We start from the raw sequence: 72,089 nt of genomic DNA, 5'->3' as shown, positions 1-72,089 counted from the left end.
ACAGAGGATGAGATGGTATCACCGACTCAATGAACATGAGTTTGAGCAAGCTCTGGGAGTTGGTGATGGACAGGGAAGCCTGGAATGCTGCAGTCCATGGGGTTGCAAAGAGTCAGACACAACTGAGCGACTGAACTGAACTGACTGAACTGATGTATACATATACATGTGTCTACAAAATATATATGTATAAATGCACATGTATTTTCTCTGGTAGAACATCTTTATTAGTATAATGAAATTGACATGACAGGTCTGGAGAGCTAAGCCACCCCCAGCTTCGTCCCCACTATTCACACTTCATTGCTGCTATCAGCTCTCTCCTCGCAGCCCTTATAACCAGGAGCCTCTGAGGTTTTGAAAGTAACTCTTCAACAGAGCACTTCCTCTAAAGCTAGTAAATTCTTGTTGACAGGGTTACAGAATTCCTCTTCTTAGATTATTTTCCAAAACCAGAGGATTCGCTGCTTCTGGAATGATGTGGTTGCAGAGCAAACCCAGTTGCATAGAAATCTCTCCTTCATTGTCGGTGAAAATGATTCTTGGTGTTTCTCATGCCTTTTGCTTTCTGTGGGATGCAAGAGGAGTATGTTCCTCAAAATCTTTTGCTGTGGGGTTGGGGCTATGAAACCAACCAATGAAATGTACATGGAAATGACTTGTGCTCCTTCCAGGTCTGATGTTCAAAAACACCCCATGAGAACTGTCCAGATTCCAAACCATCCATCCAGAGCTGCCCAAATCCATCACACTTGTGTGAGAGAGAAATAGACTTTTTGTATCATGTTGTTGATTTGGGGGCTAATCTGTTGCGACAACTAGCAATGACTGTCCTGAGTAATAAGCTCAGAAAATAATCAAATAGGGTGGCTGTCAAGTCCTTCCATCAGATTTGGTCCCATTAAATATTCTCCTGTGGGTTGATCTCATTAGTAATGGGACAAAGTGTTCACAGGCCCCTCAAACATTTACCAGTAGTCTAGGAATGTGAGATCACATGGAAGCAAGCGTTAATAGCCTGAAGAAGAGTGTAAATGGGCCATAGGTTGTTATATTGTTTACCTTAGTGGAAGTCTTATTCACAGCAAGACTTCTATTTCCACATAAAATAAATTCTTCTTGGTCTTTGGCCTCAGGGATTTTGCAAATGCATATTATAGGTTGATTTCTGGGAACTGTGTCCCAGAGAGACGACACTCCCATACAACTCAGGCAAGACTGCTTACTTTTAAGTGTATTTGTTTGTTATTGTTAGTCACTCAGTCAAGTCCAACTCTACCATCCCATGGACCATAGCCCGCCAGGCTCCTCTGTCCATGAGATTCTCCAGGCAAGAGTACTGGAGTGGGTAGCCATTTCTTTCTCTGGGGGATCTTCCCTACCCAGGGACCGAACCCAGGTCTCCTGCATTGCAGACAAATGCTTTACCATCTGAGCCACCAGACTTAGTAGTCACTAATGCATAGGCCGACCTGCCTCACGCTTCCATTTCAGTTAGTCTCATGTGGCGTTAATCTATATGTCACATTTCTGTTGAGAGAGGGAGAATGTAATTTGAAAACACCTGTAAGTTATCAAAAATATAGATAATCTTCCTGCAGACAAACAGACATGCTTGAGCCAAGTGACACTTTTGAAACCAGGAACAAATGGGTACGTCTGTCCAGCTAATGAGGTGAGGGGGGGACTGGGCCAAGGGGAAGAAACAATGGCCTGCAGGCTAGAAAGCCAGCTGCCACATTCTTTTCTGACAGTTATGGCTGTGACCTTGACATGTATCAGGAATCATTTAATCTTTGAGAGCTTCAGTCTTTTCATTTGCAAGGTGGAGATAATAATATCTTCCTAGCCTATTTCGCGTGCTCCCTTTAAGTTATAAATGAGGTAACATGCATGCAAGTGCTTTATAAAGTGTTATACCAATGTGTTATTGTAACTAAGGATTCTTAGTTGAAGAGTCATGAACCATAGTTGAAAAAGTACCAATGTGCATGCCGTTCCCTTAGTAGACTCGAGAATCCTATGGGGGAAGGGGTGTGTTGTAAGAAGTGAGGGCCTCAGGATCTTTCACCCCAAGAATCCTGCTTGCTCATTCCTTAGGATTAAGGTGCTGGGGGACACTCCCGTGTCCCTTAGAACTTTAGTGATTGATTCCTGTTGGTGTTCTAACCTCAGAAATAAAATGCCATGTTTGCCTCTGGATTAATTAGCCCTTTAAGAGGAAGAAAGTAGACTTCACTGGAGGGGCTTTCAAAGCAGAGAGAGAAAACATCCCAGAAACAGAAATCATGTGATGCAGATCATAAAATTTCTCCTAAGCTGGATTTAATTAGAAGTTGCTGGAACGATTTGGCTTGCAAACAGCTGCTGTCAGATCTACACAGCGATTCCCAGCCTTGGAACAGCTGTATGTAGTTTTTCTCTCTCTTTCCAGCGAGATCTAGGCAGAAAACCTGCAATGCCCTGGCAAGGCTTTGGCGTTATTCTCATGAGCTAATCAGATCAAACTAGACAAGACACGAAAAAGATTTGTGTATTTTATTTGCATATTTAAACAATCCTTTATCTTTTTGTTGCTGCTGTTATTGTTGTTGAAGCTGTCTTGGAATGTTTGCACTGTGGGCTCATGAACTATTTTGGAGGGAAATTATTTTGAAGCACCTGGCAAGTTTTCACAGTGTTGCAATGGGTTCTCTTATACTTTGAGCATGTACTGGTTTTAGTTCTAAATTAAAGTCTTAAATTTAAGCTTGAGTCTGTCATACATGGTGAACTAAGTCGGAAAGAGAAAAATAAATATCATCTATTAACACATATACATGGAATCTAGAAAAATGGTGCTGATGAACCTATTTGCAGGGCAGAAATAGCAGTGCAGATGCAGAGAACAGACTTGGAAGGAGAGGGTAGGATGAATGGAGAGAGTAGCATTGAATATATATGCTCTCATATGTAAAAATAGCTAGTGGGAAGCTGTTAGATACCACCAGGAGCTCAGCTCAGTGCTCTGTGATGACCTAGAGGGATGGAATGTGGGGGGCACGTGGGAGAGAGACTCAAGAGGGTGGGGATACATATGTATACATAGGGCCAATTCACTTTGTTGTACAGCAGAAACCAGCACAACATTACAAAGCAAGTATATGCCAATCAAAAAAAAAAATATATACGTGAGCTGCAGGCACTCCTCAGCTCAGATATTGAATCTGCTACTAGTTGTAATGAGCTGGAGGGGCAAAGGGTCTTTGAATTTTATTTTGAAAAATGAGAAGCCTGGAGAGACCTGCATTTGCCTTGGCCTCCCACCATACAAATGGGCTCTGGTGGTTGTTAGAAGAGGGTATGTTCATGTGTGACCTGAGCTTCTACCTAGGGGGACATTAATTCCAAATAGATGCGAAGAGTCAGACACAACTTAGCAACTGAAGAACCACAACATACTTCCCTGGTGATCAATAGTTTTCCATAGTCATACACAAGGGAGTGCAGGGTGTGTGTGTGTGTGTGTGTGTGTGTGAAAGCTCTTCTGAGGAGTTCTCAGGGGTTTACATCTGCTATGGGAGTGGTTCTGACTCTGGCAGGACAAACCCTCTCCCCTATAAAGCAGCTTTCAAGCTAGAAAAAATTCTCAAAACCAGCCATTTTCCAGCACTCTAGGAACTGATCAAAAGCATGCAGCAAAAGGAGACGGTTTTATTCATGAACACTACTGAACCTTGGGGAAGAACGGTGTGGGTCTGTGGCATCATACCCAGGTGCTGCTGCTGATGCCTAGTTCTGTCACTGGTAGTTCATCCAGGGCAGGGAGGACTGCCATAATGCCCACTAGCTTACCTGTCCCTGGAGAAAGGTGTTCATGTGACTGTCAGTTACAGCCACAACTCTGCAAGAAGCCAGTGGGCAGGGCCAGCAACTTGATATTTGGGGCGAGCCATATTTGGGTGGACCAGTCAAGGATTCAGCAGGGATTTGCAGGATGTGAGACAGCCTTGGGAGTTTGCTAAGCTCTGCTGTATCTCCAGGGTACTGGAAGCTGTGGGCACACACAGCGGAGATGCAAGTGGTTGCACATCCCTGAAGATAGAGGCTGAACCCAGCTGCAGAGGAGGTGGGACAGCCAGCCATTGGTGATCTTGTCGAATGTTCTTATATACACTGCTAAAGACGCCACTTTGATTTTGGAAATATCACTCCTGCAGCCATGAGGGACATGCAAAGGGTGTGAAACTGATGCTGTATCCCTCAAACGGAGCTCCCCACTCAACAAAAGGACTGCATCAGAATCATCTAAGAAAGTGAAAGTGAAAGTCGCTCAGTTGTGTCCTTTGCGACCCCATGGACTATACAGTCCATGGAATTCTCCAGGCCGGAATACTGTAGTGGGTAGCCTTTCCCTTCTCCAAGGAATCTTCTCAACCCAGGGATCGAACCCAGGTCTCCTGCATTGCGGGTGGATTCTTTACCATCTGAGCCACCGGGGAAGCTCAAGAGTACTGGAGTGGGTAGCCTATCCCTTCTCCAGTGGATCTTCCTGACCCAGGAATCGAACCAGGGTCTCCTGCATTGCAGGCAGAGTCTTTACCAATTGAGCTATCAGGGGCTATGAACAAGCAGATTCCTGGGTTCCAGTCCAAATTTACTGAATTGGAAGCCTGGGTAGGGCGCAGGAACTGGCATTTTTGCAAATATAGCAGGTGATTGTGATGCACACTTGTAGTCTAAAGGGCCTTCCCAGGACAGGCCTTGCCCCATATCCTCTGCTTTAGCTCCTATCTGAAGTGCCTAGATAATAGTATTTGATGCACATTTCCTGAGTTGTTTTGCAGGTGTGAAAACTCCCAACCAAATGGAAGATGTTAACTACTTGGTGACCATGAGTATATAGCCCCAGGCCTTCTGGGGCCCGAGGACTGATAATGTTAACCCATATGACATCACCCTGTTCCCTCACCATGAACCAGTCAGAAAATTGTGCAAAAGCTGATCAGGTACCCTGAGACACCCCCACCTCACCTGTCTTTTTACTTCGATTCATAGATCTACTTGATAGATATTTTTATAAAACAAAACACGTCTAAATTTTTTCTGATAACTTTGAATGTTTTACCATGAAATTAAAGGGCGCTTACTCCTTGGAAGAAAAGTTATGACCAACCTAGATAGCATATTCAAAAGCAGAGATATTACTTTGTCGACTAAGGTCCGTCTAGTCAAGGCTATGGTTTTTAGGCTTTTCCTACTTCAGTTCAGTTGAGTTTAGTCCCTTAGTCAATGTCTGACTCTTTACAACCCCATGGACCACAGCATTCCAGGCCTCCCTGTCCATCACCAACTCCCGGAGTTCACTCAGACTCACGTCCATCAAGTCAGTGATGCCATCCAGCCATCTCATCCTCTATTGTCCCCTTCTCCTCCTGCCCCAATTCCTCCCAGCATCAGAGTCTTTTCCAATGAGTCAGCTCTTCGCATCAGGTGGCCAAAGTATTGGAGTTTCAGCTTTAGCATCAGTCCTTCCAATGAACACCCAGGACTGATCTCCTTTAGGATGGACTGGTTTGATCTCCTTGCAGTTTAGGGAACTCTCGAGTCTTCTCCAACACCACAGTTCAAAAGCATTAATTCTTCAGCACTCAGCTTTCTTTATAGTCCAATTCTCACACCCATACATGACTACTGGAAAAATGCTGTGAAAACATAGGCCTCATTATTACTGCATTTTGATACAGAATATTCAGTTATCAAATTAAATATAAGAACTCCATTGAAGCATGGAAAATCCAATATCAAGTTATTCTAAGGTTCAGCTACAAAATATCAAAAGTTACCCACTGTGTTAGTTTCCTATTGTTTCTGTAAAATCTAAACACTTAGTGGTTTTAAAACAAGACAAATTTATTCTCTTACAATTCTAGAAGTCAGATGTTTACTGAGGACTTCATGGGGCTAAAATGAGGATGTGGGCTGGGCCAAATTCATTCTGGAGGTTTCGGAGGGGCATCAGAGGTGCCCATATTCCTTAGCTGGTGGTCCCTTCCATTTTCAGAGCCAGCAACAGCTGGTTGAGGCAGAGGGCATCTCTCTGACTCTGACTCTTCCTTGGCTTCTCACCTTCACTTTTAAGGATCCGGTTGTGACTGGCACACTAAGTGCGGGCTAGAGGAGCTACCCAACATCCGAGGTCAGGGGCAGAAGCTGGGAGGACCCCATGCCCGAAGGGCAGTGGCCAAAGGAGTTACCAAAAGTTCCAGGCTGCGATGAGGCCAGAGACAGCGGCTGGGAGAAGCAACCCCATGTCCAAGGAGTGGTGGCTGCATGGGCACAGGAGAGCCTAGAGGAGCTATCTCACGTTGAAGATCAGGAAGGGTGGCGGTGATGAGATACCCCTCATCCAAGATAAGGAGCAGCAGCTGCACTTTGCTGGAGCAGCCGTGAAGAGATACCCCATGCCCAAGGAAAGAGAAACCCAAGTAAGACGGTAGGTGTTGCAAGAGGGCATCAGAGGGCAGACACACTGAAACCATACTCACAGAAAACTAGTCAGCCTAATCACACGAGGACCACAGTCTTGTCTAACTCAATGAAACTAAGCCATGCCAGTGGGGCAACCCAAGACAGGCGGGTCATGGTGGAGAGGTCTGACAGAATGTGATCCACTGGAGAAGGGAATGGCAAACCACTTCAGTATTCTTGCCTTGAGAACCCCGTGAACAGTATGAAAAGGCAAAATGATAGGATACTGAAAGAGGAACTCCCCAGGTGAGTAGGTGCCCAATATGCTACTGGAGATCAGTGAAGAAATAACTCCAGAAAGAATGAAGGGATGGAGCCAAAGCAAAAACAATGCCCAGCTGTGGATGTGACTGGTGATAGAAGCAAGGTCCAATGCTGTAAAGGGCAATATTGCATAGGAACCTGGAATGTCAGGTCCATGAATCAAGGCAAATTGGAAGTGGTCAAACAAGAGATGACAAGAGTGAACGCTGACATTCTAGGAATCAGCGAACTAGAATGGACTGGAATGTGTGAATTAAACTCAGACGACCATTATATCTACTACTGTGGGCAGGAATCCCCAGAAGAAATGGAGTAGCCATCATGGTCAACAATAGAGTCTGAAATGCAGTCCTTGGATGCAATCTCAAAAACAACAGAATGATCTCTGTTTGTCTCCAAGGCAAACCATTCAACATCACAGTAAACCAAGTCTATGCCCCAACCAGTAATGCTGAAGAAGCTGAAGCTGAACGGTTCTATGAAGACCTACAAGACCGTTTAGAACTAACACCTTAAAAAGATGTCCTTTTCATTATAGGGGACTGAAATGCAAAAGTAGGAAGTCAAGAAACACCTGGAGTAACAGGCAAATTTGGCCTTGGAATGTGGAATGAAGCAGGGCAAAGACTAATAGAGTTTTGCCAAGAAAATGCACTGGTCATAGCAAACACCCTCTTCCAACAACACAAGAGAAGACTCTACACATGGACATCACCAGATGGTCAACACTGAAATCAGACTGATTATATTCTTTGCAGCCAAAGATGGAGAAGCTCTATACAGTCAACAAAAAGAAGACCAGGAGCTGACTGTGGCTCAGATCATGAACTCCTTATTACCAAATTCAGACTCAAATTGAAGAAAGTAGGGAAAACGGCTAGACCATTCAGATATGACCTAAATCAAATCCCTTATGATTATACAGTGGAAGTGAGAAATAGATTTAAGGGCCTAGATCTGATAGATAGAGTACCTGATGAACTATGGAATGAAGTTTGTGACACTGTACAGGAGACAGGGATCAAGACCATCCCCATGGAAAAGAAATGCAAAAAAGCAAAATGGCTGTCTGGGAAGGCCTTACAAATAGCTGTGAAAAGAAGAGAGGCGCAAAGCAAAGGAGAAAAGGAAAGATATAAGCATCTGAATGCAGAGTTCCAAATAATAGCAAGAAGAGATAAGAAAGCCTTCTTCTGTGATCAATGCAAAGAAATAGAGGAAAAGAACAGAATGGGAAAGACTAGAGATCTCTTCAAGAAAATTAGAGATACCAACGGAACATTTCATGCAAAGATGGGCTCGATAAAGGACGGAAATGGTCTGGACCTAACAGAAGCAGAAGATATTAAGAAGAGGTGGCAAGAATACACAGAAGAACTGTACAAAAAATATCTTCATGACCCAGATAATCACGATGGTGTGATCACTCATCTAGAGCCAGACATTCTGGAATGTGAAGTCAAGTAGGCCTTAGAAAGCATCACTATGAACTAAGCTAGTGGAGGTGATGGAATTCCAGTTGAGCTATTTCAAATCCTGAAAGATGATGCTGTGAAAGTGTTGCACTCAATATGCCAGCAAAGTTGGAAAACTCAGCAGTGGCCACAGAACTGGAAAAGGTCAGTTTTCATTCCAATCCCAAAGAAAGACAATGCCAAAGAATGCTCAAACTGTCACACAATTGCACTCATCTCACATGCTAGTAAAGTAATGCTCAAAATTCTCCAAGCCAAGCTTCAGCAATACGTGAACCGTGAACTTCCTGATGTTCAAGCTGGTTTTAGAAAAGGCAGAGGAACAGGAGATCAAATTGCCAACATCCGCTGGATCATGGATAAAGCAAGAGAGTTCCAGAAAAACATCTACTTCTGCTTTATTGACTATGCCAAAGCCTTTGATGTGTGGATCACAATAAACTGTGGAAAATTCTGAAAGAAATGGGAATACCAGACCACCTAACCTGCCTCTTGAGAAATCTGTATGCAGGTCAGGAAGCAACAGTTAGAACTGGACATGGAACAACAGACTGGTTCCAAATAGGAAAAGGAGTACATCAATGCTGTATATTGTCACCCTGCTTATTTAACTTATATGCAGAGTACATCAGGAGAAATGCTAGACTGGAAGAAACACAAGCTGAAATAAAGATTGCCAGGAGAAATATCAATAACCTCAGATATGCAGATGACACCACCCTCATGGCAGAAAGTAAAGAGGAACTCAAAAGCCTCTTGAATAAAGTGAAAGTGGAGAGTGAAAAAGTTGGCTTAAAGCTCAACATTCAGAAAACGAAGATCATGGCATCCGGTCCCATCACTTCATGGGAAATAGATGAGGAAACAGTGACAACAGTGTCAGACTTTATGTTTTGGGCTCCAAAATCACTGCAGATGGTGATTGCAGCCATGAAATTAAAAGACGCTTAGTCCTTGGAAGGAAAGTTATGACCAACCTAAATAGCATATTCAAAAGCAGAGACATTACTTTGCCAACTAAGGTCCGTCTAGTCAAGGCCATGGTTTTTCCTGTGGTCATGTATGGATGTGAGAGTTGGACTGTGAAGAAGGCTGAGCTACAAAGAATTGATGCTTTTGAACTGTGGTGTTGGAGACGATTCTTGAGAGTTTCTTGGACTGCAAGGAGATCCAACCAGCCCATTCTGAAGGAGATCAGCCCTGGGATTTCTTTGGAAGGAAAGATGCTAAAGCTGAAACTCCAGTACTTTGGCCATCTCATGCAAAGTGTTGACTCATTGGAAAAGACTGATGCTGGGAGGAATTGGGGGCAGGAGGAGAAGGGGATGACAGAGGATGAGATGGCTGGATGGCATCACTGACTCTATGGACGTGAGTCTGAGTGAACTCCGGGAGTTGGTGATGGACAGGGAGGCCCTGCGAGCTGCAATTCATCGGGTTGCAAAGAGTCGGACACGACTGAGCGACTGAACTGAACTGAACTGAACTGTGATCATATTGGACCCACCCAGATAATCCTGGACAATCTTAAAGTCAACTGATTACCAAACTTAATTCCATCAGCAACCTTAATTCCCCTTTGCCATGAAATACAAAATATTCACAGGTTCTAGGGATCAGAGCATAAGCATCTTTGGGAGGCTATTTAAAAAAAAAAATTGCTTATTTTTAAAAAAAATTTAAAAAATCTTATATTGACGTGTATTTGATTTACTATGTTGTGTTCATATCAGGAGTACAACAAAGTGATTTACATATTTACATAGATATACACATATCTATTCTTTTTCAGATTCTTTTCCCATGTAAGTTATACAGAGTAATGAGGAAGAGTTTTTGTGTTATACAGTAGGACCTTGTTTATCTATTTTATATACTGTTGTTTGTTGTTTATTGCTAAATTGTGTCCAATTCTTTTGCACCCCCGTGGACTGTAGCCCGGGAGACTCCTCTGTCCATGGAATTCTCCAGGCAAGAATACTGGAGTGGGTTGCCATTTCCTCCTCCAGGGGATCTTCCTGACCCAGGAATCGAACCTCAGTCTCCTGCATTGCAGGCAGATTCTTTGCCAACTGAGCTGGTATTTTATATATAGTAGGGTGTGTATGTTCATTCCAATCTCCTAATTTATACCTCCTGCCAAGGTGGCACCCACCTATCTATCCTCTTTGGTAAACACAAGTCTATTTTCTAAGTCTATGAGTCAGTTTCTATTTTGTAAACAAGTTCTTTTGTGTCATTTTGTAAGATTTCATATATAATTAATATATATTATATTTTTTCTTTTTCTGTCTGATTTCACTCAGTATATTTGAAATGGAGATATTAGTTATAAGAAAAGTTTAGCATAAAGAGATGAGAAATTGATGATCAAGTTACAGATGTAAACACATTACATTGAGAGAACCTGATTAATTCCATGTGTGTATCACACATTACTAGACGAGTAGTAATAGAAGAAATTCAAAGCATGAAGTAAAGGTCTACTAAATACATTCTGCTTTATTTTAATATAAATATAAGTGGTAAAATCTGGTTAAAAGATGAAAACTCAGGTCAAATACTAGGATGTCAAACAATAGGTGTAAGGTGGGAAAGTAACAGGATCTATAATTACCTTGCATGTGAGGTAGCTATTATTTTTATTGTCTTCATTCCCATTTTATGATGGGAAATTAAGCCACGAGTCGTGGTAGGTGGGTTGGAAACCAAATAGTTCATGCATTCAGTGAAAACAGCTTTTAAGTTTTATCCTAGAGCTAATGATTTCATAGTCACTATAGAATTCTACCATTCATTTGGAGAATGAATGAGAATATGTAGAAGAATGTATTTTCAGAAATGGTTTCAATAATATCTTCCATCCACGTATGGTGCCTACAGTGTGATTTTGAAATTCCATTGAGAGGTGGGGTCTCTCATTCCTCCACTAGAATGTGGGTGGACCTGTGACTAGATAGTGACTTGTAGGTTATGAAAGGCTTTACATTTTTGACCTGACTATCTTGAGATATTTTTTCTCCTGGAATCCAGCCATGTTGTGGGGAACTACCAAGGTGCCTCATGGAGAAGCCTGCATGGAGAGGGACAGGTAGCCAGCAGTGGCTCTCCAGGGAAGGAGGGAGCTATTTTGGGGTTGCTAGCACAGCTCAGGTGAGTGACCCCAGATGACACACTACCCAGAGCATGTTGTATTCAGATTTGTCAGCAAAATAAGTGATTGCTCTTACTCTGAGTTTCTAAATTTGGAGGTGATATTTGACCCAATAATAGTTGACTAGGATGGATAGGATGACTTCAAGTTTCTAAATTTGAGTAATTGGCTCTCTTATCTCACTTCTATAACTGATGTTTCCTAGAAACTTGATTTCATGGTGGGAAGGTCAATGGTTGACATCTGATGGAATATATTTGGATGTGTGATCTTCCTCTGTTAAGAAATGCACTGTAGGATCTGAGGGCAGAATTCCTCTTGCTCAAACAGGGGAAACTTGAGTTCATACACTTGGTGGGTTTCAGTGCTGAGACAAACATGAAGCTATTAATTCAAGCCATTGCAACAGTGTTTTTTTCTGCTGCACTTTTGATTCACATGTGGGACTTTAAAAAGTACTGATGAGTGTGTGCTGCTCCCATACCCCAAATATTCCGACATTGATTTTTGGATGGTGCTTGGATATTAATGTTTTGCAAAGTTTCCCAGGTGTTCATAATGTGCATTTATGTGAGCAAGCTTCTCAATTAATTGGACAGGATGCCATTAATTAATTGGCATCTAAAATTCAATGCTTAGAGAATTCTAAAATGAAGACAAGAGGAAACAAGGATTAACTACTGAGGGTGAAATAAAAGTGGTCTGGACCCTTGGCAGAGATATGGGATATACCCCGCAGGCAACACGGCGGGGTCTGATGCGTATTTGTATAGTCAAGTTGGTTCTCTTGAAAAGACCTCTGGTAGTTATAGGGGCAACTCCCACAAATCCAGTTATCCTCTCCTTCTGGACTCATAGAGATTGAATTTCTGGCCCTGTCATGCTTTAGTGGGGTCATGAGAACAGCACTGGCCAATGAGGTGTGGGTTGGAGCATGTACTAGCAAGTTCAGGCTCCTCCAGAATATTCTCTCTCTGGCATAGAAAGAGGCAAGACTTGAAATATGGTTTTTCCATCACCACAGATCACTGAGAGATTAGGCAGAAGAGAGCACAGCTGCCAATCCTTGATGGAAATATTGGATGAGGGAGAAATTACAACTATTTTTTGCTTTAAGCCACTGAGATTTTGAATTGTTTGTTACTGCAGCATAACCCACCATATCCTGACTAACACAAAGGCTGAGCAAGACAGGCATGCATCTCTCTGCAAGGAGTTAGAATTCCTATTCTTCTGAAGCCAAGTTTTGCCCAAGACTCCTTTACAGGAAATAACATTACAGAGAATAGAATTTTTAGCTCATGCTTCATGAATTAAAGCAACATGCTTTGACTTCAAGTCAGAGAACCAAGTATTTTATTTAGAAACCAGTATTTGGAAACCTGGCAGCTTTCCCCTAAGGGTAAATTAGATATAATGCCAAGTTCACACTCATGGAATTAATTGACTGCTCTACTTTCAACAGAAGGTATCAAAGCTTTCCATATTAGTGACCCATGTAAAACAAACCTTACCACATGGACTGTGGTTTTCAAGAAAGCTTCTATTAAATGAACTACTCAATATATATTTACCAGGGTGGGGGGATGGAAGGGGGGTGAATGGAAAAACACACACACACATACTTAGAATAGCCCTTTTTGTGCTTCTTTTTTATACCCAAAGCCTTTTAAAAAAACTTTTTGGTATTCAGAAGTCAACATTAGTGGCAGAACTTACTTTAATCACAGACTTCTTCTTAGAGCTGGAGCACAGGAGAAACTAGTTCTTTTAAAAACAGTCTACATGCAGAAATCTCATTATGTGAGCATTTTGATCAATTTACTGAACTTTTGGTGGTCCTCATTGCCATGAAAATCCTTAAGGATACCTTCAGCCACAGCCTCATTCCTGTAAGCCTTTGCTTTCTTTCCTATGAACTTCAAGATTCAGCTTACCATTTCAGGTGCACGCTTTCCTGGGCTTCTCTACCTTCAGAACTGTCTTTGGAAAAAGCTTCACATTCCTGAAAGCAAACACAAAGCTGTAGCAGGATATTTCTGGCATTAATTTCTGAATTTTTCACCTAGTATTTCCTTTTCCCCTTTGCGTTCGATAAAGATTATGCCTACAGAGAAGCCTGGTGGACTACAGCCCATGGCGTCGCAAAGAGACAGACATGACTGAGTGACTGGGCAGGCAACATAGACAGGGCTGAGAGCAAGAAAGACCTGTGGTCTCTGACATTTAATGGTCAGGGCATGATATTCAGGCAAAATATTTGACTAGTAGCAGGAGGAAAGTAGAATTTCATTCTAAACCTGCTTAACTGCAAAAGATGCCCCTGGTTGGAGGAAAGACAAAAAGAGTGTATCCAGTGTACTAATAGAAGCTTTGAGTGATAATAAGATCCCCTTCAGGGAGTATTCAGAAATAACAGGAAGTAGGGGCACTTTTGCAGAGAAGGCAGTGGCACCCCACTCCAGTACTCTTGCCTAGAGAATCCCGTGGACGGAGGAGCCTGGTAGGTTGCATTCTATGGGGAGGAGCCTGGTAGGTTGCAGTCTATGGGGTCGCTAAGAGTCGGACACGAATGAGCAACTTCACTTTCACTTTCACACATTGGAGAAGGAAATGGCAACCCACTCCAGTGTTCTTGCCTGGAGAATCCCAGGGACGGTGGAGCCTGGTGGGCTGCCGTCTATGGGGTCGCACAGAGTCGGACACGACTGAAGTGACTTAGCAGTAGCAGCAGCAAGGCCAACAGATTAGATGATAACTGTTGAAGATAGTTCATTGCTCACAGTTCCTAAGCGGAAGCTCATACTGCACCATGTAGGGCCATACAGGGAGGCACCAGGGCCAGTCAGGAGGTAGAGGGAGGGGGAGCAACAGGGTATAAGAACATTTATTGCAGTTTCTTGGGAAAACCAGGAAAGGCAGGGCAAGCAGGTTTAGGATTGTCTAGTTTAAATATTATTGGGTTCTGGAGCATAGGAACTGTCCATAGTTGTCTGGTACCTGGCCCTGGGGTGGTGAGGGCAGGTGAATTCCCCTAGAGTACGTGGACATATTTAAAAAGATGCTAATCCCCAGGCATGGCAGATAGGTGGAAGAAAGTCCTAGGCCCCACACCAGCTTATCTATACAGGCCGAAAGATGGGCACTTCTAAGAGAGCTTATAAAATTTAACCTGTCCCCTTCTACACCAAAGCACGTAAGCCTCTGGGAACTCTGAGATGACCTGGGGTTGGAGAGTGATTAGCAGGTGACCACATACAGACAACAAGACACATTTGAGAGCACTTACAATCAGGCTGGGAAAACATAACGTAAACCAGGACCATCCCAGGCAAACCAGGACACATGGTCTCCTGGCATTAACCCTAAAGAAATTGGATTTGTTTCCTGTTATTCTACCGAAGGGAAGTTCAAAATGGAAACCAAGTCAATCTACGGAAAATAAAGTTCCTGAGCTAGACCTATTGTATACATTATTTCCCTTGTAAGGGTTTTATAACTGATTCCCAGCCCCCCCACCTAAAGAAATATTTACTGGGAGAGAAGGGAAAAGCTGTCAAGGAAGGTTGCCAGTAATTGCTTCTGGTCATCCCAGCCATGATTTGTGCTCCCACTCTGTTGGCAGATCGTGTCTTCACATCCATCACGCCTGAGTGCAGGAGAGTCATCCAACTCCTTTCTTATCCGGTCCTTGCAGTCCCTGGGGGATATAATATACATGTTTCTAGCTTTACCTGAAGGCAGAGTTAGGAAAGAACAGAGCCATTCGGATGTCCGCAGACCCTCCCAGACAGGACGGGAAGCATCCTCACGTGCAGTAGAAGACTTCTGTTCTCACAGCCCCTCTGTGTTGGTTAGCACTGGATTCATGCTCCAGAGCCCTCCACATCCTTTTCCTTGAGGAGATGCACTTCAGCGCCAGGTGGAAATAATGAGTTGATCATCACGCAGATGATAACACAATATGTTTTGTTTGCATGTGTGTGTGTTGAAGACTTTTAAGGTGTCCAGTTTGTAAGAACAAACAGATGGTGAATCAAAGGTGCACAGCAGTGTCTCCTCATTGCCAAATGTGGTAATCACATTTTCATCAGAGATAATCTCACTCGTCAGAGCCGGGACACCTCCTTGGGCAGGAAACAGACATTTTTTGATTACTATGCATATTTTCATGAATTGTTTATGCTTTAAGTTTATAAGAAAGAGACATCTGTATTTTGTACTTTTAAAGAAAATCTGAGATATGACACAAAAGAAACTAGCTGGTCGACAATCTAAGGGATTTTTGATATATATGTTAGTCACTCAGCTGTGTCCGACTCTTTGTAACCTCATAGATTGTAGCCAGCCAGGCTTCTCTGTCCATGGGATTTTCCAGGCAAGAAATACTGGAGTAGGTTGCCATTCCCTTCTCCAGGGGACCTTCCCAACCCTGGAATCAAACCCAGGTCTCTTCTGCATTGCAGGCAGATCCTTTACCATCTGAGCCACTAGGGAAGCCTAAGGGATTTTTTGAGGTTAGATTTTATTCTCATTCTTTTTCCTAAAACAATGAACAATTAGATATCTAGTACAGATCTCTGGGTTGGGAAGTTACCCCGGAGGAGATAGCAACCCACTCCAGTATTCTTGCCTGAAAAAGCCCATGGATAGAGAAGGCTGGCAGGCTACAGTTGATTGGGTACCAAAGAATCGACTAAGCGACTAAGCACTGAAGCATTGAGTCTTTTTGAAGATCTTTTTTTTCAAAATTCTCATTTTCATCAGTGAAGTACCCTTTATCTTTTATTGTTTCTTTTCACAAAGATGATATATTTATAACATTCTCAGGTGATTGATGAGTTTCAGCTACAACTTACCTTAATAAACCAAGTTTTTCAATTATTACTATGCTATCATATATGTTTTATTTTGCAGTTCCTCACAGACACAATTTCTGACTAGCACTAAATCTATAGAACTTGCATAATATAAGCCTGTGTCTTTAAAACTCTTAGCAAGCTTGAGGATTTTCAGTATTTGTTGGAAGATCTGAGCAGGGAATAGAGCCAAAATTTTGCATGTGTTTTTTGAACAGTGAGATTTATAGAGGGGTTGGGTATACTTTTTTACAACATCAATTCCTGCCTATCTATTGGATGTATAAAATTTAAATATTTAGTATGATTGTGCATAAAGTATTATGAACATAAACCAAGTATAACATTATTTTCTGCTTCTGACAGTGTGATTGGTACCAGGAGTAGTTTCAGGAGAGTGTTAGTCACTCAGTTGTGTCTGACTCTTTGCAACTCTGGCTGGGCTGTAGCCCACCAGGTTCCTCTGTCCATGGGGTTCTCCAGGCAAGAATACTGGAGTGGGTTGCCGGTCCCTTCTGCAGGGGATCTTCCTGACCCAGGGGTCAAACTGGGATCTCCTGCATTGCAGGTGAATTCTTTACCTTCTGAGTCACCAGGAAACAGACCCTCAAAATGTGTTTCTGGGATTGGATAGTTCTTAATATTGGAAGAGGGCTTGAATAACATTGTTATGCACAGGGAGGTGGGAAGGTGAGGAGGACACCAGCAACCTAAGGCATGCAATAGTCTCATGGTATTTCATATTATCTGTGGTAACATGGGATGAAGTGCAGGCGTAGGGCATGACATTGGGAGAGCCAGTGTCTATAGCATTTAGTCACTATGGAAATCCTAGTAATTACAAAGATTCCTTTGTAGCTCAGTTGGTAAAGAATCTGCCTGCAATGCAGGAGCTCTGGGTTCGATTCCTGGGTGGGAAAGATCCCCTGGAAAAGGAAGTGGCAATCCACTACAGTTTTCTTGCCTGGAGAATCCCATGGACAGAGAAGTCTGGCGGGCTACTGTCCATGGGGTTGCAAGAGTTGGACTCGACTTAATGACTAAACCACCACAAAGGTTGTAGCATCCCCTGGTCTGGTAGAAGGCTTATTGTTCCATCCCTCTTCACCAACCTCCCCTGCTGTCTTTGTATCAATTTGCCTATCAATAATGATGCTATTGGCTAGGAATGCCTGGGGCACTCATTTGAGAAAGTATACCTGTCCTGAGCCAGAACAGACATTTCTGGGAAGGGAAACAATGTTATGGCTAGACTAGCCCTTTGGTTTCTTACTATGATTGTAAGATGTACCACAGCATCAGCAATTAGAAACTTTGAAAAAAAAAAAAGATAAATTACTCACAAATCCTAGGGGATACATGGTGTGCCAAAGGACCACACCGTGAAGTTGCAGGTGGAAAGGAAGACTTGTGGCTCTGCCATTATTGAGTTTGAAGGTGGGGAGTCTATGGCTTTACTCTTTATTGGCAAATTTAAAACAAATGAGTAGGAATTAGGGTACAGGCAGGGAGGGGGAGATCACTCAAGTGGTAAATAGGTTACCCAGCGTGTCTATAAGAATATCATGGGTGGGACAAGTTAGTTTCTTACCTATTTGTTTTACTAGTAGCTCTGCCATACAGCTGGTAATATGTCTTTGAAATGGATGCCTTGGCAATTAAAAGCTTAAAGTTAGCCACTTATAGTCAAAAAGTTTGATGTCAGGCACTTATACTGTACCCTCCCCCAGGGATGGAATGTATTTCCTATCCTCCTGACTTTGGGCTTGGCCATGTCTCTTGCTTTGGCCAATGGAATGTGAGCAAGTGAATGTGATGTGAAAGGAAGTGTTAAATGAGTATGTATTTTTATAATTAATAAATAATATAATAATAAACATTGTATTTTATTATATATTTTATAAATGTGTATGAAAGTGAAAGTCCCCCCCCCAAAAAAAAACATCTATTTCTGCTTTATTAACTATGTCAAAGCCTTCGACTGTGTGGACCACAATAAACTATGGAAAATTCTGAAAGAGATGGGAATACTAGACCACCTGACCTGCCTCTTGAGAAACCTGTATGCAGGTCAGGAAGCAACAGTTAGAACTGGACATGGAACAACAGACTGGTTCCAAATAGGAAAAGGAGTATGTCAAGGCTGTATATTGTCACCCTGCTTATTTCACTTATATGCAGAGTACATCAGGAGAAATGCTGGACTGGAAGAAACACAAGCTGGAATCAAGATTGCCAGGAGAAATATCAATCACCTCAGATATGCAGATGACACCACCCTTCTGGCAGAAAGTGAAGAGGAACTAAAAAGCCTCTTGATAAATTAAAAAAGAGTGAAAAAGTTGGCTTAAAGCTCAACATTCAGAAAGCAAAGATCATGGCCTCTGGTCCCATCACTTCATGGCAAATAGATGGAGAAACAGTGGAAACAGTGACAGACTTTATTTTTTAGGGCTCCAAAATCACTGCAGATGCTGACTGCAGCCATGAAATTAAAAGACATTTACTCCTTGGAAGAAAATTTATGACCAACCTAGACAGCATATTAATAAGCAGAGGCATTACTTTGCCAACAAAGGTCCATCTAGTCAAGGCTATGATTTTCCCAGTAGTCATGTATGGATGAGAGAGCTGGACTATAAAGAAAGTTGAGTGCCGAAGAACTGATGCTTTTGAGCTGCGGTGTTGGAGAAGACTCTTGAGACTGCAAGGAGATCTAACCAGTCCATCCCAAAGGAAATCAGTCCTGAATGTTAATTGGAAGGATTGATGTTGGAGCTGAAACTCCAATACTTTGGCCACCTGATTCAAAGACCTGACTCATTGGAAAAGACCCTGATGCCGGGAAACACTGAAGGCAGGAAGAGAAGGGGATGACAGAGGATGAGATGGTTGGATGGCATCATCGACTCAATGGACATGAGTTTGAGTAAACTCCTGGAGTTGGTGATGGACAGGGAGGCCTGGTGTGCTGCAGTCCATGGGGTCGCAAAGAGTCAGACACGACTGAGTGGCTTTCACTTTCACTTTCATTCAGTTCAGTTCATTTCAGTCGCTCAGTCGTGTCTGACTGTTTGTGACACCATGGACTATAGAGTCCATGGAATTCTCCAGGCCAGAATACTGGAGTGGGTAGTTTTTCCCTTCTCCAGGGGATCTTTCCCACCCAGGTATTGAACCCAGGTCTCCTGCATTGAAGGAGGATTCTTTACCAACCCAGCCACAAGGGAAGCCCATAAATGATCATCTATTTATTTCATAAAAAAATGTGTATATTATTAAATAAATAGATGACTGATAGTTAGTTAGACAGATAGATAGATAAACAAACTTACTTCTGTGGCCCCAAGATTGCTATTAGAAGAGCTTATCCCTGCTAGTTGCTGATCTTCAGCCTGATTTTCAGAATGAAACAAGTGGACAGAGATGAACTTGACCTGAGGCTAAATCCGTACAGCTAACTACAAAGCAAAGCCACTTCAGCCATCCCTCAGGCCTGGGATCAAGAAAAGCCAGTGCTGTGTTGGTAGCTAGTGATTTTTCACTAGCTTTCAACTGGTTTGTTGTTATACAGCGTTAATTGACAACTGACTACAACAACTGGCTCACACCCCATAAAAACAAATACTCACTTCAGAATGTGCATGGAGAACCAGAAGCCTGCAACAACAGCTTTTAAGTTGTCCCTTATCTCGTGCAGACATTGGGCAGACATGATGAGGATGAAGCTGTGGATCTGATTGTAAGGATTTCAGAGATATAGGGCCAATTAAATGCTTCAAAAAGCCTCTTACTCTAAAGTAGAAACTTGCAGCAAGATGGGCTCTGAGAAGTAGAAGCAGAAATATCCACTGCCTACTGGCATCTTAAAACTGAGACCAGCACTGCCTATGCACCTATCTCTCATCCATGGCCCCAAAAGTGCCTTGTTCATTAAACTTCCTCTACAGAACATCCTTTTCATCACATCTGGTCTTTCTCTCCTGTGGCTATCTAAGAATAACAGGAGGTATTGAGCCACAATTTACTACAGTAGGTAAATTTCTCATTGCAAATCCAAAACTTGTAAAGGTCCTAACTGTGAGCTCCTTAAGTGAAGGGGCTATACCTCAATCCATCTCACTTCCCATATTAGTACCTGCAACTTACAGGCACTCAATCAATCAACACTGATGTTTCATTTCCAATGGAAAGAGAAATTTGACACCTGTAGTTTTTTAAGAAAAGCAATACAGCATTTTCATGGCATTAAAATGCTGAAGAAGATTCTTGAGAGCCACTTGGACTGCAAAGAGATCAAACCAGCCCAACCTAAAGGAAATCAGTCCTGAATATTCACTGATGCTGAAGCTGAAGCTCCAGTAGTTTGACCACCTGATGCAAAGAGCCGGCTCATTAGAAAAGACACTGATCCTGGGAAAGACTGAAGGCAGAAGAAGAAGAGGGTGACAGAGGATGAGATGGTTGGATGGCATGACCCATTCAGTGGACATGAACTTGGGCAAACTCCGGGAGATGGTGAGGGTCAGGGAAGCCTGGTGTGCTGCAGTCCATTGAGTTGCAAAGAGTCATACATGGCTTGGTGACTGAACAGCAACAGTGTGCACTGACAGCCTGTTCTCCACAGTACTCATGAGGGTGTAAGTTGGGGTAGACAGTGAGTGAAAGACCAAAAGCTAAATCAGAATTCTCATTTTCCATAACTACCATCCACCTATCCACCCCCTATTTTCGCACACCTTCTATTTGACATCCTCCTCCTCATGATAAGTTCCCTAAGATTTAACTTCCCTTAGCAAAAGTGTCTGTTTACCTAACATTCTGCTATGTAACTCTTTGCTCCATGAAATTCAGTTGACATTCAGGAAGAGGAAAATATGTTTGGGGTTAAAGTCACAACATAGCAAACACAATTGATTCCTCCTTAACTAACGAATAGTGAGACATGTATAAGAGACTCTCTCAAAAACTGCTCTCTCAATTTGAGCATTAAGTGTAATACAGAAAATAATGGAAAGCTAATAATTCACTTCATTTCCATTGTTTATGTTATATATGATCAACAGTGTAGAAATTGCTCTCATTCATAAATAGTCTCCATATGGCATCAGATTATTCATCTTGTCTCACAACCTGCAAATAATTTGCTCCTATGATGCTGACCTTTAAGCATATTAAATATGAGAAGTTTACCCAAAGACATGGAATTTGTACACTTTTTTTTAGATAACAGTCATGGCTTGTCTAATATTGTAGAGATTCACGCAGAGATTCAACCAAAGGACTTTTTTTTTTTTTTTGGTAAAAGATGTAAGTTGGTCAACAAAACTGATTGTGGTCCTTATTCTCATTTTGTAACACCTTGACAACATTCTGATTGCAAGGAGGAAGGTGCCTATTTAAAAGCCAAGGTATGACTTTTAGTGAGAGAGGGTTCTTCTGTAAGTTCTACTGAAGGTAATGAGCGCCTTGTGGGAAATTAGGAGAAAACCAGACTTCTATTTGCATGAATAAGATCTCCATATGGCTTCAAGAAGTATGTGCATATGTGTTTTTAAAGTAGCTTGCTCTTTCCCACGATCATAGGAAGAAGATCATGCTCAAAGAATTTCAGTTTAAAACAGCCACACAGCTGTGGTTTTCCAAAAACTCAATCATATATATACGTGCTCAGTTGATTAGTTGTGTCCTACTCTTTGTGACCCCATGGACTGTAGCCTGCCAGGCTCCTCTGTCATGGAATTTTCTAGGCAAGAAATGCTGAAGCAGGTTGCCATTTCCTCTTCCAGGGGATCTTCCCAACCCAGGGATCGAGCCTGCATCTTGTGCACGTCCTGCATTGGCAGACAGATTCGTTACCATTGCACCACCTGGGAAGCCTATATACATATATTGAAAATAAACATTGAAAGAAAATAAGTCAAAGGACAAAGAAAATTATGTGAAACAAACCCCAAAAGGCATATTATTGCAACAACAGAAGTTTGATGACTTCTGTACAACTGATTTTCAAGTCTTCTGTGAAAGACTTCAACATGAAAACATGTCATTTCTCTCTCCATTGCCATGTGATCTCTGTGCAGATGGGGTGAACTACAGATAAGTCCTTACTCTTTGCCCTGGTGGCTCAGACGGTAAAAGCATCTGCCTGCAGTGTGGGAGACCCCTGGGTCAGGAAGATCCCCTGGAGAAGGAAATAGCAACCCACTCTAGTACTCTTGCCTGGGAAATTCCATGGATAGAGGAGCCTGGTGGGCTACAGTCCATGGGCTTGCAAAGAGTTGGACATGACTGAGCTACTTCACTTTCATTTCTGTGTGTGCTGGTCACTGTTTCATTGTTCAGCCCACTCATTCCACACCACCTAAGGGAACCAGCCATGACCCTCTCATGATGAGCTGGAGCAGTAGTCCTCAACCATTTTGGCACCAGGGACCCATTATATGCAAGACAATTTTTCCATGGATGAGGTCCGGGGGATGGTTTCAGGATGATTCAAATGCATTACACTTATTGGGCAATGTATTTCTATTATTATTACATCAGCTCCACCTCAGATCATCAGGCATTAGATCCTGGAGGTTGGGGACCCCTGAGATAGAGGATGTGTGAGGGACACATATCTCTGTGGCAGGGTTGAGACTAGAAGGAGGCACAAGGGCACTTGCCTTGGGTGCTGCATAGGGTTGAACAGTGGCTTCCAAAGATATGCCCAGATCCTAACCCTGGAGCCTGCGAATGTGTCCTTATTCGGATAAAGCGTCTTTGCAAATGTAATTGAGAATCTCCAAAAGAAACCCCAGGTAGCGCTAGTGGTAAAGAATCTGGCTGCCACTGTAGCAGACACAAGAGACTGGGGTTTCATTCCTGGGTTGGGAAGATCCCCTGCGGAAGGGAATGGCAACCCACTCCAGTATTCTTGCCTGGGAAATCCCATGGACAGAGGAGCCCGGCGGGCTACAGTCCATGGGGTCGCAAGGAGTCGGACACAGCTGATCACGTGTCGGTCAGTCACATGAAACCCTGCCCTAAATCCAGGGATAGGTGTCCTTATTAGAGAAAGGCAACCTGACACACAGAGGCATGGGGGGAAGAGGCCACGTGAAGACAGACACAGGCTGGACTTATGGAGCCACGAGCTAAGGGATGTCTAGAGCCACCAGAAACTGAAAGAGGCAAGGCGCTGTCTCTCCTAGAGGGTTCAGAGCAAGTGTGGCCATAGTGGCATTTCAGACTTCTGGCCTCCAGAACTGTGAGAGAATAGGCTCTGTTGTTGTAAGCTACCCAGTTCATGGTAATTTGTCACAGCAAGTCCTAGGAAACTAACACAGGCACAAAAAAATGTAAGAGGGACCCAGAAAACTCAGGATCAAAATAATATTTTGATGTAGTATATATATATATTTTATATGTTTTTCTTTCTTTCTTTTTTACTTTACAATATTATATTGGTTTTGCCACACATTGACATGAATCTGCCACGATTGTACACATGTTCCCCATCCTGAACCTCCCTCCCATATCCCTCCCCATATTTAAAAAAAAATCAAAATAAATGCAAGAAAGACAACTCATGGTGAAAAAAGTGTTGACAATTTAAAGTTAACGTCTGTGGGGTCATGGCTGGGATGGGCACACTGGTGCCCTGGGTAGGCTGAGTATGATTGGCTCATCAATTGGTACCTCTTTGTTGTTTAGTTGCCAAGTCGTATCTGACTCTTGCGACTCCCTGGACTGCAGCCTACCAGGCTCCTCTGTCCACGGGATTCTCCAGGCAAGAATACTGGAGTAGGTTTCCATTTCCTCCTCCGGGGGAACTCCTGACCCAGGGATCAAACCCACAGCTCTTGCATCTCCTGCATTGGCTGGCAAATTCTGTACCACTGAGCCACTGCCTTTTTAACAGAACAAAAAGAAAAATAATCATTAATATTCAATTGAGATAGAGGTCAAACCCTCCATGGGAGAAAGCTGCTGTTGCCCTTCATTTCTTTTCTGTGGTTCAGACAGTTCAGCCCAGGTCCCTAGGGTGGGCAGCTCCACTGGATTTATAGTAGAGACTAGGGATGTTCCCTTTTAATCTCATGTTCTCTGCAAAGTGTTTGGGTAGATGCTATTTTCTCTGTATGGCTATATGTCTTTAAGTTTTATGGTTCCAGCTACCCCTGCCTGGCTGCCTGTAAATCTAGCTTTAGTTACATCTATGTTACCTTCTGTTTTAAGTTGAGAGCCTTGGGAATCGAGTCTAAAGGACAGAATGGCCTCCAGTGGGAATCAGTTTTCTGTGCTCTTTTCTGATTTTCCACTGAGGGTCGTGAATCTGTCTTCCTGGTCCTTTGAGGTCATCCTGGGCCCTCACTGAGGAATTAGAGAGAGAGCACGCCTGTGACATCTGCTGTCCAGCATGGTGGGTCATTCTTGCCATCAGAGGCATGCATCATATCCCCTGGTTAAAGGTATCCCTGTGACACAGCGCTGTCCCCTCTCCAGACTGCGTGATCCATGAATAAGAGTGTGAGTGATCTGAGAGTGGGATCTTCATGCTCCCCACCAGCTCCTGGCTTTGGGATACACTGGATCAACTCTCCAACGAAATGAAACTACTTAGTGATAACTCCTGAATCTCTGCAGGCAGGATTGTATGAAGGCGGGAGAAAGGTCCACATGGGGGGCTCTGTCATGACACTTCGGTGTCCTTGTTTCTCCCTAAGACTCTTTCCAGAGTCACAAGTTGTTTCTTTGATTATCCAAACCATGTTGCAGATCCTTCATGGGCTGTTTTCTATATATGAAAACAACAGAGACAGATCCGGAACTGCCTTTATAATTTGTATTGACTTAGAAGGCAAATGGCACCCCACTCCAGTACTCTTGCCTGGAAAATCCCATGGGTGGAGGAGCCTGGTAGGCTGCAGTACATGGGGTTGCGAAGAGTCAGACACGACTGAAGTGACTTAGCAGCAGCAGCAGCAAAGTCAAATTGGAGGGCTTCCCAGGTGGCGCTGGTGGTGAAGAACCCACCTGCCAATGCAGGAGATGTAAGAGACGTAGGTTCAATCCCTGGGTCGGGAAGATCTCCTGGAGGAGGTCATGGCAACCCACCCAAGTATTCTTGCCTAGAGAATCCTAATGGACAGAGGAGACTGGCAGCTATAGTCCATGGGGTTGCAGAGTTGAATTCGACTGAAGCGACTTAGCAGGCATGCACACAAAGTCAAGTTACAGAAAGGAATCAGGAATATAGACGTCTTCACTTGCATCCCAATAATCAGTGACCATAACCTAACACCTTCTTCTACAATGTAGCTCATGATTTTCATTACAGATTTGATGGCAGTTAGTTTTTAATGTGAGGCGTGCACATTTCAAAGACTGTGGGAGTCTTACTTTAGGACATAGGCAGACAACAGTTGGAAACACAGGTACTAATATGAACTTTTAATACTATAAAGCCAAGTCTCCAAGTATTTGGAAATAGCCTTCGCTTGAACGGATGTGACAGCAGCTAAGAAGTGGATGTAGCTCATATGGTCCAGGTCAGGGGAGGCAGGGGCAGTTAGGTTCTGAGTGAGTGTGCATGTGTGTGTGTGTGTGTGTGTGTGTGTGTGTGTGTGGAGTGGGGGAACGGGGTGTGGGAGCCAAGCGATGCAGTGCAGGAAGTGTCACGGTGTCCACGTTTATGCACAGTGTGGGGTTCACTTTCATCTTTCTCTTAGGGCAGGAAGTGACTTTTTCTGCCAGAAGAGCTTAAAAACCCATCCTATCACCACAGCCTGCAGAAGACTGATGATCCTACAGAGAGAACACAGCTGCCAGTGAGATAGAAAGCACTGGTTCCCACAAAGAGACTGAACGAAGCTGCTGGCAGACACGGAATCCTGAGATCAGAGAGAAATGGAATGAAGAAACACAGCCAAAGCTACGATTTTGCATAGAATTTTTGGATAAAAGCAAAGCCTTCCATTGACTCTACTGGCAAAGATTCAGTCCTTAAATGATATACTCTGAGTATACATATTGGGATGTATTTACTCAGATTTAGTAACACAGGCTCAAAGTTAGACACGGCCATCCCATATCACGTCATGTGTGATATGAACACTGCAGAGCACTTTGAACAGAATCCATACTCAACCAACACTATTTCTTTAGCTCTAATGAAAGTTTCGTTATGCTCCATCATTAAGAGGAACTATGGACTGATTTTAGAAGACTTAAAATACTTGCTACTCTGAAATAGCAAGATATGAATTTCAGATCACAAACTCAAGTGCTTTATGTTATAATTTGCATTACTTTTTTAAGGGCAATCACTTGGGCTTCCCTGGTGGTTCAGTGGTAAAGAATCCACCTGACAATGCAGGAGAAAGACATGAGTCCCGTCTCTGAGTTGGGAAGATCCCCTGGAGTAGGTAATGACAACCCACTTGCGTATTCTTGCCTTGAAAATTTCATGAAGAGGATCCTGGTGGGCTACATGACTGAGTAACTCAGCACACACCCAAATTTTTTAACAAGTGAATTTAAATTTAATTCTGTTTGGAGCCCTCATTCTATCACATCAGTTCAGTTCAGGTCAGTCACTCAGTTGTGTCCAATTCCTTGCAGCCCCATGGACTGCAGCACACCAGGCTTCCCTGTCCATCATCAACTCCTGGAGTTTACTCAAGCTCATGTCCATTGAGTCGGTAATGCCATCCAACCATCTCATCCTCTGTTGTCCCCTTCTCCTCCTGCCTTCAATCTCTCCCAGCATCAAGGTCTTTTCAAATGAGTCAGTTATTCACATCAGCTGGCTAAAGTATTGGAGTTTCAGCTTCAACATCAGTCCTTCCAATGAACACCCAGGACTGATCTCCTTTAAGATGGACTGGTTGGATCTCCTTGCAGTCCAAGGGACTCTCAAGAGTCTTCTCCAATACCACAGTTCAAAAGCATCAATTCTTCAGCACCTAGCTTTCTTTATGGTGCAACTCTCAAATCCATACATGACCACTAGAAAAACCATAGTCTTGACTAGATGGACCTTTGTTGCAAAGTAATATCTCTGCTTTTAATACGCTCTCTAAGTTGGTCATAACTTTCCTTCCAAGGAGTAAGCGTGTTTTAATTTCATGGCTGCAGTTACCATCTGCACTGATTTTGGAGCCCCAAAAAATAAAGTCTGACACTGTTTCCACTGTTTCCCCATCTATTTGCCATGAAGGGATGGAACTGGATGCCATGATCTTCGTTTTCTGAATGTTGAGCTTTAAGCCAACTATTTCACTCTCCTCTTTCACTTTCATCAAGAGGCTCTTAAGTTCTTCTTTGCTTTCTGCCATTAAGGGTGGTGTCATTGACATATCTGAAGTTACTGGTATTTCTCCTGGCAATCTTGATTCCCGCTTGTGCTTCGTTCAGCCCAGCATTTCTCATGATATAGTCTGCATACAAGTTAAATAAGCAGGGCGACAATATACAGACTTGACGGACTCCTTTTCCTATTTGGAACCAGTCTGTTGTTCCATGTCCAGTTCTAACTGTTGCTTCTTGACCTGCATACAGATTTCTCAAGAGGCAGGTCAGGTGGTCTGGTATCCCCATCTCTTTCAGAATTTCCACTGTGATCCACACAGTCAAAGGCTTTGGCATAGTCAATAAAGCAGAAATAAATGTTTTTCTGGAACTTTCTTGCTTTTTCCATGATCCAGCGGATGTTGAGAATTTGATCCCTGGTTCCTCTGCGTTTTCTCAAACCATCACACAGTGGAAGTTAAATCTCAGACAACTGAAGTTTATCTCACCATCTGTATTGCTTTTTCTATAGGTGTATGTCTATGTACTGAGGGCATTGTGTTGTGTTCTTCACAAGCTGTGGGGAAGGAACTGGTTTTCTGGTTTTTTTTTTTTGATTGTCATAATATCTCCTTTGGTCTATTACCCATCTGGTCCTTAAGCATCCATCTAAGGGTCCTACTAACTCACTCCCCAAGCTCACCTCACGTTCCCTCAGCTCAGTCCTTCTCCTTACTCTTTCGGGGTCACTCTTTGCATGTTATCACACTGGACAACACCTTAAGCTATAACATGGTCTCTCTTGGGAATGTTTCAGCTGTTTTCATGCTTCACCCTAGGCTGTGGACACCCTGTGTTTATCTATGATCCCATCTGCTTAAATGCAGCTACAGGAATTATTCCCTTGTGGCTCAGATGGTAAAGAATCTGCCTGCAATGTGGGAGACACGGGTTTAATCCCTGGGTCAGGAAGATCCCCTGGAAAAGAAAATGGCTACCCACTCCAATATTTTTGCCTGGAGAATTCCATGGACAGAGAAGCCTGGCAGGCTATAGTCCACGGGGTTGCAAAAAGTCAGAGAATTCCATGAGTGTATAACACTTCCACTTTCACAGCCATTATTTCCTGGGGGGTTGCTGCCTCCTTATAACTCTCTGGGGATGGCCATGTGAGCTCTCTCTGCTCCCCATAAATGGAGAGTAGAGAGAAAAGCAAAGCCCATGGCCTCCCTGGAGACTCCCAAGCTTCTCACTGCTTCTCATTTAACATTACTATAACACTACTCTACAATTTATGGATCATATTCAAACTTTGCCACAAATTTCTTGTAAGGTTTTTTTTTTTTTTTTCTTGCGAGGGTGGGAAATGACGGGTTTTATTTGATATCCATTCATGGTAAAATCTGAAGCATAAGAAGAAATTTCTAAGTATGTAGTAGCTAAACTTTTTCAAGTAACATTTATTTAGAAGACAATCCTAGAATGAATTACTTGGAAAATAATGTTGTATGCCCAAATCTTAAACTGTAAAAAATTCCACTATCTCCATGTAGTTAAATATAGAGCTTGCTCTTTTAATGTGACCCATTAAACCATGAATCTGGAAACTAAAAAACTTAATATTGAGTCTATGCATTACTGAAAGATCAGCTGTTTAGCAACTTTGCAACCCATTATTCACTTCCTGGTAAACACAATTTTAATGTGGTAACAGAAATTTCATCAATTTCAGAAAACTCTATATTTTCAGTAAACGTAACTTTTTCTTTCTAATAGCAAGAGCCTTTAGAGAAGTCCTTGCATCTAATTCAAGTCTATCTTTCTTATTACAGGTTCACAAATTCACTTAACAGAAAGTGGTTTCTAGAGTTGGAAGAGTGTTAGTAGAGATAGCCAATAGAAACTTCAGTGTAATGAAAAAGCAAGAAATGTCAGAGCTTAGAGAAGCTGTTCACTGAGTTTCAAATGAGCTGACAGGCACATGATTTATCTTGATGTGGTTAATGTTCAGTTTTACCTCCTGAAGCAAAAATCTGCCAAATAACCCAATAAAACATGGGCTGCTTACCAGAGGCAGCTGAAAGATTTGTAGATAGGAGTCAAGAATCTTAAGCCTTTCTGCAAAGTTAGGTTCCCAATTAGGACGTTGGCTTAATAACATTTGACCTGAATGTGTGAATATTTTGCGATGCAAATGTACTATATTTTAGGATAAAACTATTGGTTGCCCACTTTTGCAGCTGCCAGACACTTTTGTCCCCATGGAGGAAAAAAAAACAAAACAGTTTGCTTTGTGATGTGGGGAGAGTCAGAGCATTGATTGCCCATGAGATAATACAGCTCATTCGGATCTCTTAACAATCCTTGTGTTTTACTCTTACGTTCTGTTGCTGATGTGTTCAGTTGCTCAGTCATGTCCAACTCTGAGCTGGGAATCCCCTTCATCTTTAGGCCAGGTGGCTTAAACAACTGATATTTACTCCTCACAGTCTGGTGGCTGGAAACCCAAGATTAATGTGCCCGCTGATTCTGTACCCAGTGAGGACTTGCTCCCTGGCTGTCAGGCTGATGCTTTCTTGCTGGGTACACAGAGTGGAGAGAGCAAGGGCTCTGGTCACTCCTCCTCTATTTAAGGACACTAAGCTCATCATCGGGGCTCCACCCTCATGACCTTACCAGTCTTAATCACCTGACAAAGGCTCCATCTCCAGAACCATCATGATCGGGGATTTAGGGCCTCAACATTTGAGTGAATTATTTGTTGTTTTTGTTTATTCACTAAGTCCTGTCCAACTCTCTGTGACCTCATGGACTGTAGCCTGCCAGCCTCCTCTGTCCATGGGATTTCTCAGGCAAGAATACTGGAGTGAGTTGCCATTTCCTTCTTCAGGGGATGTGCCCGACCCAGGGATGGAACCCGCATCTGCACTGACAGGTAGATTTTTTACTGCTGAGCCAGTCAGTCAGTACATGACAACCAACAATGGGTTCCTTCAGGCATGACCTCCTTCAGGAAACCTTTCCTGACTTCTCATTTTAATCTGGGAGAGCACCTGGATCTTACCTTGATCAGATTTCTGAACAAGTGGATCTGAACAACTAAATAACTGTGATAACTGTTATCACAACTCAGTAACAGTGGATATGAGCAACTGAGTTTCTAACGGTGCATATCGACTAATAGATGGGACAATGTGCTTCATGTTCACCAATAAAATGCGGGCAGCTGATGTATGGCTTTGCAAATCTGGCCCATAATCCTCCTCACACAAATGGTCTCTATTCTTTTCTGTCATCAGTGACTGCAGAACCCACATGCTGAGAACAGCCTGTGTGATAGAACATTTTAATTATTGCTTTCTATCCAAAGAAAATACCTAGAAAGTCCATTTCTTTTATCAAAAAATAACTTAAAATCTTACCTTTAATTTTACCAATGCTGCTGCTGCTGCTAAGTCACTTCAGTCATGTCTGACTCTGTGCGACCCCATAGACGGCAGCCCACCAGGCTCCCCCGTCCCTGGAATTCTCCAAGCAATAACACTGGAGCAGGTTGCCATTTCCTTCTCCAATGCATGAAAATGAAAAGTGAAAGTGAAGTCGCTCAGTCGTGTCTGACTCTTAGGGACCCCATGGACTGCAGCCTACCAGGCTCCTCCGTCCATGGGATTTTCCAGGCAAGAGCACTGGAGTGGGTTGCCATTATAAGTTACCTTAAATTTTTACCAATAATTTAACTTTGCAAGATAAATTATTGGAACTGATTAAAGACTTGAAAATGAATGTTGAAAATATGACATTTAAAACAAAACATATTAGCACTTTACATACACAGTATGTCCTGAGAGGTGTTCTCATCAATCTGACCTAGATTATGTGAATCATTAATAAACCAGAAATAAGCTCATTTTTTTCACACTGAAAGCTTTGTATATCGATATATACAGTGTTTGTTCAAAGTTTGTATAAAATATTTAGTACAGAAACTACTGTTTTACTATAACAAGTACAATAGTAATTATATATATTAATCTCCTATGCATATACTTTTAATGAGCAGTGTGTATAATTTTGCAAGCTTTTTGATTTCTTTGTGCTGTGCTTATTATAGTTATATCTACTGAAAAGTAATTTTATGGCTGTTGAATCTAACAATAAAAGACCAAGACTATTTTGCATGTCTTCAAAAAATCTTTTTTCCAATAATTTACTTAAGTTAAAATTGTAAAGTGTCAGTCTGTGACGGATTAGGGGAAAAACTAACAATCGAACAAGCTTAGTTCTTCCTCACAGACAGTTCTAGAAGCACCAAGTCAGGTTTTAGCCTTGGAGTGTGTGGTGGATCTGCTCCTTTCATCTGCAGGGGACAAGTGACACATCTGGGTAGGACTGATGGGCGGAACTGAATGATACCCACAGATCTTGGACACTGAGCTGCGCGATTACAATATGGAACTTTGTGTTTTCCTGCTGGGAGGTAGAAGTGAGCCTGCTTTATATGTCAGAAGATGAATGAAACTACTTGCTGACCAGGAAATGGAGACTATTTCAAAAAAAATGCATTCACATTATAAGAATTCTGCTTTGTTAATGTCAACAGAGATTAAACAGAAAATCCAGAGGTACATGATTGGAGAACACCATAATAATAGCTAACATTGCGTGAGTTTATGATGTAAGTTCTCTTGAAGCCAGGCACTACTGACTTTGAGTGGAGTCGGGGGAGGGGGCTATCCTGTGCATTGCAGGATGTTGAGCAACACCCTTGGCCTCTGCTCACTAAACTCCAGTAGTATGTTCCATCCCAGTTACGACAATCAAAAATATATCCAGATACTGCAAAGGTCCCCAGTGGATTAGTTGCCCCTGTTGGGAATCATTGGTCAGTATGCTTTGCTGCAGCTAATTCTCTGAGTAGGTACTATTGGGCTTCCTTGGTGACTCGGTGGTAAAGAAATCCACCTGCCAATGCAGGAGATGTGGGTTCGATTCCTGGATCTGGGAAGATCCCCTGGAGAAGGAAATGACAACCTACTTCAGTATTCTTGCCTGGAGAATCCCATGGACAGAGGAGCCTGGCAGGCTTTAGTCCATGGGGTTGCAAACAGTTGGACATGACTTAGCTGCTGAACAATAGCAACAAGGTACTATTATCATCTGCATTGTGTAGACAAGGGCAATGAGGTTAGAACTGGTTAGGAAGCAGCCTCAAGTCGGAAATAAAAAGTCGGCAGAGTTGGGACTTAAAATACTCATGGTTCTCTAGGACCAAGACATCACAGTCCAGTCTGCCTGAACTCTATTCAGCTTTTACAGCTGAAAGATAACTGATGGCTTCTGCCCTTTGAATGACACAATTACTTTAAAGGGGGGTATATTGTAGCTGTAGTCTCCCTGTGACCCACTTTGAAGTCTTAAAAAAAGTGTCAGTGGTCCACTTTGGTTCAGTTCAGTTCAGTCATTCACAGTGTCCAACTCTTTGCAACTTCATGGACTGCAGCATGCCAGGCCTCCCTGTCCATCACCAACTCTCGGAGTTTGATCAAACTCACGTCCATTGAGTCAGTGATGCCATCCAACCACCTCACCCTCTGTCATCCCCTTCTCCCACCTTCAATCTTTCCCAGGATCGGGTCTTTTCAAATGAGTCAGTTCTTTGCATCAGGTGGCCAAAGTATTGGAGTTTCAGCTTCAACATCAGTCCTTCCTGTGAATATTCAGGACTGATTTCCTTTAGGATGAACTGGTTGGGTCTCCTTGGAGTCCAAAGGACTCTTAAGAGTCTTCTTCAACACCACAGTTCTAAAGCATCAGTTCTTCAGCACTCAGCTTTGTCTATGGTCTAACTCTCACATCCATACATGACTACTGGAAAAACCATAGCTTTGACTAGATGGACATTTGTTGGCAAAGTGATGTCATTTTTAGTATGTTGTCTAGGTTGGTCATACCTTTTCTTCCAAGAACAAGAATCTTTTAATTTCATGGTGGCAGTCACCATCTGCAGTGATTTTGAAGCCCCCCAAAATAAAGTCTCACACTGTTTCCATTGTTTCCTCATCTATTTGCCATGAAGTGATGGGAATGGATGCCATGATCTTCATTTTTTGAATGTTGAGCTTAAGCCAGCTTTTTCACTCTCTTTCACTTTCATCAAGAGGCTCTTTGGTTCCTCTTAGCTTTCTGCCATAAGGGTGGTATCATCTGTGTATCTGAGGTTACTGATATTTCTCCCAGCAATCTTGATTCCAGCTTGTACTTCATCCAGCCCAGCATTTCACATGATGTACTCTGCATATATGTTATATAAGCAGGATGACAATATACAGCCTTGAAGTACTCCTTTCCCAATTTGGTATCAGTCCGTTGTTCCATATCCAGTTCTAACTGTTGCTTCTTGACTTGCCTACATATTTTTCTGGAGGCAGGTATGGTGGTTTAGTATTCCCATCTCTTGAAGAATTTTCCACAGTTTGTTATGATCCACACAGTCAAAGACTTTGGTGTAGTCAATGAAGCTGAAGTACACGTTATTCTGGAACTCTCTTGCTTTTTCTTTCTTTCTCTCTCTCTTATTTTTCATGATCTAATGTTGGCAATTTGATCTCTGGTTCCTCTGCCTTTTCTAATTCCAGCTTGAACATCTGGAATTTCTCAGTTCATGCACTGTTGAAGCCTGACTTGGAGAATTTTGCACATTACATTGCTAGCATGTGAGATGAGCGCAATCATGAAATAGTTTAAACGTTCTTTGGTATTGCCTTTCTTTGGGATTGGAATGAAAACTGACCTTTTCCAGTCCTGTGGCCACTGTTGAGTTTCCCAAATTTTCTGGCATATTGAGTGCAGCACTTTCACACTATCATGTTTTAGGATTTGAAATAGCTCAGCTGGAATTCCATCACCTCCACTAGCTTTGTACATAGTGATGCTTCCTAAGGCCCACTTGACTTTGGACTTCAGGATGTCTGGGTCTAGATGAGTGATCACACCATCATGGTTATCTGGGTCATTGAGATCTTTTTTTTTTTTTTAAATTTATTTATTTTAATCGGAGGCTAATTACTTTACAATATTGTAGTGGTTTTTGCCATACATTGACATGAATCAGCCATGGGTGTACATCTGTTTCACATCCTGAACCCCCCTCCCGCCTCCCTCCCCATCCCATCTCTCAGGGTCATATAGCTTTTTTTGTGTGTTCTTGCCATTTTTTTTAAAAAATAGAAATTACCTTTATTTAAAAAAAATAATATATTCATTTTAATTGGAAGCTAATTACTTTACAATATTGTAGTGGTTTTTGCCTAACATTGACATGAATCAGCCGTGGGTCCACATATGACCCAGCAATCCCACTGCTGAGCATACACACTGAGAAAACCAGAATTGAAAGAGACACGTGCACCCCAGTGTTCATTGCAGCACTGTTTACAATAGCCAGGACATGGAAGTAACCTAGATGTCCATCAGTAGATGAATGGATAAGAAAGCTGTGGTACATATACACAATGGAATATTACTCAGCCATTAAAAAGAATGCATTTGAATCAGTTCTAATGAAGTGGATGAAACTGGAGCCTATTATACAGATTGAAGTAAGTCAGAAAGAAAAACACCAATAGAGTATACTAACGCATATATATGGAATTTAGAAAGATGATGATGATGACACTCTATGCAAGACAGCAGAAGAGACACAGATGTATAGAACAATCTTTTGGACTCTGTGGGAGAGGTCGAGGGCAGGATGATATGGGAGAATAGCATTGAAACATGTATATCATCATATGTGAAATAGATTGCCAGTCCAGGTTTGATGCATGAGACAGGGTGCTCAGGGCTGGTTCACTGGGATGACCCTGAGGGATGGGATAGGGAGGGAGGTGGGGGGGGGGGCATTCAGGATGAGGAACACATGTACACCCGTGGCTGATTCATGTCAATGTATGGCAAAAACCACTACAATATTGTAAAGTAATTAGTCTCCAATTAAAATAAATAAACTAAAAAGGAAATTACCTTTATTTTTTAATTAATTAATTTATTTTAATTGGAAGCTGATCACTTTACAATGTTGTGGTGGTTTTTGCCTAACATTGATATGAATCAGCCACAGGCCCATATGTGTTCCCCATCCAGAACCCTCCTCCCACCTTCCTCCCCATCCCATCCCCCAGGGTCATCCCAGTGCACCAGCCCTGAGCACCCTGTCCCATGCATCGAACCTGGACTGGAAATCAGTTTCACATATGACGATATACACATTTCAATGCTACCCTCTTAAATCATCCCATTCTTGCCCTCTCCCGCAGAGTCCAAAAGACTGTTCTTTATATCTATGTCTCTTGCTGTCTCACATATAAGGTCATTGTTACCATCTTTCTAAATTCCATATATATGCGTTAGTATACTCTATTGGTGTTTTTCTTTCTGACTTACTTCATTCTGTATAATAGGCTCCAGTTTCATCCACCTCATTAGAACTGATTCAAATGCATTCTTTTTAATGGCTGAGTAATATTCCATTGTGTATTTGTACCACAGCTTTCTTATCCATTCATCTGCTGATGTACATCTAGGTTGCTTCCATGTCCTGGCTATTGTAAACAGTGCTGCAATGAACACTGGGGTGCACGTGTCTCTTTCAATTCTGGTTTCCTTGGTGTGTATGCCCAGCAGTGGGATTGCTGAGTCATATCTTGCCACCTTTTCTTAATATCTTCTGCTTCTATTAGGTCCATACCATTTCTGTCCTTTATTGTGCCCATATTTGCATGAAACAGTCCCTTGATATTTCTAATTTTCTTGAAAATCTATCCAGTCTTTCCCATTCTATTGTTTTCCTCTATTTCTCTGCATTGATCACTTAGGAAGGCTTTCTTATCTCTCCTTGCTATTCTTTGGAACTCTGTAAGTACCAAGTACCAAATTGCAGTACTTGGGTGCAGTATCAAAATTTAAAGAATGATCTCTGTTCGTTTCCAGGGCAAACCATTCAATATCACAGTAATCCAAGTATATGACCCAACCACTAATGCCAAAGAAGCTGAAGTTGAACAGTTCTATGAAGATCTACCAGAACTTCTGGAACTAACACCAAAAAACAAAGATGTTCTTTTCATCATAGAGGACTGGAATGCAAAAGTAGGAAGTCAGGGGTTCAGTAATAGGTCTTAACATTGCTCCTGGAAGCTTACTACACCTCTCTTTTTTTTCTTATCAAAATGGCACTTGTAATGATCCACTTACTCAGTTCAGAAAATTTCTTCCTCTTCCTAAAACCTACAACCTATTGTATACTATCAAGCTCATAAGTTCAATTTCAAAATATTTTGAAGTAATATCATGCTTTTTTCTCATAAGACCATCTTCAGAATATATATTCCATAGATTATTAAATATTCATTTTCAAAATGAATTTTAATGGCAGTGTAGTATTCCACCTTTGGGATGTATCCTATTTATTTAATTAATCCTTGTCTTTGGGCACTGAAAAAATTTTTTGTCCTAATGTTTCATGCATCATAACATTTTTCTATTTTCATTTACTGTCCACAGAGCCAGTACTGCTATCCAAGGCTTGTGGAATCTCTTTGACATAATACCTTACCAAGTGACTCATTGTAGTTTCTTGGGAGACATAGAGAAAGTTTAAGCCCAAGAGTACATGATCAATTCTGAGTCTAGAAAAATCATTCTGGGTATAGATTTGAGGCTGAAATGGACAGAAATGGAACTGGATTCAGGGAGATTGTTAGAAATCAGGGAGAGAAATAAAGCAGTGGCAGAAGGGGAAAGGCTTAAGAGATATTAAGGAGTAGGATTAACAGGATCTGGGGCTAGATTAGATAACAGGCTTAGGGAGAGGGAGAAGTTTAAGATAACTCCTGGGCCTATACTTGCTTATCGTCCTGATTTCAAAAATTAACTATGGAGGGATAACTTAGACTCCATTTGATTGACAAGGCCAGAAGAAAAATAATTTGAGAACTATTTTGTCTCTTTGAAATCTAAGCCATTTTAATCCCCCTTGGGATCAATTTTGTTATTCATTATAATATGAAACACTGTACTTGTTAAAATCTCTGAGTGATGAAAAGGAAAATAGTTCTGCCTTTCCCATTTTATTTTATATAATTTTAAATATGTGTGATCCTTGCACATATGTATTTATCTGGTTGGAATGAACAACCTTTCTTGATTCTTCCCTTGATAAAGTGCAGGCAGAAAGGAAAGGAAAGAAAATAGAAGTTCATCTGTAGAATCACAAATGATCTAGTAATCACAGCAGCTGAGTTCAAGTAAAAGCCATTTGTTGAGTTCCTACTCCATGCAAAGCTCTGACTGTGCTGACTTGCACATGCCCAGAGTAATTACGGTCTGTTGAAACCTCAGGGACCAGTGAGAGGTCCTGGGTTAGGCGGAAGAGGTGACCCAAGGATTCATCTATGAAATGGCTAAAACAGAGTCAAGGCATGAGTTTGTAAGCCTGGAAACAGACCCAGAGTAAGTTGCAGAAATTTCTCGTGCCCTAGTTTTTCATATGTGTAATGATTAAAGTAGTGATATTTTATTTGCATATTATAATTTGTAGGTACCAGATTTAATTTGTGTAAGGCTACTTACTTATTTTCTTGGAAGACAGAGTGATTTCTTACTCCTGCTAATAGGCAACCAAGCCCAATACATTTGTTTTACATCTTAATGCCTTTAGGATTGAAATAAACAAAAATTCAGAAATTTCTCCTTAAGTATGGATCAAAAGAGAAGTAGAAAGATGATGTATCAATAATTACAAGTTTTTCTAAAAACCTGTTTAGGTGGTAGTGGTTGTTTAGTTGCTAAGTCGTATCTGACTCTTGAGACCCCATGGACTGTTGCCTGCCAGGCTCCTCTGTCCATGGAATTCTCCAGGCAAGAATACTGGAGTGGGTTGCCATTTCCTTCTCCAGGGGATCTTCCCAATGATCGAAACCAGGTTGAGTAATTATGAAAGTGAAAGTGTTAGTTGCTCAGTGGTGTACAACTCTTTGTGATCCTATGGATGTTAGCCCCCAGGCTTCTCTGTCCATGGGATTCTCCAGGCAGGAATACTGGAATGGATTGCCATGCGCTTCTCCAGGTGATCTTCCTGATCCAGAGATCTAACCCTCTTCTCTTACATATCCTAGCATTGGCAGGTGAGTTCTTTACAACTAGTGCCAACTGGGAGAGTAGTTATATAAATGTTTAAACCTATATATCATTTTTATTTCTCAAAATAAATGTAGGTTAAGATAACATGAGAAGTATGACTCAAAGAAATGCAAATAGGTGGCAATATTAATACATTCTTCATCCAAAATTAAGTGTTTCTTTATTCCATAATGAACATTTGCTTTTTATTTATTCATGCAACCCTTGAGAGCTTACTGTGTGCAAGTCATTGATATGAGTAGCAAAGATGGGACAGTGCAAATACAGAAAAGACCTCCAATCTCAATGTCAAAAACATTTGTTTTCACAAGACATGTGCTACTTGGTCTTATTATGAATACAAAAGCCATGAAGATGGTTAACACGTGGGAAATTATTTTTCTAAATATTTCTATGATTTTTACCTAATTTCCATCATTTGTATGGAATGACATTATATTCTGTTATGTGAAAATAAAGAAGATATGGTTCCTACCTTTAAGGGTTTCACTATCTAGTGAAAATAATTGACAAATTCCAAGATAATGAAGATAAGCTAGGAATTAATTGTCAGTCTTGCAGGTGAGATCTTTTTAAAACAAATGCTTCCAAATTGTACTTGTTCTGTGTTGGGCTATACCCTACAGGCCTACAAGGCTTGTGCTTGCCCAGCTTCAAGGCTGAAAAGAAAGCCCAGCATCAACAACAGAAACATCAGTGGCTTAACTAATGGGGGAGTTTACTTGTCTGAAGCAAGGTCTTGGATGACATCCTATTGTGTGTGGTACACAGCAGACAGGACATGAGGGCAGTCTTCACTTTCTAGGGGTGGGGGTTCTTATCAGTTATGGGGGAATTAACTTCAAGTGGGCTTATTGGTCACCAGGAAAACCAGCAGAAGCCTACTTTTCAGCAATCATTTTGATAAGAACAATCACTAGATGGAGCCTGTGGCCAGTATGGAGGAAGGCCAGCCATGTACTTAAAATATATTGAAGCAGAACAGCTGGTCCAGCTGGGACTGGCTGGGATGTACAGAAAGCAAGAGAGCAACCATCTTGAGTGACCTGACCATACATTCAGTCAAACTCTCTCCTGGGTCATCACCCTGCATCAAGTCCCAAGATGCTACAATAAAGGAAATGAAGAACATTTTGAGTATCACCAAGAGTTTTATTTCTGGAAAATCTCCTCTCAATATGGCAGAAATTAATGTTTTAAGCAAATCTAAAATAAAAGTCCTAGACTATGCTGTAAATTTAGTAAACAATTTTTGTAGCCATTGTAGCAAATTCCCTAGTAAATACCCTCAAAATGTGAGACAAAGTTGCTGTCAAATTCTATAAGAAGTGATTGATAATAAGGGGCTTCCAGGTGGCACTAGTGATAAAGAACCTTCTTGCCAATGCAGGAGACGTAAGAGACTTGGGTTCGATCTGGGGTCTGGAAGATCCCCTGGAGGAGGGCATGGCAACCCACCCCAGTATTCCTGCCTGGAGAATTCCATGGACAAGGAGCCTGGCGGGTAACAGTCAATGGGATGGCAAAGAGTCAAGTGACTCAGCATGCATGCACGGTCATGAAAAAGACTGGGTTCCCGAGAGAAGAAGTCGAGTTGCTTTATAATAAGACTGGAAGAGAGTGGAGTGTGGCTTATGATTCTGAAAAGAGTGTTATTCCTCTTATATCATAGAAGAGAGGGAGGAAGAGGACTGAATTTATTCTTTATTTTTGCCCAGATTTGGGGTCTGACATTGAACAGCCATCAAAAGAAGTCAGAGTGCTAGTGAGACACGTTCTTGTGCCACTTGGAAGAAAAAGTAGATAGCCCCCTGCAGCTCAGTTTCATTGCCTAGCACAAACGTCTTGAAGAAATGGCAGCTTTTAGGAGTGACAGAGAAATGAAGTTGGGCAGGTCGTGCCAGAAGCACTGGTGAGCTCGTGACATTATTTCTTAACTGGGAAGGTGAGGGCATAAGGACATCTCTGGACAGCAGCAAAGCCAGGTATGCAGCTATATAAAAAAATCCAGCAATTGTACAGTTACTGATTGTGGTTTCTGAGACACCCGAGGAATCTCAACACCTACCTCCCCTTAGTGGGAGGAACCGACTTGCATATGAAAGTTTCCAAGAGTGAATCCTAAGTTGTTGTTTAGTCACTGAGTTGTGTCTGATTCTTTGTGACCCCATGGACTACAGCACACCTGGCTTCCCTGCCCTTCACTATCTCCCAGAGTCTGTTCAAACTTATGTCCATTGAGTCAATGATGCTATCTAACCATCTCATCCTCTGCTGCCCCCTTCTCCTTTTGACTTCAGTTTTTCCCAGCATCAGGATCTTTTTCAATAAGTCGGATCTTTGCATCAGGTGGCCAAAGTATTGGAGCTTCAGCTTTAGGATCCATCCTTTCAGTGAATATTCAGGACTGATTTCCTTTAGGATTGACTGGTTTGTTCCCCTTTCTGTCCAAGGGACTCTCAAGAGTCTTTCCCAGCACCACAATTCGAAAGTGTTATTTCTTTGGCGCTCAACCTTTATGATGATCCAACTCTGACATTCACACATAACTTGAGAAACTTTTGTTTTTATGGACCTTTGTCTATATGGCAAGAATACACAGAAGAACTGTACAAAAAAGATCTTCATGACCCAGATAATCATGATGATGTGATCACTAATCTAGAGCCAGACATCTTGGAATGTGAAGTCAAGTGGGCCTTAGAAAGCATCACTATGAACAAAGCTAGTGGAGGTGATGGAATTCCAGTTGAGCTATTTCAAATCCTGAAAGATGATGCTGTGAAAGTGCTGCACTCGTTATGCCAGCAAATTTGGAAAACTCAGCAGTGGCCGCAGGACTGGAAAAGGTCAGTTTTCATTCCAATCCCAAAGAAAGTCAATGCCAAAGAATGCTCAAGCTACCGCACAATTGCACTCATCTCACATGCTAATAAAGTAATGCTCAAAATTCTCCAAGCCAGCCTTCAGCAATACGTGAACCGTGAACTTCCTGATCTTCAAGCTGGTTTTAGAAAAGGCAGAGGAACCAGAGATCAAATTGCCAACATCCGCTGGATCATGGAAAAAGCAAGAGAGTTCCAGAAAAACATCTATTTCTGCTTTATTGACTATGCCAAAGCCTTTGACTGTGTAGACCACAATAAACTGTGGAAAATCCTGAAAGAGATGGGAATACCAGACCACCTAACCTGCCTCTTGAGAAATCTGTATGCAGGTCAGGAAGCAACAGTTAGAACTGGACATGGAACAACAGACTGGTTCCAAATAGGAAAAGGAGTACATCAAGGCTATATATTGTCACCCTGCTTATTTAACTTGTATTCAGAGTACATCATGAGAAATGCTGGACTGGAAGAAACACAAGCCGGAATCAAGATTTCCAGGAGAAATATCAATAACCTCAGATATGCAGATAACACTACCCTTATGGCAGAAAGTGAAGAGGAGCTAAAAAGCCTCTTGATGAAAGTGAAAGAGGAGAGTGAAAAAGTTGGCTTAAAGCTCACCATTCAGAAAACGAAGATCATGGCATCCGGTCCCATCACTACATGGGAAATAAATGGGGAAATAGTGGAAACAGTGTCAGACTTTATCTTTTGGGGCTCCAAGATCACTGCATATGGTGACTGCAGCCATGAAATTGAAGGACGCATACTCCTTGGAAGAAAAGTTATGACCAACCTAGATAGTATATTCAAAAGCAGAGACATTACTTTGCCGACTAAGGTCCGTCTAGTCAAGGCTATGGTTTTTCCAGTAGTCATGTATGGATGTGAGAGTTGGACTGTGAAGAAGGCTGAGCACCGAAGAATTGATGCTTTTGAACTGTGGTGTTGAAGAACACTCTTGAGAGTCCCTTGGACTGCAAGGAGATCCAACCAGTCCATTTTGAAGGAGATCAGCCCTGGGATTTCTTTGGAAGAAATGATGCTAAAGCTGAAACTCCAGTACTTTGGCCACCTCATGCGAAGACTTGACTCATTGGAAAAGACTCTGATGCTGGGAGAGATTGGGGGCAGGAAGGGAAGCAGACGATGGAGGATGAGATGGCTGGATGGCATCACGGACTGGATGGATGTGAGTCTGAGTGAACTCCGGGAGATGGGGATGGACAGGGAGGCCTGGCGTGCTGCGATTCATGGGGTCGCAAAGAGTCAGACACGACTGAGTGACTGAACTGAGCTGAACTGTCTATATGGACCTTTGTTGACAAAACAATGTCTCTCCTTTTTAATATGCTGTCTAGGTTTGTCATAGCTTTTCTTCCAAGAAGCAAGTGACTTTTAATTTCATGGTTGCATTCACCATCCACAGTGATTTCAGATAGCCCAAGAAAATAAAATCTGTCAGTTTCCACTTTTTCCTGATCTATTTGCCATGAAGTGACAGGATCGGATGCCATGATCTTAGTGTTTTGAATGTTGAGTTTTAAGCTTTGTCACTCATCTGTTTCACCCTCATCACAAGGCTCTTAAATGGTATTATCGTTATTTCATCCTCGAGAGAGAGATTCAGAGACAGAGAGTTAGAGAAAGAGAGATCACATGAGTTGTAACACTGTTCATTCTTAGGCATGAGAATTGGATAGTTGATAAATCAGTTTTGCTATGTTTTTCACAGGGATCACCAAATAGCCCTCTGCTCTTCCATATTTCCCAGACTCCCTTGAAGTTGGATTTGGTTATGGCCATTGAGATATGGACAGAAATGATGTGTCATTTGTAAGCCTGGTCCAGTAATACATTGCTCAAGAGTCTTCATTCTCTCTGTCCTTGCCATAGTGACTTGGGAGGATCAATATGATGGAGGGAGAGGATGAGCTACTAGACACACACTGGACTTTATGTATGCAAAAAACAAACCTTTCATGTGCTAAGTTCCTCAAATATACCTATTGTGGCAATTGGAGGTGATTGCCTGGACAAATGCAAGTCCCAACATCCTTCACTACTGAGGTGATAGGATAGAATCGTCAAGCCCCCTTTTGAAACACCTTTGCAGAAGGGCCTTTTATAATTAGTCTCCCCCTCCCTCAACTTGACGGTTGCGTTTTTCATTAGTTTTAAAGTAATAGGCGTAAGGAGCTGGAAGTAAGCACAATGTAGCCTTTAGTTTGGCTCAAGAATGGCTCTCTTTTTCAAGTGACGCTAAGGAGTAAAAAAAAATAATAATGCTATCAATAATTCCAGAGTATATGGACTAAATAGAGAAACAAGATGCCATCAACTTGAGATCATTATTATAATATTCATCAATGAAAAAGGACCCTTCCCTTATGTCAGAACCATCCTTATCATTAGTTTCCTATTTATGTTATTTAAGGACAGCGATTCTGATCTTCTTAGTTATGACTTTTTTCTTTAGTTATGACTTTTGTCTTTTTTTCAATTGAAGTGTAGTTGATGTACGATACATTAGTTTTAGATGTACTACATAATTATTTGACATTTGCATACTCTTTGAAATGATCACCATGATAAGCGTAGTAACCTTCTGTCCTCATACAAAACTACTGCAGTATTACTGATCATGCTGTATGTTACATCCCTGTGGCTTATTTATTTTATGCTAGAGGTTTGTACCTCTTAATTTCCTTCATCTACTTACCCCCACTCCCATTACCCTCCCTTCTGGCAACCACCTACTTTTTCTCTGTCTCTATGAGTCTATTTTCATTTTATTTTGTTTTTTAAATTCCACAAATAAATGAGATCATACTTTGTTTGTCTTTCTCTGTCTGACTTATTGCAGCATAATACCCTCTAGATCCATCTATGTTGTTGCAAATGGCAAGATTGTATTTTTTTTGTTGTTGCTATTGTTCAATCACTAATCCATGTCCAACTCTTCCTGACTACATGAACTACAGTCTACCAGACTTCCCTGTCCTTCACTGTCTCCTGGAGTTTGCTCAAATTCATGTCCAGTATTTTTTATGGCTGAGTAATATTTTATAGTGCGTGTGTGTGTATGTGGCATTGTCTTCATCCATTCATCTATGGATGGACACTACGCTTGCTTCCATATTTTGGCTATTGTAAATAATGCTACAATGAACATTGGTGTGTTTATTGTCTTTCCAAATTAGTGTTTTTATTTAATTCAGGTGAAGACCCAGAAGGGAAATTCCTGAAAGGCAGTTCTATTTTAAATTTTCTGAGGAATCTCCAAACTATTTTCCATAGCGCCTGCCCCAATGTATAATCCCTCTAATAGCACAAAAGGACTCCCTCGTCTACACATCTTCACCAGAACTTTTTATATGTGGTCTTTTTGATGATAGCCATTCTGACAGGTGTGATGTGGTATCTCATGAAAGTGAAAGTCACTCAGCCATGTCCAAATTTTGTGATCCCATGGACTATACATCCATGAAATTCTCCAGGAGAGAATACTGGAGTGAGTAGCTGTTCCCTTCTCCAGTGGATCTTCCAGCCCAGGAGTCGAACCGGGGTCTCCTGCATTGCAGGTGGATTCCTTACCAGCTGAGCTACCAGCGCAGCCCAATGTGGTATCTCATGGAGGTTTTGATTTGCATTTCCCTGATGTGCTCTATACAGTCAGCAAAAACAAGACTGGGAGCTGACCGTGGCTCAGATCATGAACTCCTTATTGCCAAATTCAGACTTAAATTGAAGAAAGTACGGAACACCACTAGACTGTTCAGGTATGATCTAAATCAAATCCCTTACAATTATACAGTGGAAGTGAGAAATAGATTTAAAGGACTAGATCTGATAGACAGAGTGCCTGATGAACTATGAATGGAGATTCATGACATTGTACAGGAGACAGGGAGCAAGACCATCCTCAAGAAAAAGAAATGCAAAGAAGCAAAATGGCTGTCTGAGGAGGCCTTACAAATAGCTGTGAAAAGAAGAGAAGTGAAAAGCAAAGGAGAAAAGGAAAGATATACCCATTTGAATGCAGGTTTCAAAGAATAGCAAGGAGAGATAAAGCCTTCCTCAGTGATCAGTGCAAAGAAATAGAGGACAACAGTAGAATGGAAAAGAATAGAGATCTCTTCAAGAATACTAGAGATATCAAGGGAACATTTCATGCAAAGATGGGCACAATAAAGGACAGAAATGGTATGAACCTAACAGAAGCAGAAGATATTAAGAAGAGATGGCAAGAATACACAGAAGAACTGTACAAAAAAGAGATCCAGATATTCACGATGGTGTGATCACTCACCTAGAGCCAGACATCCTGGAATGTGAAGTCAAGTAGGCCTTAGGAAGCATCACTATGAACAAAGCAGGTGAAAGTGATGGAATTCCAGTTGAGCTATTTCAAATCCTAAAAGATGATGCTGTGAAAGTGCTGCATTCAATATGCCAGCAAATTTGGAAAACTCAGCAGTGGCCACAGGACTGGAAAAGGTCAGTATTCATTCCAATCCCAAAGAAAGGCAATGCCAAAGAATGCTCAAACTACTGCACAAATGCACTCATCTCACATGCTAGCAAAGTAATGCTCAAAATTCTGCATGCCAGGCTTCAACAATATGTGAACCATGAACTTCCAGGTGTTCAAGCTGGTTTTAGAAAAGATAGAGGAACCAGAGATCAAATTGCCAACATCCGCTGGATCATGGAAAAAGCAAGAGAGTTCCAGAACAACATCTATTTCTGCTTTATTGACTATGCCAAAGCCTTTCACTGTGTGGATCACAATAAACTGTGGAAAATTCTGAAAGAGATGAGAATACCAGACCACCTGACCTGCCTCCTGACAATTCTGTATGCAGGTCAGGAAGCAACAGTTAGAACTGGACATGGAACAACAGACTGGTTCCAAATAGAAAAATGAGTACGTCAAGGCTGTATATTGTCACCCTGCTTATTTAACTTATATGCAGAGTACATCATGAGAAATGCTGGGCTGGAGGAAGCACAAGCTGGAATCAAGATTTCCAGGAGAAATATCAATAACCTCAGATATGCAGATGACACTACCCTTATGGCAGAAAGTGAAGAACTAAAGAGCCTCTTGATGAAAATGAAAGGGGAGAGTGAAAAAGTTGGCTTAAAGCTCAACATTCAGAAAACTAAGATCATGGCATCCAGTCCCATCACTTCATGGCAAATAGATGGGGAAATGGTGGCTGATTTTATATTTTTGATCTCCAAAATCACTGCAGATGCTGAATGCAGCCATGAAATTAGAACACGCTTACCCCTTGGAAGAAAAGTTATAGCCAACCTAGACAGCATATTAAAAAGCAGAGACATTACTTTGCCAACAAAGGTCCGTCTAGTCAAGGCTATGGTTTTCCAGTAGTCATGTATGGATGTGAGAGTTGGACTAGAAAGAAAGCTGAGCACAGAAGAACTGATGCTTTTGAAGTGTGGTGTTGGAGAAGACTCTTGAGAGTCCCCTGGACTGCAAGGAGATCCAACCAGTCCATCCTAAAGGAGATCAGTCCTGGGTGTACATTGGAAGGAATGATGTTGAAGCTGAAACTCTAGTACTTTGGCCACCTGATGCGAAGCACTGAGTCATTTGAAAAGACCTTGATGCTGGGAAAGAATTGAGGGCAGGAGGAGAAGGCGACAACAGAGGATGAGATGGTTGGGTGACTTAACTAACTCAGTGGACATGAGTTTGAGTAAACTCCTGGAGTTGGTGATGGACAGGGAGGCCTGGTGTGCAGCAGTCTATGGGGTCGCAAAGAATTGGACACGACTGGGCAAATGAACTGAACTGAACTGATGATGTGTGATGCTGAACATCTTTTCATGTGCCTGTTGGCCACCTGCATGTCTTTTTTCAAAAATGTTTATTCAGGTTCTTTGTTCACATTTTAATTGGGTTCCTTGATTTTTGATGTTGACTTTTATGAGGTCTTTGTAGATTTTAAATATTAACTCTTCTTGGTCCTATCATTTGCAAATATCTTCTTTAAACTAGTAGGTTGCCTTTCATTTTGCTGATGGTTTTCACTGTCCAAAATTTAAGTATAATCAGGTCCCATTTGTTTGTTTTTTGCATTTTGTTTTCCTTACCTGAAGAAAAAGATCCAAAAAAAATTATTGCTAAAACCAATGTCAAAGCACATACTGTTTGTTTTCTTCTTACTTTTATCTCAAAATGAACAGTTTTGCCTGTCAGTTGTCAGCATTGCACTCTTTTGTGCCTGTCCCTAAGAGTCCATGTCCCTTCTAACTCAATGATGACGTACATTGTAGACATTATATGGGACAAATAATCACAGAGTTATGTGTTTATCTTTGTACAAATTGGTCTGGAAATGCATATTGACAAATATGTTTCCAATACTCATTCTGTTCTAATGTCACTGGAGAAAAAATATATTTGTGAAGTAGAATAACAAGGGGCAGTTTATGCATCAATAAATAACATTTCCTCCACTCCAAATTCACCTTCAGGAAGCAATAAATGCTGTTTGCATTTCGTTGCCACTTTCTGAAAGGAAAAAAAAAAAATCCATTACACTGAAACATAGTTTCCCTAGTCAATGTTTGGAGCATGTAACTAGAGATAATAAGCTTGCAATAGGAAAAGGGAATAATTAAATAGCTGACTGTAAAAGTTTACTATGCAATTAGTTACATGCATGCTTGTTCATTTTTCATTCTAGATTACTGTTATAATTAGAAAAACTTTAAACACAAGAAAATAGAACAAAGTTATAAAACATGTAGTTCTGTTTACAACTCAGTGATGACTAATTTAGATTATCAGATGGGTAATAAAATGGAAAGTTTCCAATAAAGCAAACCATTTAGCATCAATTAAAGCCTTCTTTATAGAGTTAGAAAATAAAAATTTTTATTTATGAATCTTGTTTTCAATAACACAGCCTGAAGATGCCATGTAACTTGCTAATTTAACTCTTGAATAAATCCCTTGAGAGGTTTAAATTGGAATAAATATCACATCTTGAATTAGAATTATCAAAGTTAATGTCTACTTAATTTCTGTCTTTAAAACAAATACAAATCATGTTTTCATGATCCTGTGGTATTATTTTTCTAAGGTAAAGCATTCAAATTTAATGATTTTACTTTAGTTCAAGTTGTATATAAACTACTCACAAAAATATAGCTCTGATATCATCACAAATATATATTTATAAACAAAGTAAGATACTGCAAGATCACTGGTGGAGAAAGCAATGACACCCCACTCCAGTACTCTTGCCTGGAAAGTCCTGGTGTTCTTGCCTCAAGAATCCCAGGGATGGGGGAGCCTGGTGGGCTGCCGTCTATGGGGTCACACAGAGTTGGACACGACTGAAGTGACTTAGCAGCAGCAGCAGCAGCAGCAGCAAGGTACTGCAAAGCAGGTAAGCCTAAAGTTCAGCAACATTGTTAGAGATACTTAGCAGTATTTAATCTCACTCTACCTGGAGTTTTTTTATTTATGTATTAATTTTTCTGCCTATGTTATTTATCTTTGTCTTTAATTTTTATCAGATTGATTACTAAGTCTATATTATTTAATAAAGTTAACCTGAGCCCTAAAATTGTGGGGTTTTCTAATTTACAAAACATAGTGTACACAGAAATATGTTTAAATTGCAAAACATCCATTAAAATGACACATTATTATATCACATATTTCAATAATAATTTCTTACTTTTGTTTTAGCCTCTTTACATGCATATTAAATCTTCCCAACAAAATTAGAAAAACTCAGCATAATTAACTCCAAATTTAGTGGAGAAAATGAAAATTGAAGGATTAAGACTATTGAGCAAATTCACCCATCTAGAATTATAGAATTGAATTTACATTTAATTATGACTAATTCATTTGGTTTGAGATTTTCTGAAAAGAAATCTAATTCTTGTGACCTTCTTTTCTTTCCACTGTTATTGTGTCAGAAACTCTGAGCTGAGACTCAGTATACTCCCTGCTATAAATGCTTTTCTTTACTGCAGGGGTGGAAAGCCTGGACTTCCTTGTCAGCAGGACTCCATTTAGTCTCATCCGTTTAGAGGTTATTTAGACGTTCCCAGCCATTTAGGGACTGGAGAGTTAAAAGAAGAGAAGCTTCTATTCTCTAGTGGCAGATGTCTACAGAACATTGCCAGTGGCTTCTTGGTGACTTCTTAGAGTCACCTGCTGCCATGCTGCTGGCATCTGAGGTCATCCCACTGTCTGCCGTTTGGGATCCCAGCAATCTGACCACTGGCTGGTACCACCTTCCCTGACTTTCCCTCCTCTGACTTTCCCAATGACTATGCAAGCCTCTAGTGCCTGCACATAGATAAAAACGATGGTTTCCAATTTCCTGACTGAAGCTCTTGGACACAGAATTTGACATCCAAGTTTGTTAGATACAGAACATCACAGGGATCTGGAATTGGTTATACAACTGGGTTAGATTTGAAGGCAGTAATGATCTCATTGACAATGAAATCTGGACCATTAGTTCAGTTCAGTTCAGTTCAGTCGCTCAGTTGTGTCTGACTTTTTGCGACCTCATGAATTGCAGCACGCCAGGCTTCCCTGTCCATCACCAACTCCCAGAGTTCACTCAGACTCACATCCATAGAGTCAGTGATGCCATCCAGCCATCTCATCTTCTGTTGTCCCCTTCTCCTCCTGCCCCCAAACCCTCCCAGCATCAGAGTCTTTTCCAATGAATCAACTCTTCACATGAGGTGGCCAAAGTACTGGAGTTTCAGCTTTAGCATCATTCCTTCCAAAGAAATCCCAGGGCTGATTTCCTTCAGAATGGACTGGTTGGATCTCCTTGCAGTCCAAGGGACTCTCAAGAGTCTTCTCCAACACCACAGTTCAAAAGCATTAATTCTTCAGTGCTCAGCCTTCTTTGCAGTCCAACTCTAACATCCATACATGACCACTGGAAAAACCATAGCCTTGACTAGTTCTTAGCATACAGAGACAAAACATTTGCTTAGAGTAACATCTAAAGGTCAGGAAGCAACAGTTAGGACTGGACATGGAACAACAGACGGGTTCCAAATAGGAAAAGGGGTACGTCAAGGCTGTTTATTGTCACCCTGCTTATTTAACTTATATACAGAGTACATCATGAAAAATGCTGGGCTGGATGAAGCACAAGCTGGAATCAGATTGCCAGGAGAAATATCAGTAACCTCAGACATGCAGATGACACCACTGTAATGGCAGAAAGTGAAGAACTAAAAAGCCTCTTGATGAAAGTGAAAGAGGAGAGTGAAAAAGTTGGTTTAAAGCTCAACATTCAAAAAACTAAGATCATGGCATCTGTTCCCGTCACTTCATGGGAAATAGATGGGGAAACAGTGGAAACAGTGGCTGACTTTATTTTTTTGGGATCCAGAATCACTGCAGATGGTGACTGCAGTTATGAAATTAAAAGACGCTTACTCCTTGGAAGGAAAATTATGACCAACCTAGGCTGCATTTTCAAAAGCAGAGACATTACTTTGTCAACAAATGTCCATCTAGTCAATCTATGGTTTTCCCAGTAGTCATGTATGGATGTGAGAGTTGGACTGTGAAGAAAGCTGAGTGCAGAAGAATTGATGCTTTTGAACTGTGATGTAGGAGAAGACTCTTGAGAGTCCCTTGGACTGCAAGGAGATCCAACCAGTCCATCCTAAAGGAGATCAGTCCTGGGTGTTCATTGGAAGAACTGACGTTGAAGCTGAAATCTAATACTTTGGCCACCTGATGCAAAGAGCTGACTCATTTGAAAAGATCCTAATGCTTGAAAAGATTGATGGCAGGAGGAGAAGGGTATGACAGAGGATGAGATGGTTGAATGGCATCACCGACTCAATGGACATGAGTCTGGGTAAACTCTAGGAGTTGCTGATGGACAGGGAGGCCTGGCGTGCTGGGGTTCATGGGGTCGCAAAGAGTTGGACACAAGTGAGCCACTGAATTTAACTGAAGTGAAAGGTACTTGTAACTACATGGCTGTTGAAAGGAAGGACGTTGGAACACCAAGTGGCCGTTGCAATACAATATTATAGTGGAAATGATGGGAATGATTTGATTGCTTCTTACTGCAATGGGCAGTTGAGTCATATAAAGATGAGTTTAAAATTCAAAGAAGCAGAGAGCTTCTGTGACTGTCCTAAAGATATTTCTCAGCTCTTACAGTCACGTGCTGCTAAGTCTCTTCAGTCATGTCCTACTCTTTGCTACACTATGGCCTGTAGCCCATCAGGTTCCTCTGTCCATGGGATTCTCCAGGCAAGAATACTACTGGGGTGGGTTGCCATTTCCTCCTCTAGGGGGTCTTCCCAACCCAGAGATTGAACCCAGATCTTTTACATCTCCTGCATTGGCAGGCAGGTTCTTTATCACTAGCACAACCTGGGAAGCCAGTTAGAAGCAGTTAAGACCAGGGATTAAGGAACACAGCATTGAAATGGTCAAATTTATTGATATTTCTTGCACACACATTTCATATATGGTTCAAATAGATAGGAATGACTCCTACAGTTTCACTTTTTGGTTGAAACCTAAACTTAAAAGTTGTCCTCCACTAAATAAGGCTGAGATATCAGAATGCTACACAATGGAAAGGAGGAATCCAAAAGCTTAAGAAGGTAGGGATGTTGGAATGAATTTATCATGTGCAATCAATTCATTAGCTCTCTTCCCATGTGTCCTGTGAGGATCCAGAACATAATTCTTTTCTAAGACTTTGGAAAAAAGAGCAAAACATCCCTAAGGCTTTTAGTGACTGCTCTGTTCAAGTCAGGGATGACATTGGGAGATATTATCAAGGGAATGATGTCATGCCTAAAAAAAAAAAAAAAAAAAAAAAGAACACCCTGGGGTAGCAGAAGTTATTGGCTATAGTCAAGCCCAGAAACACGTGGGGACAGATACTGAAATGAGCTGCAAAATTGGGGTGGTAATCAGAATAGTTTGGTTAGCAACTGTTTTTTGGCAATGGCTAATTGATTATGTTGACTGTAAGGCATATAAAAAATAGGAAACCTGCTAAAGTATTAACCAGTTCTGAGTGAACAGGGGCTTCCCTTGGGAGCTCAGCTGGTAAAGAATCCACCTGCAATGCAGGAGACCCCAGTTTGATTCCTGGGTGGGGAAGATCCCCTGGGGAAGGGATAGGCTAGCCACTCTGGTATTCTTGGGCTTCTCTGGTGAAGAATCCACCTGCAATGCAGGAGACCTGGGTTTGATCTCTGGGTGGGGAAGATCCTCTAGAGAAGGGCATGGCAACCCACTCCAGTATTCTTGCCTGGAGAATCCCCATGGACAGAGGAGCCTGGTGGGCTACAGTCCATGAGGTCACAAAAGAGTTGGACACAACTGAGCGACTGAGCACACAGCTAAAGTATTACTTAGAGTATATAATCCAATAATCCAGTAAAGCATAGGTCTTGATTCAACACAATAGAAAGTGGTGCTCCCACCTTCACTCATTTTGTAAACCTGAATCAATTTAAGGACCAAGAGTGCTCTGATTAAAGGAAGGCCGTGTCCTCTTGAGAGAAGATCCTGTGACACTGCCACATATATTTACAGTAAACCTGCCTTCTAGCCTTCCTCTCAAGACATTTGGCTTTTTAACATAGTGATTGTGCCCTAGAAACTTGGAGTTTCCTGGACATTTAGAGCTTTATTGGACCATTGCCCTGAGATGAAATGGGAAACTGAAATTCATCTTGGTTCTACCTGTCAGAGAGGAGACTTATGGAGGTCCCAGCAGAACTGCAAAACCACTGAGGTTATTTTCCCTGTTCCTAGATACATACTTGATTTAGACATAGCTAGTAATTGATGAAATTCCCTCATGGAGACGGGGCTATTGTGGAAGGAAGTGACAGTTGGAAGCCTTATAACCACTATCAAAAAGTAAACAAAAGTCAATAACACATCCCTGGGGAGACTGTGGAGATTAATATCACCATCGAAACACTGAAAGATACCAGGGAGTTGAGTCTTACTACATCCTTTATTTAATTCCCTTAACTAGCCTATGGAAAAAGACAGATGGATCTTGGAGAATAAATAGATTACTGTAAATGGAAGCTGATAGTCACTCTGATTGCAGCAACTTCTAGAATCCTATATTCAGCTATTGTTCTAGAAAATGTCTTTTTATTATGGTGGTGGTGGTTTATCTGCTAAGTCCTGTCTGGCTCTTGCAACCCCAAGGACTATAGACTTCCAGGCTCCTCTGTCCATGGGATTTTCTGGGCAAGAATACTGGAGTGGGTTGCCATTTCCTTCTTCAGGGGATCTTCCCGATTCAGGGATCAAACTTGCATCTCCTGGGTTGCAGGTGGATTCTTCACCACTGAGCCACCAGGGAAGCCCCCTTTTATATATACTAACTCATAAAAGAAAAATAGAAACAATTTACTTTCACCTTTTAGGAATAGTAGTACAGTTTAACTGATCTCAGAGCTATGTCCTCTCTCTAGTTATATGCCATAATCCAATCCACAAAATCATTGTGTTACTCTGTCCCACAAAACGCTTAAGTTGTCTGCCATATTGATAAAATCTAAGGAGTAGGAGTTAGACAGTACCCTAGATGGCTTGCTGAGAACCTTGTATGACATATGATGAAGGATTATCCCATTAAAATACAGTGACTTTTCACCTTAGTGAGTTTTCTAGGGGCAAAGCAGTCTGGTCTGGCTGAGATGTCAATTCACTGTGAAGTTGCTGAGCCTTTACTCCCTATCCATAAGAAACAGGTAAAATACTTGCGAGCTTCTTTGGATTGGATACACTATATTTGAGTGTGCTGCTCTGATTCATTTCTTAATCATTCCTCAAGTCTGCCAACTTGCCAAGGCAACTCTGCCAACTGCAGTTTATAACCCATAGATCCAATCGAGCTTGGCTTGTCTCTTTTGCAAACAGGAATGCTATTTGGAGTCACTGGCGCACACCCATAAGAGATTCAGTGTGAAGACTCCTAGAGTTATAGAGCAAAAACAAAACCTCTTATTGTACACAGCTTTCTCCTTTTCAGAAACAATTCCTGTTTTGCTACTGGGACCTCATAATTGCCCAATCATGGGAACCTCATGATCACATGACCATGAGATAACGTCAAGTCACAGAATGCACAGAATGATGGATCAGTATGGAAGCACTTTTCTTCAACTGGGAGTGACATAAATACAAAACCAGTCTTAAGTAGGGCTTTTTAAATGTGCTGCTGACTTCAATGCTCATGAAACTATTCCTAATGTATTGCTATCTCTCCCTCAACTCACACTAAATCCTCATGGGGAATTTCCTCTAACCAGTTAGTTGAGAAATACAAGAATTGCTATTGGCTTAAGCTGGTTCCACAGGATATCCTAGCACTAGTCACATTTGGACCATTGCAAATCCATAGCTCCCTCAGAGGATGCCCTGAAAAGTGAAAGGAAAGAGATACACTTTCAAAGAGCTCTAAGCATCTTGTTTGTCATTGCACAGAGAAGAGAGTGACCAGAGATAAAGACCTATACTAATTCCTGGGTGGTTGTTGTCCAGTCGCTCAGTCATGTCTGACTTTTTGCCACCCCATGGACTGTAGCCCACCAGGCTCCTCTGTCCGTGGAATTTTTGACAAGGATACTGGAATGGGTTGCCATTTCCTTCTTCAGGGTGTCTTCCTGTTGCAGAAATCGAACTGATGTCTCCTGCATTGGCAGGTGGATTCTTTACCACTGAGCCATCTGGGAAGCCCTGTTCATGGGTGGTATCTAACAATTTGGCCACATGGTCAAGGCTTTAGAAGGAATTTTCCTAGAGGAAAGGTGAACAGATGGAGCTATCAGAATGCACAGAATGTATGAACATATTTCTCTTCCATGGAATGCTAATCAAAAGTTATTCACTGTGTACATTTAGAATGGATAAGCAACAAGGCCCTAAAATATAGCATAGGGAACTGTATTCAATAACCAGTGATAAACCTTCATGGAAAAGAACATTAAAAAGAAGGTATATATGAGTATAACTGAGTCACTTTGCTGTACAGTAGAGATTTGCAGAACCTTGTAAATCAATTATACTTCAATTTTAAAAAGGTGGCTCACTGTGAATGTCAATCAGCATCTTTTCCCAACCAGTAAGTGCTTGTTCTATGGGTCCATGAACTAAACAGACATGGGAGTAGGATTGAGGTTGGGAGCAGGATCAAAAACCTGGGGCTTCCTCTAACCAAGGAGGGCCTGTCCATGGTCACTGCTGAGCATCCAACCTGCCTACAGCAGAGGCCAACACCGAACCTCTGATACAGCGCCATATTCCAGAGCAGCTAGCCATCTGACATCAGGTTGACAACACTGGAACTCTTTTGTGGTGTACCCTCACTAGAGTAGCTTTCCCCTCTTGCTGTGGCTTAGCCTCTCTGCTCTAAGTGCTTCTGGCTATGCTATGCCAAGTCACTTCAGTCGTGTCCGACTCTGTGCGACCCCGTAGACGGCAGCCCACCAGGCTCCCCCGTCCCTGGGATTCTCCAGGCAAGAACACTGGAGTGGGTTGCCATTTCCTTCTCCAATGCATGAAAGTGAAAAGTGAAAGTGAAGTCGCTCAGTTGTGTCTGACCCTCAGCGACCCCATGGACTGCAGCCTACCAGGGTCCTCTGTCCATGGGATTTTCCAGGCAAGAGTACTGGAGTGGGGTGCCATTGCCTTCTCTGCTTCTGCCTATACTGCCATCTATAGATTTAATGATGCTTTGCTCACTATCATTTTAATGCATTCACCACCCATGACCAAGGAATTAACTTCACAATAATAGAAACAGCCTGAGAAGAAAACTGAATAGCCTATGAAAGACAGTTTCATGCTGCCTGGCAGACAATAGTTCGCAGAAGTTTAAGCCAAATGCCTATACCTGTGAACAAGCTATGGTTCTCGTTCTCCTTTAGTGGGAAATCACTTGTCTGAGAAACAAGGGTTGGAAGCAGGCATGACTGTCCTCAATCTTCTCACTTAGTAAACTTCTGTCAAAAGTTATGCCTCCTGTTCTCATAACTTGGGCTCTGCAGATTCTGAGATCTTGATTCCCAAGAAAGGAGAATGTCTACCAGGGAGCATATTCAACTTGAAGCTCAGATCTCAACCTGGTCATATTGGACTTCCAATGTCATCAAAATTAGAACAACAACAACAAAAAAGAAACACTGTACTTACTGAGATGACTGATCCTGATTATGAAGGGGAAGTAGAGCTGATGCTAGCACTGGGTATGAAAAAATGTGCACAAAATATACGGGTTATCTGAGTATGACTTCCAATATTAAAAGGTGTTAATGAAAAGTCACAACTACCCAACTAATAACTGGATCACTCAGGAATGAAGTGTAGGGTTATTCTGCCCACCAAAATCCCACATCCACGTCAGTGTTGACTAAGGATAAAGTGAGTATGAAATAGGTAACAGAAAATGTAGGTTCTAAACCAATTACAACATTACGATCAGTTACAAAAAGGGATACAGTAATGGTGCTTATATTCTTGTTTGCTATGTTATGTATGTTTTATATTAGCCAAACTGGTTATCTCCTTCATCTTCTCCTACTAGTTTATACAAGGAGTGTCATTGCTGGTTACACTTCTAACTTAACCTGCAATCTCTATCAAATAAGGCTTATAACTGAGCCAAAAAAAGGATGAACATCCAGAGATGGGTACCGTGCCACATGAATTTTCATGCCTTGCCTTTTGAGGAAGAGAGTAAATCTATCTTTGTTAGGTCGAGAGATATTGTGATAGGTCAGTCGAAAGCAAAATATTGTTGCTATTTGTAAATTTAAACACATTTAAATTTTAAAAATGTATGGAGAACCAACTAGATGTTGTGTCTTGATATGTAGTAAGATTCTTGTTCTTTTATTTTTTTCCCAATATTCTTGTAGTAACTTTTATTTAATTTACTTTTTAATTTAAATTTATTTTAATTGGAGGCTAATTACTTTACAATATTGTATTGGTTTTGCCATACATCAACATGAATCCACCACGGGTGTACACGTGTTCCCCATCCTGAACCCCCCTCCCACCTCCCTCCCCATACCATCCCTCTGGGTGATCCCAGTGCACCAGCCCCAAGCATCCAGTATCATGCATCAAACCTAGACTGGCAATTCATTTCACATATGATAGTATGCATGTTTCAATGCCACTCTCCCAAATCATCCCACCCTCTCCCTCTCCCACAGAGTCCAAAAGACTGTTCTATACATTTGTGTCTCTTTTGCTGTCTCGCATACAGGGTTATCATTACCATCTTTCTAAATTCCATATATATGTGTTAGTATACTGTATTGGTGTTTTTCTTTCTGGCTTACTTCACTCTGTATAATCGGCTCCAGTTTCATCCACCTCATTAGAACTGATCCAAATGTATTCTTTTTAATGGCTGAGTAGAGTTGATTCATTGGAAAAGACTCTGATGCTGGGAGGGTTTGGGGGCAGGAGAAGGGGACGACAGAGGATAAGATGGTTGGATGGCACCACTGACTTGATGGACATGAGTTTGAATGAACTCCGGGAGTTGGTGATGGACAGGGAGACCTGGCGTGGTGTGATTCATGGGGTCGCAAAGAGTCGGACACGACTGAGCGATGGACAGGGGGGCCTGGCGTGCTGCGATTCATGGGGTCGCGGAGAGTCAGACACGACTGAGCAACTGAACTGAACTAAACTGAGTAGCCTGTATGGGGCATCATGATCAGTGCAAGGCGAAGCGGACATGAGGCAAAGTTGACAAGAAACTAAGGCTTGAACCTTCGGTGCCTTGCAGACCATGTGTAAGAGAGTTTGAATTTTCTTTCAAATGCTGGGGGAAGTGAAGGGTTTTAAGTGGTAGAGTGGCATGGTCTGATTTACCAAGGAAATGGCAGGAGAAAGGCTCTATTCCAATGGTCACTGCCACTGTGGATAAGTCAGCTTTACGGTAACCATGACTAAGGTCTTTACCTGTCACCTTCCTTACAGGAGACCAGCAATATAGCTGGTATCAAGCATGTCAACTGCTTTGGACTCCCCTTTTGTCACAGACAGGTCAGGAATTTGCCTCATTCTGGAATTGGGTTTGATTTTACTGCAGGCACCATTCTCTATCACTATCACTGACTCGATGGACGTGAGTCTGAGTGAACTCCAGGAGTTAGTGATGGACAGGGAGGCCTGGCGTGCTGCGATTCATGGGGTCGCAAAGAGTCGGTCATGACTGAGCAACTGAACTGAACTGAATACTCCACTGTGTATAGGTACCACAGCTTTCTTATCCATTCATCTGCTGATGGACATCTAGGTTGCTTCCATGTCCTGGCTATTATAAACAGTGCTGCGATGAACACTGGGGTACACGTGTCTGTTTCAGTTCTGGCTTCCTCAGTGTGTATGCCCAGCAGTGGGATTGCTGGGTCATAAGGCAATTCTACAATTAGATGTTGTGTCTTGATATGTAGTAAGATTCCTGTTCTTTTGAACTGTGTCTTGTAACATGGAGCTTGACAGTTTGGAAGCTATGTTAACTAGATTTACTGACCAATAGGGATTTGGTTTCAGTTCTCCCAATGGAAGACATTTGTGTGAGATTTGGAAGTGGAAAAAATAGAGAAGCCATTATCTCCAGGAGCAGCTGGGCATCTGCAGATGGCAGATGGAGGTTTTGCCAGTGGCTTTCAGGTGTCCTTCTGCAGTGCTCTAGGCGGCATGTATCATTGGTGGAGGTTTATTTGGGTTCTTCTATTTTCGGATTTTTTGATGCTCTTTTTAGCTTCCTTGACTTTGCAATAACTGTGTAAGACCAAAATCCCCTGTATTATACCTTTTCTTGCTTAAAATACCAACCAATAGTTTCTATTTTTCTGACCAAATCCTGACTGATTCATATACTGTATCTTTATTACTGTATTTGCCCAGTGGCTTCTATGAAGACTTTAGAAGACCATGTAAGGTGAACACTGGAATTTAGTTCCAACTGCTGTATAACACAGGGGCCTCAGTTCAGTGCTCTGTGATGACCTAGAAGGGTAGGATGCGGATGACTTGGAGGAAGGCTCAAGAAGGAGGGGATATACATATATATATATAGCTGACTCACTTGGTTGTACAGCAGAAACTAACACAACATTGTAAAACAATTATCTTCCAATTTAAAAAAATAAGAAAATATCTTTCCAAACATATTTCAAAATGCATGCCTAAATAAGTGTTTACCTGCAGCATTATCCTACAATACAAAGATAGCCCATAAAATGTATATTTACATGTGCTGCATATTGTGAAATATAGCTTAAGGCATTCGGCTATATAAAAAAAATAGATTTAATTGGTCTGCTTGAATATTCAGCCAACTCCTATTTATTATGTCAGTATCCCAAAATGTTACCCTGCTGGTGTTTCTGCCAGTATAGCTTACTGTGAGTTTGCCAACATAAATGGGAATAGAGCAGCAGGTTTCACTGTGTGAAAACTATGACAGATCCAAGCACATGGCTTTGAAAACATTCTTATTTTAAATTTATTTTTATCTAACTTGAAGTACATATTCTTTTATATCACAAAAGGGAAAGGAAATGAGAGGGATAGTTAATTTTAGCAGAGAAGATTATATATATATAATATGTATATATATATATATTAGTTGCATGAGCTGACTCTCCTTCACATCCTTGAGTCAAACTGCCTGGAAAAACTTTGTATTTCTAATGGTGTGTTAGGGTTTTTTGAGTGACACCCTGCAGATTTAAAAGAAAGGAAAAACTATTTCCAGGATAGAAACCAAATATCTCAACATGGAGTAGATTCATTATGGAAACTTTTTTAAAAATAGTGTTTTAAAGAATATATTCATTTTAAACCACTGCCAAGTAATTTATAATCAACTCAGTATATTTCTAAATTTTTTTTTTCCAAAACAGATATTTGTTTTTAAAAAAGAAGAGGAAAGGGAATGTTGAAGATTCTCAAAAGACTTTAAAGAAAAAAGCCCAAGCTTCTTGGCATAGCCCACCCTTCCAGGCCATCACTCCCCTCCACCAATGCACCATCACCCAGGGACTGCCTCACACCATAGGACTTCCATGTGGGACCATTTGCTGCTCTTGGACACACCAGTACTTTCAAATCCTGCTTGAGCAATCCTTGGATCTGAATCCCGTTAGCCATCTGTAAATGTCTTTAGTTGGTTTATATGTGTCTTTTCAACAGGACTGAGTTCAGTAAGTGTAGTGATTCTTTTATTCGTTTGCATATTAATGGTGCTTAGCAAATATAGCTAACTATGCTATGCTATGCTAAGTCGCTATAGTCGTGTCCAACTCTGTGCGACCCCAGAGATGGCAGCCCACTAGGCTCCTCTGTCCCTGGAATTCTCCAGGCAAGAACACTGGAGTGGGTTGCCACTTCCTTCTCCAATGCAGGAAAGTGAAAAGTAAAGTGAAGTCGCTCAGTAGTGCCTGACTCTTAGCGACCCCATGGACTGCAGCCTACCAGGCTCCTCCATCCATGGGATTTTCCAGGCAAGAGTACTGGAGTGGGGTGCCATTGCCAATAAATTGCAGTTACCAATAAATGGCTAATATATGAAATGAGTGGATGGAGGAATAAATCATAGGATTTTAGATTTGGAAGAAATATAACGGATTTTACTGTCCAAATTTCATATTTCACAAAAGGAAAATGAGACTCAATGAGGCTATGGTTTGGTCGAATTTGCACAGAATTTAGAATAGTAGAGCTGCTAGTCCTAGAACATGGTTATCTCAGTTTTCCATTCAGAGGCCTTTCTACCCTTTCATTCCTGGCTAATCTGGAATTTTGTTGGAGGGACTGTTGTTCATTTTCTAAATATTTGTGCTCTGATACTCTTAATATCCTTGGGGACATCATTCACAGTTTAAAAATGATTGGAGGAAAGTACCAGTAACTTCAGGCATTCAAACAGCTACAGAAGCAGTCTGGCTCTTCAGCTGCCTCTCTGTTTAGTATTTTTGCTACATGTTAACATCCTGCTACATGTTGTAGCAGCACCATTGCGGCAATTATATAGTACTTCTACCATGGTTATAAATATTCTATATCTGTATTTGATTTTTGAAAGCTGTAGGAGTTTAAGCCCTCTTTCAGAGAGAGATGAAATATCTATCTACCTAAAATTTCCACCCAGAAAATAAGGACATATTTTCATTATTATCCTAGTATTTCTTGAAGAGTGAAATATTAAACTGTGATGAAGTCTAATTTTTCGTTTTTGAAAATTGTATGGTTAATACATATTGTGTCTCTAAGAATCCTGTCTAGCCCCCAGAGCATGAAGATATTATTTGATGTTTGCTTTGAGAAATTTTATAGATTTTGCTTCGAAGTTTAGGGCTATTTTCAATAGTGTGAGGTAGGACTTAATTGCTGTTTCATTTCTTCATCTAAATTCTGCAATATTATATATTGAAAAGATTTTCTTTCCCCACTAGTAGGTTTGACATTATTCTTGAAAGTCAGTTCAATAAACACAGATTAGTCTCTTTCTGGACTCTCTGTTTTGTACTGTAGATTTATTTGTCTACTGCCTTGCTAAACTCTTTCTGTCTTGATTCTTGTAGCTTTACGTAAGTCTTTTAATCAAGTGGGCATAAGTCTTGCAATTGTGTTTTTCTCTTTCAAGATAAGTTTTTACTATTCTAGGTCCTTTTCATTTCCAAATAAATGTTAGAATCTACTTGACATATTGTACCATGTAATTCATTGAATCTATAGATCAATGTCAAAGGATTCATGTCAATGTATGGCAAAACCAATACAGTACTGTAAAGTAAAATAAAGTAAAAAAAAAGACATGAAAACAATATTTTCGTCTAACTTACAAACATGATTTGATATGCTCCTTTATTTAAATCTTTTCTTGTTTTATTTTCATGAAAAAAATTATGCATATTTTTTGGAAATTGATTCCTAAAAATAGGCATATCTTTGGAGATATTGTGGGTTTGGTTTCAGACCATCACAAGACAGCAAACATTGTGGTAAAAGAAGTCACACAAACGTTTTGCTTTCCTAGTGCATATAGTGGTTATGTTTACACTCTACTGAATTCTATTCAATATACAGTTCAGTTGGAGAAGGCAATGGCAACCCACTCCAGCGCTCTTGCCTGGAAAATCCCATGGACTGAGGAGCCTGGTGGGCTGTAGTCCATGGGGTCGCTAAGAGTCAGACACGACTGAAGTGACTTAGCAGCAGCAGCATGCAGTTCAGTGCAGTTCAGTTCAGCCACTCAGTCATGTCTAACTATTTACGACCCCATGGACTGCAGCATGCCAGGCTTCCCTGTCCATCACCTACTCCCGGAGTTTACTCAAACTCATGTCCATTGAGTCGGTGATGCTACCCAACCATCTCATCCTCTGTCGTCCTCTTCTCCTCCCACCTTCAATCTTTCCCAGAATCAGTGTCTTCTCAAATGAGTCAGTTCTTTGAATCAGGTGGCCAAAGTTTTGGAGTTTCAGCTTCAGCATCAGTCCTTCCAATGAATATTCAGAACTAATTTCCTTTAGGATTGATTGTTTGGATCTCCTTGCAGTCCAAGAGGCTGTCAAGATTATTCTCCAACACTACACTTCAAAAGCATCAATTCTTTGGTGCTCAGCTTTCTTTATAGAGCAACACTCACATCTGTACATGACTACTGGAAAAACAATAGCTTTGACTAGATGGACCTTTTGTTGGTAAAGCAATGTCTCTGCTTTTTATATGCTGTCTAGGTTGGTCATAGACTCTTGCTTCCAAGGAGCAAGTGTCTTTTAATTTCATGGCTGTAGTTACCATCTGCAGTGATTTTGGAGCCCGAGAAAATAGTCTCTCACTGTTTCCACTGTTTCCCCATCTATTTGCCTTGAAGTGATGGGATGAGATGCCATTATCTTTGTTTTAAGAATGTTGAATTTTAAGACAGATTTTTCACTCTCCTTTTTCACTTTCATCAAGAGACCCTTTAGCTTTTCTTCACTTTCTGCCATAAAGGTGGTGTTATCTGCATATCTGAGGTTATTGATATTTCTCCCAGCAATCTTGACTCTAGCTTGTGCTTCATCCAGTCCAGCATATGCAGTAGCATATGTCTAAAATATATGCAGTAGAGTATGTCTTTAAAAAAAAAAAAAAACAACGGTAATACCATGACTTAAAACAGTGTTGGAAAAATGGCTCAAATACACTTGCATGGCACGTGTGTGTGTGTGCTCAGTCGCTAAGTCATGTCCGACTCTTTATGACCCCAAGCACTATAGCCGGCTAGGCTCCTCTGTCCATGGAATTCTCCAGGCAAGAATACTAGAGTAGGTTGCCATTTCCTACTCTAGGGGATCTTCTTGACTCAAAGATCAAACCCGAATCTCTTGCATCTCTTGCATTGGCAGGAAGATTCTTTACCACCGGGCCACCTGGGAAGCCCACAACCTTCAATTTATAAAAAATGTAGTACATGGAAGGCTCAATAAAGTGAAGCACAATCAAATAAGGCATTCTTGTATTATATTTTTGTTGCTATATTTTTTTAATTGATGAGGCAAAATCCCACTATTTTATTTCAAGATTTCTAAGTCCCACTTGCATTCAGACAAATTATAGAAAAGAAAATTATTTGCTGGACAGTGTTTAAATCTTGGGATGTAATTGTACAGTGATGTAACTATTACAAAATGGTAGTAACTACCATTATGAAACAATGTTTATTGATCCATCCTAGCTCATCAAAAAATTGACATTGTTGTTAAAAATAAGTCACATGCAATAAATAAATCTGCAATAATGTTTGAAATGCCTCTTTACTTTCTAGCTTAATTTAGCTTTCCAAATTAACCATTGGATGTTGAACTTTGAAGTGCCTTTAATGGATAAGTGTACACTGTTAAGAGATGTCAACCATAATGTAGACATGCCAACAAGGACTGCTGGTGACAACTGAGGTTGTAGGTTAGTACGTAAGCCTACAGTTAACATTATGACTTCTATCTAAGTGCAGTAACTAAGAAGAGCTGTGAGATCTGCAAAATAAACTAGAAGAGACCAATAGAACAAAGAGGCAGCATGAGGCTAGCCACTGTGAGCTTGTTAGGCATCTTTGCATTTCAGCAAGAGTGGGCAAGTTAAAATTGCTTATCATTTCTCTTATTTACTCAAAACAACAATAAATTTCTATTTCCCAAATCTTTTCAATGGTCACATTCCATTGCACATATCAAAATGTAAAGAATCAGTCCTAATTATGATATGTTCCAGGCATGGAACAACGGACTGGTTCTAAATTGGGAAAGGAGTACCTCAAGGCTGTATATTGTCACCCTGCTTATACGCAGAGTTTATCATGTGAAATGCCAAGCTGGATGAAGCACAAGGTGGAATCAAAATTGCCAGGAGAAATATCAATAACCTCAGATATGCAGATGACACCACCCTTATAGCAGAAAGCAAAGAGGAACTAAAGAGTCTCTTGATGAAGGTGAAAGAGGAGAGTGAAAAACCTGTCTTAAAATTCAATATTCACAAAATGAAGATCACGGCATCCGGTCCCATCACTTCATGGTGAATAGATGTGAAACAATGGAAACAGTGATAGACTTATTTTCTTGGCCTCCAAAATCACTGCAGATGGTGACTGCAGCCATCAAATTGAAAGACATTTGCTCCTTGGAAGAAAAGTTATGACCAACCTAGATGGCATATTAAAAAAGAGAGACATTACTTTGCCAACAAAGGTCTATATATTGAAAGCTATGGTTTTTCCAGTAGTCGTGTATGGATGTGAGAGCTGGACTATAAAGAAAGCTTAGCACCAAAGAATTGATGTTTTTGAACTTTGGTGCTGGAGAAGACTCTTGAGAGTCCCTTGGACTGCAAGATCAACCCAGTCAATCTTAAAGGAAATCAATTCTAAATATTCATTGGAAGGACTGATGCTGAAGCTGGAGCTTCAATACTTTGGTCACCTGATATGAAGAGCTGACTCATTAGAAAAGACTGATGCTGGGAAAGATTGAAAGCAGAAGGAGAAGGGGATGACAGAGGATGAGATGGTTGGATGGCATCACCGACTCAATGGACATGAGTTTGAGCAAGCTCCAGGAGATTGTGAAGGACAGGGAAGCCTGGCATGCTGTCATCCATGGGGTTGCAGAGTCAGATATGACTGAGAGACTGAACAGCAATCACATTTTCAGAAAAAAAATACATAATATGTTCAGAATGTGTCATTTATTCTGATGGCCTAATCTTCATTTTTCATGCTTTAGAATGTGTATAGTGATTATCCCTCTTAATTCCTCTTTGGAGCTTCCCTGGTGGCTCAGGGATGAAGAATCCACCTGCCAGTTCTGCAGAAACAGGTTTGACCCCCTAGGTGGAGAAGATCCTCCGGAGAAGGGTGTGGCAACCCACTCCAATATTCTTGCCAGGAAATCCCATGGACAAAGGAGCCTGGCAAGCTACAGTCCTTGGGCTCGCAAGAGTCAGACACAACTTACTGATGAAACAACAACAACAATTTCCTCTTTTGTATCAGATATGAGCTGTTTGAAAACTATTTTATCATCACTCTCTGTTGCAGCCACTTGGCAATTTTCATGTCTCCATCAGTGTTGATGCACAAACTGCTGTGTGCCCTTGGCTATACAGAATCATCCTCAGAGAGTCAGAGTACCTAAAACCTCTTTTTCTTTTTTGATAAAACCTGGCAGCTCAGAGTTCAGATGATTGGCGCTTGAGATATTTTTTTCCTCTTTCAATAAGAGGAGTGAAGAAATATCACGGTTTACTCCTAAGTTAGCTGTTTTCTTCTTACTTTTCCTTCGTTTTAAATTCCTTTTTCATTTTGAGCATTTGTTTAAGTATTCACTTATTTTTGTACTATTCTGCTGGTAGTATATGATGTCTTTGAAAATAGAACATCTTGGGCTTTAAATTGAAGGGGGGAGGTTTCTTCCCAAACTGATGAAAAATGTTTATTCTAAGTTATTTTATACAGTAGTTTCCACCCCCCCCCAACAGACTTGCAATAATCACATCTTTTAAATCTATAAATAACATTATCAAATTAAACTTAATCTTTGAAACCTCATAAAAATTTATGTTTTACAACTCATCCTAAATATCAAGGCTGCAAGAATAATAAAACATTTGTTATATCCAAATATTTTACAGCTGTACCTAGAAAAAGAAAAAGGAAAAGATGCATGTGCTTGGTTAAGGGCTAACATTGTCCTAGCAGTCAGAAACAAAATAAAATACCCAAATTATTAGCATTATCTTAATACAGTTATAAAGTCATGTTGTCATTAACAGTGATTGAACGCAGGGGTGAGTGCCCAAAGGGCTGGTCACAGAAGCTGTTGCTACAGTGTCTCCTCCTCTATGCATCCCAATTGTGCATCACCTCACATACACTTTTTCCCACCATGTGCCATGCTAAGTCACTTCAGTCGTGTCTGACTCTTTGCAACCCTATGGACTGTAGCCTGCCAGGCTCCCCTGTCCATGGGATTCTCTAGGAAAGAATACTGGAGTGGGTTGCAGAGCCCTCCTCTAGGGAATCTTCCCAATCTAGGGATTGAACCCTCGGGCTCAGCCACTGGTGAAGCCCTTTCCTATCACACAGAGTTCTATTAAGTAGGTAACAGGAAAGAATAGCAACCATAGCAAAAACTAAATAAGCCAGTTGCTTGCTCTCTCTTTGGAATATGGTTATTTTCCTTGTGCATAAAGTATTCAACAACAACCAAAGAAAAGGAAAAGGAGAAGAAAATTTTCAGATGACATAAACTGACATTTGAAGATTCTTTGCCAAGATGGTAGCTGTTTGTTGTTTCAGTCACTGTCCTGGCAATTATCTTAACATGGGCGCATGCTCAGTAGCTTCAGTTGTACGTGACTCTTAGTGGCCTTCTGGACTGTAGCCTGCCAGGCTCCTCTGTCCAAGGAATTCTCCAGGCAAGAGTACTGGAGTAGGTTGCCATGCCCTCCTCCAGGGGATCTTACCAACCCAGGGGTCAAACCTGCATCTCCTGCATGGCAGGAGGATCCTTTACTGCTGAGCCACCAGGGGAGCCCAATATCTTCACATTCAAACGCGAAGGAGGCACGGTCTTTGTAATTTCCAGTCTTTTTTACTTCTGGGCAATCTGAATGCTTTTATGGTGCCAGACTGAAAGCTGGGACCTTCAAAAAGCCCTCCAAGTGTATGACCCGCAGACACTACTCCAGGAGTAAGATTTCCTTGCTGGATGCACACTGGTAGATCTCCCATCTGCTTAATTCTCAAACCCGACCTACTGCTGCTGCTGAGGTTAAGTGGCAGTACATCTTGCTATGTCTGCACAAATCCATTTGTGGAGATTGTACATTCCACCTCGTGCTCCTGGAAAATCTTTCTGATGCTTTTTTAAATAGCATTTAAAATTTAATTTTGTAATTATATTTTGCAAGTATATAGTAACACAATTAATATGTGTGTATTAATCTGCTATCACCTTGCCAAATTTTATTTGTAGTAAAAATTTTAGACCCCCTAGGGCTTTCACACAAATCCACAGGTCGTCTGTGAATAAAATGATTTCAATTTTTCTTTTCCCATTTGTACCTGTTTTTGTTTATATTGTGGTGGATTGGTTCCTAAAATTAGGGGAAATGAGTTTCCTATTTTAGCATTGATTATGGTGTTTGTTGTAGGTTTTCACAGATCTCTTTATCAGATTGTGGGCCTTTATGTCTACTCCTACATTTAAAAAATTTTCCCATGAATGGATGTTTCATTTTATCATCTTTTTCTCCTTCTATTGAGATAATTGCATGCTTTTTCACTTTTTATGCTTATGTATAAAGTAGAACTATCTCTTTGTAGAAGCCCTATCTTTTAGATAAAAATTTCTGAAGAATCTACTAAAAACTATTAAAACTAATATTTGTTAGTGACTGACTGGACTATGTTAGTGAATTCTATTTACTCTGCAGTATAAGCTTCTGATGTTACTGTTCAAAAAGTACAGCTTTGGGGCATGCACTGTCACCCTGGGATGACAGTAGTTTTAGCAAGGCTCTCTTTGACTTTCTCTTTCCCTAATTGCTTCCAGATGTGACATGCTACCAAGTTCCAGATGAAGGCTCTTTTGATTTCAGCAATGCCCGGGTGAATACATTGCTCCACAGACTGATCCGATTAGATTCAGACTGCTTTGTGGGGGTAGTTTTTGAGGTCAGTGTTTGAGGTTTGTTCTGACCCTGATAGGGCTCTTCTTCATTGTCTCTTTAACTGCTTCTCACTGGCAATCTAACTGGCCAGTAGTTTAGCCTGTATGTTTCATGGAATTACCTGCCTCCTCTTAATTGGGTTAGCACCAAAACCACCATTACTTTCTAAAGTCTTGTTAGGCTTATTGGGCTCACACTCTGTTCTTCCAAAAGCTTAGTTCATTTGGGGAGATTTTCAAAGCTTTCTGTTTTATGTCTCTTGATTCTTTTGGGCCAAATTTCTGAACCATGGTTCTGGATCTGAGGCAGGGATAGTTGCTCAATTCTTTACAGTCTCATTAAAAGCAGGGTGCTGGGTGAATGGGGGAACCTTTGGTATTCTTGGCTTGCTTCTCTGCACTGGACTCTGCCCACCAAATGAACTGGGGAGAAAGCAGTTAGGTTTTCAGTGTTCTCAGCATTCCAGTCTTGAGGTTCCGTCTCAACATCTAGGCTTGAGGCTGAGCCTCTGTCTTATCAGTGGGACGTTGGTGGAAGAAAGGATCTCCTCTCAGTTGGACTCATCTGGAGTTCGGTCTCAACAACATATACGTGGAAGTCATGAGAATCCTGGGGGCCTGCCCATCCCAGGGAGACACTTGTCTTAGTTCATTTCAGTTTCTATATGAAATACCACAGGTTGGATGGTTTATAAAAACAGAAATTTATCTTTCATGTTCTAGAAGCTGGAAGTTTGAGATCAGGGTTTCAGCATGGTCAGGTAAGGGCTCTCTTCTAGATGTCAGACTTCTCATGTATCCTCACATGGTGGAAGGGAGTGACGGATCATTCTGGAACCTCTTAAGGCATTAATCCCATTCATGAGGATTTCACCCTCATGACTTTCATGCCTCCTAAAGGTCTCACTTTTAATTACCATCACCTTTGGGGGTTAGAATCTTAACATGAATTTCAGCGGGACACAAACATTCAGACCATAGCTATACTATAACTTTCAACAGAAGCCCAGAAGAAGAAGAAGCCCTGTGTTCTGCACCCACCTGGAATGGAGTTTTCATCTTGCTGAGGTGGGAGGAGTGAGGAAGAGAGGGGGTTGTATTTAAAATTGCACATGCTCTCACTGTTCAGCAGAGCTTAAGCAGGTATTCTTGATACTCTTCCATTTCCTTCTGGACAAATTTCCCAAGACTTTAAACAGTTTGGTTCTTCTAATATTTTCACCAGTTATGCTTGATTTTTCTAGCTAGGGAGTCCACAGGGCTCCTCTTGCTACTATCCTGGAACTAGAACTTTCAAAATCCATTCAGTCTCCTCTAGTTCCTTTTTAATGTTTAAACTTAGTGTTATTTCAGTCTATTCTTGACAAAGGTCCATTTAGTCAAAGTTATGTCTTTTCCAGTAGTCATGTACAGCTATGTACATACAGTTGGGTCATTAAGAAAGCTGAGCACTGAAAAATTGATGCTTTTGAACTGTGATGCTAAAAAAAATTTTTGAGAGTCCCTTGGATAGCAAGGAGATCAAACCAGTCAATCCTAAGGGAAATCAACCCTGAATATTCATTGGAAGGATTGATGCTAAAGCTGAAGCTCCAGCACTTTGGCCACATGATGTGAACAGCTAACTCATTGGAAAAGACCTGGGTGCTGAGAAAGATTGAGGGAAAAAGGAGAAGGAGGTAAAAGAGGATGGGATTGTTAGAGAGTATCACTGACTCAGTGGATATGAATCTGAGCAAATTCTGGGAGATAGTGAAGGGCAGAGAAGTCTGGCATCTGCAGTCTGTGAAGTGAAGGTTGCTCAGTTGTGTCCGACTCTTTGCGACCCTGTGAAGTATACAGTCCACAGAGTTCTCTAGGCTGCAATACTAGAGGGGTAGCCTTTTCCTTCTCCAGGGAATCTTCCTAACCCAGGGATTGAACCCAGATCTCCTGCATTGCAGGTGGATTCTTTACCAGCTGAACCACAAGGGAAGCCCAAGAATACTGGACTGGGTAGCCTATCCCTTCTCCAGCAGATCTTCCTGACCCTGGAATCAACAGGGGTCTTCTGCATTGCAGGTGGATTCTTTACCAACTGAGCTATCAGGGAAGTGGCTGCAGTCTATGGGATCACAAATAGTCGACACAACTTAGAGACTGAACAACAACAACAGCTCTTGTCAAAATATTCCCTTTATATTCCCTCTTTATGTTAATACTTTCTTTTAAATTCTTGAGTAACATTACAGTAAGAATTTTAACATCTAGACTGCGAATTCCAACATCTTGGTCATTTCAGGGTCTGTTTCTGTTGCCTTTTTTTTTTTTTTCTTGATCATTGGTCAAGTTTCCTGGTTTCTGTTTGCATGCCTAATTCTTTTTTTTTTTCTCTGTATACAAAACTTTGTGAATGTTTTGTTGTAGTGTATGTGTGGTAGGTTGTCTTCCTTTGAAGTATGTTGAGTTTTGTTTGGACAGCCATTAAATTACTGGAATACTCTCTTGATCTTATTAGCACTGAATTATGCTATTAAGGGCAGGAAGAGAAGGGGACAACAGAGGATGAGATGGTTGGATGGCATCACTGACTCAATGGACATGAGTTTACAGGGAAGCCTAGTGTGCTGCAGTCCGTGGGGTCACAGAGAGTTGGACATGATCAGTGACTGAACTGGACTGATGCTCTAGCAGTGACTGCAGTCAGGAAATTAACAGATGCTTGCTCCTTGGAAGAAAAGCAATGACAAACCTAGACAACATATTAAAAAGCAGAGACATTTCTTTGCCAACAAATGTCTGTATAGTCAAAGCTATGGTTTTTCCAGTAGTCATATATGGCTTGTGAGTGCTGGTCAATAAAAAAATGACTGGGCACCAAAGAACTGATGCCTTCCAGCTGTGGCGCTGAAGAAGACTCTTGAGAGTCCCTTGGACAGCAAGCAGATCCATCCAGTCAATCCTAAAGGAGATCAACCCTGAGTATTCATTGGAAGGACTGATACTGAAGCTGAAGCTCCAGTCCTTTGGCCACCTGATGCAAAAAGCCAACTCACTGGAAAAGACCCTGATGATGGGAAAGACAGGGCAGGAGGAGAAGGGGACAACAGAGGATGAGATGGTTGGATAGCATCACCGACTCAATGGACATGAGCAGACTCTGGGAGACAGTGAAGGGCAGGGAAGCCTGGACTGCTGCAGT

The sequence above is a fragment of the Capricornis sumatraensis genome, chromosome 18 (assembly GCF_032405125.1).
Source record: "Capricornis sumatraensis isolate serow.1 chromosome 18, serow.2, whole genome shotgun sequence".
Classification (NCBI taxonomy): domain Eukaryota; kingdom Metazoa; phylum Chordata; class Mammalia; order Artiodactyla; family Bovidae; genus Capricornis; species Capricornis sumatraensis.
This window is presented reverse-complemented; position numbering follows the sequence as displayed.